This window comes from Pinus tabuliformis, chromosome X, assembly GCF_031772625.1.
Source record: "Pinus tabuliformis cultivar Carrire ecotype Pingquan chromosome X, CPIR1, whole genome shotgun sequence".
Lineage (NCBI taxonomy): Eukaryota > Viridiplantae > Streptophyta > Pinopsida > Pinales > Pinaceae > Pinus > Pinus tabuliformis.
The window spans coordinates 1,406,015,416-1,406,087,504 of record NC_142308.1 but is presented as its reverse complement, the minus strand read 5'-3'; the positions used below and the strand labels follow the sequence as shown (position 1 = coordinate 1,406,087,504).

The following is a 72,089-nucleotide window of genomic DNA, read 5'->3' as shown; positions in this document are numbered from 1 at the left end:
TTATAAGGGGTAAATCTTGAAGGAGCATAACTTTGTGCCTGTAGCTCTGAATGAGATGAAATTTATATTGTTGGAAAGCCATCAATGAGAAGAATATGGTGGTGGCATCAAAATAGTGATGGGAGAATGAGACAATTTCATAACCCCCATATTCATAATAAAATTTGAGGTTGATTCTAGTTATGCCCCACAACTATAATATGGCATTAGTGGGTTGGGAGTGCTTCAATTCAAATATCACAACAGACATCAAATTTTCTTGGGAACTCCATCATAATCATGGATTGGCATATCGTCTTTAAAAACCATAGCCAAATCATCCCCCACTCTCCCCCCATGCTCCAAAATATGGGCAGGAGGTGATCGCTCTTGCAGAATAATTATTTGTTGCATTCAATATTAGCACGAGAGTACAATGGACATGTAAACCCTTACAAAGATCCTCTATAGAGTCATGTATCACCATATCATACAAACATACAGGAAGTGACACCATGAAGAACATCACTAACACCACAAGAAATTTGATCAAGAAACATGACGACATAGCACTAAGGAGCATCATCACCATCCAAGAATCATGAAGTACATCATGTGATAATGAAGAATGAAACAACAAGGAAATCATCCACACCTACTTCTCATATAAAAGAATGTAAGATCATAATTGTGCTTATCCAAAAAGCACTATCTTTGAGCAAAATAAAAGGTGAGTATCCATAATCCATCAACGTCCTAGCAAGTTACCCTTAAAAATATGTCATGTGATAAGAATCACAATTTACCACTCATGCCAATATGAGGGTAACACAATGAATAAGGTGGGGCTTAGGCCTTAATAGGCCTAAGTATGGCCCTGAATAAGATAAATGTTAATTATGCCTCTACTTCTAGGGAGCATAACATTGTAGAAATTTATAGTATATTTTGAGATAATACTTATAATAATATCTTTATATACTTGTTAAACTCTTGCACTTGAACACTATGAACCTTGTCTTTAGATTTTGAAACATTCACCACACACCTAATTTGTAGGAGGAATGTCCATTGAAGGCATAATTAGGGCTTAAGTGAGGGATTCTTACGTGCCCTTCCTGTAACAAATTAAAGGTACATATAATTTAATAAATGGGTTCTTCTAGTCGACCTTTAGGAATGTTAAGCCCTTAGTACAAATTATGGAGATAGGTTATTGGATATGTATAAGAACTTTGGTAGTATTTCATCATTAGGTGGAGGAATTTTCTATTGTAAATTCAATGGAATTACAATTCCTTGTCCATGTAGAGCTTCCTAGCCTTGCTATTATTTTTTGGCTATTATAATGTCTTTTGTAACATTCAAGAAAAGTTAGTTGCCTTAAGACTAACATATTCATTAACCCACAATGATAAAATACGATCCATGTTTTGGATAATTTTATAAAGATATCAAGGGAATCTATTAATATTAAAGTTGGATTGTAATTCATTCACAAACCATCCACTAAATTAACGTTCCTAGCACTTGTCTCGATTGCTAGATTCTCGATCATCATATCTAGGATTATGCATTGATGACTAGGAGTCCCACAAATTTTGTCATTCCATGGGTCTCTTGTGATACTTATCTGTAATATACTCCCAAGGGTAAGTAAGAGGGATTGAACTTGGTTAAAAATAAGAACTTTGGATGACAAATAAACCTTTTAAAACATAGCACAAAATTGTATATCAATGGGTTGCATAGTAAGAAACACATATGGAGGCTTTGTAAGCATCAATTAAGATTGAATGTTAGCTCTCAAAGGTTTTGAACCTTGTATGAACATTAATCACTAAGAAAAATCTTTGTCACCTATGTTTAATCTTGAGGGAGATAAGAAAGCAAAGCTCTAACTAAAAATCCCATGATAGTGAATGTCTAATTTCCACCCATACATGTTCAAGTGTATAGTGCATTTAGGGTCTTGAATGTGGTACATAACATGGGTACAAGAAAATGTGATAATGTGATTCACCCTATCTTGATCCACATGAATCTTTAATTTTGGAATATCAATGGATTAGGAGATGTGGAGGAAAGGAATGGCTAGAAGAATGTTGTTATTTTTAGGACGTATACTTAAAATGTTCAATTTAAATGTGGAATATCATAGGCTCAAGACATATGGAGGAAAGGAATGGATATAAAATGTTGTTATATTTAGGCTATATGCTTAAAACGTTCACGTGAAGTCAAAATTTCATAAGAGTTTACAATGATGATTATGCTTGATTTCATATGGCCTAAAGCCATAGCATTTTTGGCATCAAATGATAAGGGAAAAGTGCATGCAACCCTAATTATCTCTACCAAGCTTTTCTAATGTATTATACTATATACCAAACCCTTATCAATGTTAATTTTGAATCTCTAACCCTATATGGCCATAATTTAGGCCTAGCTAACATTTACACATTAAATGGTGCCTCTGAAGCTATTACATTCTATCAATGGAAGGTCAATAAACTTTCTAATGTGATCTGGCTCATCCATGGTAATTTCAATATGGCATAGTGACTAGAATACAAATAAGGCCTCCTCCCTCATCATTGGTTCAATATAGAAAATGAAATATAGTTTATTCAAGATCAAGCCTAGGATCTTTGTATGAATCAAGTGTGTACATGAGATAGTGTTAAATATCTAATCATTATTCATAATATTATCTTTGTTACACTTATATTAGTATGTCTTCTTCCCTTATCTTCTTCCATTCTTCCATTCAATATTTCATTCTTAGGATCAAGTGGTCAACTCTTCACTTATTGACATGCCAACCTAGAGGAGTAGTATGGGAATAGCTAACCCTATTTCTTCTCTTATATATAAGTTATGGAGAATCATGAATAATTTACTTGCACCTTGTATTTTTCTCTTGTATTTTGGATTCCTCCCCTTGAAGTCACATCTCAATAATAATTTTTATTCACCAGTTCATGTATTATTGCAATGACATTATTGTGTTTATTATTTATTGCATTGCTTTGGGAAATTTGGATCATAATAAATAGTGTAAGAGTATGTAATTATTGGGCCAACTCCTTTAAGGAGTATCCTCAAATCCTAGAGCTATAACTTTTGAATTGAGTGTTGCTCAACTTTCAAGGAAATAAGATACTTAAATGTGTTTATGGTTTAAATTAAAATAGAATTTAACATTAAATTGTTTTCAACATAGCTTGTTCAAGTCATGGTTCGAGTCTTGTATTAAAGAACTAAGAAAATAGTAGGTTTCAACCAATTGTTTGTATCTTCTAAATTCTAGATGTAAATTAAGTGTGCCCAATTCGTCTAAATTAAAACATCCAAGGTTGTTACATATTTGGATTTAAGATTGTCTGACATCAAAATCATGTAGTTAATATATGCATAAGTGTGCTCTCTAAAGAATAGCTAAATATGTTTATTAATTCAATCATAACTTATATTTGGCATATCCAAATCACACAAGACAAGTTTAATTAGGAATAAGACATTTTAGACTATTGTAAACAATTTCACAGAAATTGGAGTGGAAATCAACAAAGACATAACAAATACAATGTTGATCTAGTGCAAACTAGTCAAGATAAAAGGTTTTAATACAACATGTGAGTGAGTTTGGTATAACTTTTGATTGTGGCATTCAAAGAAGGCTATTAAAAAGAATCAGGTTGTTTGAAGTTGGGTTTGCAATGATATAACTGTTTGAAGTTTCAAATTTGAATTTGAAAGGAAGAGGTCAAACTATAATTTTCAAGTGAACCCTTTAAAACCATATTTTTCCCTTTGATTTCTTTATCAATAGATTTGAATTAGTCTACTTCTTAGCATTTATGCCCTATAGAATTAGCTAGGGCATGATTACCTAATGGCACCATTGCAAAAGGAGGGAGAAGTTTAAGCTATGGACAAGGCCTTATGAGAATTGGAGGTTATGGTGATAACAAGTGTGCCTATATACAATGAAAATGTGAGCAACAACCTTGAGAAGCGAATGGATTAGTTGTTGGGAAGGCTCCTTCAAGAATTCAAGGCATAAATGGATAGTTTCAAGTACAAAATATCATGTGGCATGACTTTATAATTGATTATCATTTCATAGCTCCAATCAAACCAACGAAAACCGACAATTTTTTTAAGATCCTCCTCTTGTGGGGCACTACATTGCTTTTTGGCTTTAAAAGTGAATCATCTCCAAAAAGTGGGCATTAAAAAGTTTGATGCCAATGACGTCCTAACTTGGGTGGGCCAACTATAATTCCCTACTTGATCCTATCATGTTAATTTTGATTAGTGTTTAATTAACCTAAAAATATTGACTTATAATTATTAAGTAATATTGGTATATATATACACTTGTGAATATGTAGTTTTATTTTATTGATATGAGTTTTATTATTTGTTATTATTCAATTCCCAAGGTGTCTTCTCAAAATTACTTTTGGATAAGATATGGTCTTCTCCAATTTATTTCTAAATCAAATATTCATACTTCTATTCCCAAGTTGTCTTCTCAAATCTACTTTTGGATAAGATATGGTAAGGAAAGTCATGGTCATTAATTTAAAAGGATGAGGGGGTAGTTATGTTATTAATGGTAAATGGTTGAGGTGGATGAGAAGAAGAGACATAAATGGAATGAGGATGAGAGGAGAAGGGGGGGAGATCCTTGTTCTTTATTTTGGCATTGGAGGATTTTATTTTTGGGGGAGGAGGAATGTGGATAAGGAGAAGGGAGATAATGGAAAGAAAAATGAGAGAACTCAAACTTGGATCCATTGGAGAGTGTTTGTTTTAACTTGGATACACTACAACTCATTGGACTTGGGCTCGGAGGGTTAAGGAGCCTGTGGACGTTCCCTAGGATAGGAAATCATTCCTAGTTGGTTGGGAGGAAAATTCAACCGAGTAGCTAGAAGGAGCATCCCAACAAATTTAGGAGCATCTCAACCAAGCCACTGGAACATGTATTCTTCCATTTATGTAAATTGCTGCCGAAAAATAAAAAAAATAAATAAAAAATTCTTACATGTTTAATACGTTGTTGATCAAATTTTACTTGTATGTTTTTAGCAAGTGAATGTAGAGATATAAACATGACATTTTTTGCTTTTTATAATTTAATTAAATTATAAATTTGGATTAGTTAAAATACCTAGGTTAGGTCCTCACATATGGTATCAAAGCACTAGATTCAAAATCTGAGGCTTGAAGCCCACCAATTCATTGTGAAATTATATTTTATATATTGACCCAACGCACCTTATTATAGTCTTGTTATAATCTTTTGTAACGCTACGTGCCTGTAAGAAATCCACCCTGCAGTATTTAAAAATAAAAATAAAAAATTATCCTCTTATGAGATTAATTGTTTTTGGAATTATATATGTATCCCAATTACTACTCACTAATTGCTTCAAGATGTTAAATATTAACAAAATCGATAATAAAATATTATTATGATTGTGCACATCCTATAAAAAAAAATTGGAATTTTGACGTGTGGGTTAAAATATAGAAGCAAGTGTGTCGTATTCGTTTATTGCAGTCTGCCATATCCGTTCATTATATATGGAATTGTTGTCATTGTTGTTGCCATATATTTTGTAGTTGACATAGTTCCCATATCCATTATAGTTGTGTATCATATATGTTTGTTGGTGTGTTGTTATTGTCATATTTGTCATTTTTGTTGTTGTATATGTATTTGTTGTTTCCCTTGCCAATGTTGAAAAACATGAACCACCAACATGAGGGAGGCAAGCGATAATGCATACTCGGCCTTCTGTCTCTATAGGTATTCCTCAACCTTTCTTTACTTCCACTCTTACTACTTAGGACAAAAGGGCTTACTTGCTTTCTCCCCCACCTTCCTACACTAAACACCAAGCCAAGATAAGCATATGAGGGGACCGAGTGCCCATCTTTTCGAACCTATGCTACCATTTTCTACCCCTCTTACTGAGACCTGCAATGTAACAAAAGTAAAAAAAAAAATTGAGAACTTACATTTCATTTGTTGGTATTCATGGCATGGAAAGTATGTAGGATTGATCCCAATTCATGCTCATAGCTGGTGTGATTTGTTAATAGAATCCTAATCATCTAGCTTCAACACCTCCTTCCTCATAAATTGATTGGTATTTTAATTAGTCTGTGTTTGTTCCTTTCCCTGGAGGCCATAATCGAGGAACCCAGACCTCTAACAGATGTCCCCTGGATGACTTAATGACATTAGAGGAGCACAGATACCTGGCAAGGCATCACCAAAAAGTCCGCTCATTGGGAATAATAGTAGTTATAATTAGCTATATTCCAGTTGCCATGGCTACAGTTGGGTTAAAAAAAAAAAAAAAAAAACATAATAGCATAAGTAAATAAAACCACGCCAAATGAATCTTCCCATGAAAATCCAAACTTTACCTCGATTTAAAAAAAATACCTACTTACTCCCTTTCCTTTCACAAAAGGAATTACAAGTCAGTGTTTTTTGTTTTCCGACCCAAAATTATTGCTTATATAGCTCCCCGTGCATATTTCTGGTGTGACTAGCCTAATGATTAATCCAAATGAAATTTTTGGAGCCAAGGGTTCTCCTTGATTGCCAATCCAAATACCACCTTAGACGTGTCACTTTCATGTGTACTTATTTTTACTAGTGCAGGTCGATAAATGAAATTTACAAATACAAAATGCTTAATGTGTGCCAATCCAAACCCCAATAATCTGTAGTAAGCAATTGTGTTATTATTCATAAAAAAAAATAGTTCATATTAAATTATTTGAGAAACCACTTCTCTAGTGGGTTAAGAAATAGATCTAGATCACTCCAAGTTATCAAAGACTAAATCTAGCAGTGTTATATGAGTAATAAAATCTCTCTTAGCTAAATAAGTAAACATGAATAATGATAATTCATGATATAGAGGGCAGGAGAATTTCAGTGTTATATGAGTAATAAAAGCTCGCTTAGCCAAATAAGTAAACATTAATCATTATGACCCATGATATAGAGAGTAGGAGAATTTTCTTTTAAAGATTAAAGAAATATATAAAGCTGATTTGTTCATTTCGCTCAATGGAATTTTAAATGGTCAAGAAAACCATGTCTTGTAAGGATTTTATTTTTTACTCTTTTTAAAAGTCCCTAATGATCAAAATCCCTAATACGTTTTGGTAAAGTTTGTGAGTGAATATTTTAGGGTTGTGTAGAATCAACCAATAAAACACTTCTTTCATGCAACCATTCAGGAAAAACAAAATTAACACTTCTTTCATGCAACCATTCAGGAAAAACAAAATTCATGGTTGGGATCAATAAAGTGATTTCTTATTTTTCTGCAACCATTCGGGAAAAACAAAATTCATGGTTGGGATCAAACAAGTGATTTCTTATTTTTTTGCAACCATTCAGGAAAAACAAAATTCATGGTTTGGATCAATCAAGTGATTTCTTATTTTCTGCAACCATTTAGGAAAAACAAAATTCATGGTTGGGATCAATTAAGTGATTTCTTATTTTTCTGGTGTTCTCGATAGTTTTGGGATTCTAAAATCTTTTTACTAGCCTTGATATTAGTGCGAACTATGAGCAATTCTAGTCTAACTTGAGGGTTTTGTTTAATAATTAGAGTGAAAAAAGAAAACTAGTAATAATACATATAGTTAGAGTTATATATGTGTGTGTGTGTGTATAATAATAATTAAGGTTACTGAAAAGAGTAATTATGTGTTAAGAAAGCATCAAAGTATGACTAAAAGGTGCATTGCACTAGTAACCTAGCTAGTATCAAGAGAAAATTGTAGGTTATATAGAGTTCACACATGAGAGGATTTAGTAGATCCTTGGGGATTTTCTTATTATTAGTAATGCTCATTTATGAGTATAGTTAAAAAAAAAAAACCTATGCCTATCATTTTATATATGTGTGTGAGTCGACTGAGAGCGGACAAGTCCTAAGTTTCATTAATAAGTCTCATGTGTCATACAAATAATTGAACAATTCAAAATGGTGAAGACGCGGGGAAATCAAGGTCAAGGAGTACCATCACAAGGACCCCCTACAAATAATCCATTGCCATTTGTTTAGTCAATTTAGTGTCCTAAATTGCTACATAAATTATCAATCCAAGTGTCGTAAACTAATGAAGTGTAGTGCACTATATGTGCTAAATAACCCTTTCTTACCTCACTATTTTCAAGTTTATGTTGTTTTGGGGGTTTGTTCTTTTGACTCCTAAAGTTCTGCAATGTAATTGAAATCTTAATCTACTGCTGATAAAAACCTAGAAGAATGAAGTGAGAGTATAAAAGTGCTTTTTAGGCCAAGTTTAGAAGTGGATTTTTCAAAACAAGAAAGTGAAGACAAAGCTTATCTTCTTGCTATTGTAATGGTTTCAAAAATATGAGATTAAAAGACTCTTAAAACTGTTATCTACAAAATCAAAACTTGAATGAGAAAATGGAATTGCGGCTGTCTACAACCAACTAAGAATGAAATACTAAAAACAAAACTACTTCTGCTGTGTATTCTACTTGCAAAATTAAAGTCTAATGAACTACTGCAATTAAACTAAAGGAAAGAAACAAAAATGAAACTGCAACTATACTATTTGTGAAAGCAAAACTAGATGAAGCACTGTTACCACTCTGCTATATAATTTATGGAGAAATTAACTCCTCATGATAGCAACATTTGAGAGATTCCATTCTTCACCATTCTAAAAGAAGTAAACATTAAAAGTGCAAGGAAAAACTCAGTCATTAGTAAGGCATTTCACCACTTAGCCTTAGGTTCAACAATAAACGAAGGGCTTTTGGAAATATCTCTTTAAATCATGAGTTGCTTAAATTGACAAGAAAATGGCATCAAGCTATCTAACTCTAAACTAATGAATCAACAAGTAATCTCATTTAAACACAACACTTCGCCATTTAGTTTGAAGATCAATCATCAATGAAAGGCTCTGGAAATATTTGCTTATAACATGATGTTATAGGCATATTTGGGCACATCAACCCCAAACTTATATGTCGATGTATTAGGGCTCATCAACCCCTAAAAGAGTTGTTTCATACACTAAAGGAACATAGTCATCTAAATACATCATTCCCCAAAAGTTCCATCTGAGAAACCATCCAGAAATAGACTAAATTGAACCATACTGACTGCTCCACTGGCAAAGTGTGATGCATACTGAGTGGTACACTGCTAGGGTGCGATGCATACTATTTAGGCCTTCTATAGGGTGCAATGGGCGAGGATGGACAAATGTCTGGGACAGTTTGTTAGTTGGTTGCTCATGGAATCTTCTAGAAACTTCTCCTGTGCCACTTGCCTCTCTGAATTCGCCCAAAGATGAATAAGGGATCTAGGAAATCTCCAATCCCTTCTCTTGTGGAACCAATTGTAACAAGTGGAATGACACTAATCAAACCCCATGGATGACTCACACCCTTGCAAACATCTATAAATGGATCTCCAATCCAAGAGATCAGGAGGTTGGAATATTGTGAATTGCAAGGAAGTGCTGATAGTTTGTAATTGAGGAGAAAGCATTGTATTCTTATTGGTGTGATATTGCTATTTCATGAGGTGAAGAAGGATCGAAGTTTGGAGGATGATGCCGGATCAGACAACTAGGTTGTAATTCTTCTTTCTATTAATAAAGCTCTTCAAGTTTTCTCCCATATGATTGTGCAATTGTGAATGTTATCATTTGTTCATTATATATCAGATTCTGTAATGTTTATGTTGTAATAGATCACGATGCTTTGATGGTACTTTGTCGCTGTACTTGTGCAGGTACTCTCCAAGCGTGTTAAGTACGGGGAGGAGTTGCAGGATCTACCAAAGGAGAGAGAGATCAAGCAAGGGATTAAGCAGAAGTTCCAAGTTGGTCCTATTATCTTTCTCTTATCTATTACACATAGAAGAAATCATTGAATTGCTTTAAACTGTTGTTTCTAGGGTAGCTGCCAAACCTAGAGGGCTAGCATTCTTTAGGAATACTAGTTTTCCCATAAACAAATTGGCGACTCCGCTGGGGAATGAACAGATGTTTGTTTGTTGTTATTGTTTGTTCTATGTTCAATTTGATAAACTATAGACAGAGTTTGAAGTCAGCCAGGTAGCCTTCGAACTGCTCTTGCTCTGCAATTGCATAGTAGATGAATGCTGCTTCAGTCAATCTCTGGTTTAGTTTATGAATTAAAAATTTGACTTGCAAGCACATATAGATGCCCTTTTGGTAGCTCAGTAACCTCTCAAGACATTCCATCATACTTTTCTCATCATTGTTCATCAAAACCCAACTTAATTCATTGAAAACAACTCCACATTTGAGCCAAAACCCATTTAAGTTGCACTCCCTGGACCATCGCACCGTCTTCCACTATGATGTAGTATGCATAGCACCTCCCAAGTGTAGTAAGTGTGATGCATCTCAGTTTCTGTGAAGCCTAGGCGCGATTATTGATTGAACTCTTTTTCCATCTAGAAATTGAGGGTTTTTGACCTATTTTCAGTTTTGTTTGGTTGTTTTGCTACAAATGAACAGTGCCTCTTTACTGAAGCTTACTTGCATCACTTAGATCAGCCTCAATTACATTAGGATTAGTGAATGTTTTTGTGTATTTGTTCCTCATTTACAATCCTTTGTCGAAAAGTTGTTTTAGTCAATTTGTCGCTTTGGTACAAAAAGTGTCGTAATTGTCGTTTTTTTTCGAAAAGAGAAGTGTCGTAAATTCTTCCTTCCCTTGATAATCGATTGAAATTTTCTTGATGCATTTGATTTGATTTATTTATATTCAAAGTGTCGAAAGCATTTTTGTTCAAAATTGAAAGTGTCGTTTTTTGAGTCTTCCTTTCTCTTTTGAAGAAGAAATTGTCGAACATGTCATTTTGAGTGAAATATTTTAGATCTTTGCTACATTTAGTTTTTCTTTTGGCATCTTTCACATTAAGGAAAGCAAAACATATACATGCATTTGCATTTAGCATTTTTTATTTATTTGTGTGTGAAAATATGATTTAGGGAAATGCATTAGTGTGTGCTCTTTGCTCTTTGCTTAAAAGCACTGTTATCTTCTTTCCCTAGTAGCTAGGATTTTCATTGCTCAAATAAACAAAGATTGTTTATCATGATAGTTGCATTTTAGGAATTGCGAACATACATCACGTGGTGAACCTTCAAAGGCAAATTTCAAGCAATATCAACTTAAAATGAACCTCAATTAACTTAACAACGCTTTGGAATTTAATGCAACACACTTAGAGGTCTAGGCTAGAGACGTGTTCTGGCGTCGTTAAAACTAGTGGATATCATTTTCATTGAAGGTTGGGTGATTCCTCCTCCTTGATACGACAAGTGCTAGCACGGACTTGTGCTCCCCGTACCGTCACGTATATATTGGGAGACCACAATAGGCTTGAATCCTTTATCCATAGGAAATTGAGTCTGCGCCTTATTGATCACAAGGCATTGAACACAACATTTGGGAAGATTGACTGCAGTACATAAGTCCTTGGTAATTTCTCTTTAATTTACACCAAGGTGTATGTTGCAGTTTTGCGATTGGTTTGGTAAGCCCTTTGTCTAGATTTTCCAGAGTAGTCACTTTCGTTCCTTTTTGACTCCTTAAAAGAAAAGGTCCATCTGAGCACTTGTCCTTTCAGGCTCATCAAAAATCAAAGACGACTAGAGTCATCTTTAGCTTTTTCTCAACTCTTTAAAATTGAAAAAGCAAAGTTGCGTCTAAAGTGTCGTTAAAATTAATTGATTGCAAATAACATCCCTATTCCTTAGTTGGTCTTAGGTTGAGACATATGGCGACAAATCCAGAGTCCACTGATCAAGGAATCGCTTTTGATGGGAATCCTAGTCCTTTTCCTTCTTTCAGAAATATTGGTGCTCCTTATAAGGCTACATTGTCCCTTCCGGGATTTACCATTGGCTTGCCAGTATGGTTGTTTTCAACCTCCTTGGTTCAAAATGTCATGATTTCTTCGTAATCGATTACACCTCCAACTGGACAAAATCAACCTCCAGTTGATCCTAAAGTTGACCCTTTGCCTTCTTCCTTGTTTGTTTCTCCCTCCCTCTCTTCCTCTTCACTTGGTGAAAGTATTGGTACTAGTAACCAGGTGGCTAAGAAGAAGAAGAAAGGGAATAAGAAGAAGAAGAAGCCAATTCAACAAGGGGGCAACCAAGCAACCATTGCTCTAAATGCAACATCTGTTGAAAATCTGTCCATTAAGCCTCACAAAGTCAAATATCCATGCAAACTTTGTGCGGGAGACCATCTTCTTCGAAATTGTCCTGATATTCCTCAGATCTTAGAAGAATGGTCTTCACATTCACATCATTCCATGTCATCAACCTATGGAGATCATGTTGGTGACACACCATCAACTAGTGATAGTAAAGTTCATGGAAAGAAAGGAAAAGTTAAGTTTCCATGTAGGTTATGTAAAGGGAATCACCCCATTTACCTTTGTCCCTATCTAGATGAAGCCAAGAAAGTGTTGGATAACTGTCGTGCTTCACCACAACAACTTCCATCTGGTTACAGGAAACTCTCCCTAAATCCTTCACTAGTTGATGAACCAACTGACCAAAATCAATCGTTGATCGAAACCACTCTCTCTGAAAGTGAATCTTATGAGTCTATACTCGATCCAAATCAACAGGTCAAGGTAACGGTTGACCCGATTTCACCTTCAGCTAATCGTACCTTTTTCTAAGAGAGTGAAAATCATACCACTCAAGTTCTTTTTGTTTCCTCAGATTCAAATGAGCTTGGGGGCAGTGCACCTATTCTATCAAGATAGGAGGAAAATCCTCGAGTTCTCATAACTCAAGGGGTTAATTATCCCGTTTCTACAATACCCCCTCCAAGTAGTCCAATCACTTCCTTTGATTGGAATCAACTGGCAGGATCCCGCCTTCCTTCTTATGTGCCTTTCCAGATCGTAGTAGAAGTTTGTAAAATGATTGTATCTTGCACTATTATAGAGGAAGGTGCATCAGTGAGTATCCTTTACTCAACTGCTTGGCACGCGCTCGGTTCACCACCGCTTGCGCCTGTTACACAGAATCTGTTGGGCTTTAATAAAGGAACCAATCGACTGTTAAGGATCCTTCCTCAGTTACCTATCAATTTGGGAGGAAAAACTGTTTATCTGAATGTGATGGTAGTCCTAGGACCTTTAGATTAAAATTTACTTCTTGGGTGTGACTATGTTTATCACATGGGAGCTATTGTTTCAACACTCTTTCGAGTGATTTGTTTCCCGCATGAAGGTAGGATTGTCACCATTGACCAACTTTCATTTCCTAGTCCAAATATAGCTCCTAGTAAACCATCATCCCTAAATGGTCCATTTATACCAATGGTATCATCCCCGCCATAGGTTAATTATGTGGCAACCTGTTCCATACCTACATCGACTGACGATCAATTCAGTGATGTTGTACATTATGTACTAGGGGCATTGGAACCAGATCTCTCCTTCATGACCACTTATGAGTTGTGATCAAGGGATCCGAGGATAGTTCTTTGTCTTGTGTCAACCTCGTTAAAAAATGAAACCAAGGGTCTTCGAGGATAGTTCTTTGTCTTGTGTCAACCTCGTTAAAAAAATGAAACCAAGGGTCTCCAAGGATAGTTCATTATCTTTTGTCAACCTCATTTAAAAAAGAAACAAGGAGTTCGAGGATGGTTCGTTGTCTTGTGTCAACCTCATTAAAAAATGAAACAAGGAGTACAAAGAGAGTTTCTTGTCCTGTGTCAACCTTGTTAAAAAATGAAACAACTCCCACAAGGATAATTCCTGGTCTTCTGTCAACCTCTTTAAAAATGAAACAAGGGTGTTTGAGGAGAGTTCCTTGTCTTGTGTCAAACTCGTTAAAAAATGAAACTAAAGGTATGAGCATAGTTCCTTGTCTTGTGTCAAGCTCATTAAAAAAAAATAAACAAGGTACCCTAAAGCAAACTTCCAAGTCGAGTCTTTGATTAGATATCATAAAATCCCAGTCGAGTCTTTCACTTAATCTCGTAAAAGAACCTTCATTCCACCCACCTGATAGCCATGACTAGTCTACTTAGGTGAATGTAATGAAGCTTGGGGGGCATGCACCTAGTGGTAAAGATAAGTTTCCCTGTAGGTTATGTGAAGGGAATCACCCCATTCACCTTTGTCTATCTGGACGAAGCCAAATAGGTGTTGGATAACCGTCCTGCTTCACCGCAGTGACTTCCATCTGGTTACAGGAGACTCTCCTTTTCATCATGCTGGGGGCATGTAAACCAATTCAAGCATATTTTTTCGTTTTAAGCTTGTGTAAAAAAAAAAACTGAAGCCAAGCATAGTTTGTTTGTTTCAAGCTTGTGTAAACATGAAACCGAATCCAAGCATAGTTCCCCATGGTTCAAGCTTGTCTAAAAATGAACTCATTTTCAATTTTTAACCCTTGTGATTTCCATTCTGTCAACCTTTTGAGCCTTGGTTGTTTTCATCTCATCACCACCATCTCTTTGGCCGATCATACGCTTTCACTTGGTTGTTTTACCCGTTTTGAGGAACAGTTGCAATGAGTGGTCTTATTAGCCAGCCGTTCCAACATCACCGGAACCAGTTTCTACCCTAGAAACCACTCGTTCCTAAAAATAGAGTCCTCTTTAAACCCTTTTCAGACTCGTTAAACATGAAAAGATAGTCGAGTGCTTGTCTTTTCCGGCTCGTTGAAGTATTGGAAACATCATCCCTCCTGTATTATTTTATCCTTTTTCGGACCTGAGGGATTACTTTACGAAAAAGAACTTATGGAGTTTTATTTTCGTCCCTTTTCAAGCTCTCTAAACATGAAAAGTAACAAGTTATCCTTGTCGTTAAACTTGTTAAAACAACAGCGACAAACTTGTCCATCTAGACGAGACCGAGTTTCAATTTTGCTAGACTCGTTAAAATATTAAATAGCGACAGGTTTTCCCGAAGGGTGAATTATAGAACAAGCATATGTTATCCTCCTCAATCTGAAAGAGGTACTGGTCAACAATGACTGGGGAAAAAGGGAAAAAACTTGAAGAATTTATGGCAGCAAGTCGCTCTTGAACATGACACTTTCACTTCATCTCCATTATTGAGTTGGGTTGGGTTATTCCGTTCACCGGTCATCACACCATTGGTCTTTCATACCATCCATATTTTGGGATTAATGCTACCAATTCATCTCAGTGTCGTCGACATGTTCAATAGAAGTCATTCAGTTGAGGAATCACCATCCAGTTAATGTCTCATACACTGCAATACCTACTACCTTCATTTTTTCATGACCACCATTCTTGAACCTTGTGTCGTCAGTTCGTTTTCACCTCCAAAATCATTTTTCTTCATTTCGTGTCGTAGATGTGGGATACATCAAGGCCCTCCTATGACGAGTCACTTCTTGTCGACATCAGCTCATTATCCAAGAAGTTGACTTAGAAACAACCCTTTCAATACTTCGAAGCTTGCATACATCAATGGCAGGTTTCTCACTTCTAGCGACAGGTTGACATCAATGGCCTTCGACTGAAAGATTTTGCGTGGTGTTCGACATCGGATCATGTATTCACACCACGTGAATTGTACTATAGTACCTTGAGGATCATTATCATTATCGGTGATCCCTCTCGCGTCTGTTAACAGCTCACATCATTGGCTGGTAATCAGGCGATGTCTTTCCATGTTCGACTTCATAACATCTCTTCACATGGTTTGACTTGTACATCGACAAAGATTGAACGAGTTTGAAGACCCCAGATCTAGTTTCATCCATCCGGGCTGCGATATATTCAGGGATATAAAAACATCAAATGTACAAAGGCTCTACACAGATGGTCATCCTAATCATGGATTGCGACTCTATATCTGTAGAATCACGAGTCTGTATCTGCAGACGACTATCTGATCTATGTACATGAAATGAAATTTATAAAGCTGAGCATGGGAATGCCTCCCTCAGCTGGATCATGAAAATTATATTATGATGATGTATTGTATTGTAACTTATGCAGGTCACCTTCTAGTTCGAAACTTCGGATCCTCATGATAAAGCATTTCACCCAACATGAATATTTACGACCTCATGCTTTAGGGGGCAACTGTTATAGACATATTTGGGCACATCAACCCCAAACTTATATGTTGATGTATTAGGGCTCATCAACCCCTAAAAGAGTTGTTTCATACCCTAAAGGAACATAGTCATCTGAATACATCATTCCCCAAAAGTTCCATCTAAGAAACCATCCAGAAATTGCCTAAATTGAACCATACTGACTGCTCCACTGGAAAAGTGCGATGCATACTGAGTGGTACACTGCCAGGGTGTGATGCATACTGTTTAGGCCTTCTATAGGGTGCGATGGGCGAGGATGGAAAAATGTCTGGGACAGTTTGTTAGTTGGTTGCTCATGGAATCTTCTAGAAACTTCTCCTGTGCCACTTGCTCCTCTGAATTCACCCAAAGATGAATAAGGGATCTAGGAAATCTCCAATCCCTTCTCTTGTGGAACCAATTGTAACAAGTGGAATGACACTAATCAAACCCCATGGATGACTCACACCCTTGCAAGCATCTATAAATGGATCTTCAATCCAAGAGATCACGGGGCTGGAATATTGTGAATTGCAAGGAAGTGTTGATGGTTTGTAATTGAGGAGAGAGAATTGTATTCTTGTTGGCGTGATCTTGCTATTTCATGAGGTGAAGAAGGATCGAAACTGGGAGGATGATGCTGGATCAGACAACTAGGTTGTAATTCTCCTTTCTATTAATAAAGCTCTTCAAGTTTTCTCCCATATTATTGTGCAATTGTGAATTCTATCGTTTGTTCATTATATATCTGATTCTGTAGTGTTTATGTTGTAATAGATCACGATGCTTTGACGGTTCTTTGTTGTTGTACTTGTGCAGGTACTCTGAAAGCGTGTTAAGTACGAGGAGGAGTTGCAGGATCTGCCAAAGGAGAGAGAGATCAAGCAAGGGATTAAGCAGAAGTTCCAGGTTGGTCCTATTATCTTTCTCTTATCTATTACACATAGAAGAAATCATTGAATTGCTTTAAACTGTTGTTTCTAGGGTAGCTGCCAAACCTAGAGGGCTAGCATTCTTTAGGAATACTAGTTTTCCCAGAAACACGAGTGACTACAATAAGAAGGAAAAGGTACTGAAAAACAAGAAATCTCATTCATAAATCCCATATTTCACCATTTAATTTGAGGATAAACCATCAATGAAAGGCGGTGGAAACATACATTTATGTAATGAGTGACTATCCTAATAAGCAAAGGCATGAAACAACTTAAAAAAAAAAAAAAAAAAAAAAAAAAAAAAAAAAAAACACACTAAGGAACAACAGAAGAAATGATGCTACTTGACACAATTTAAAAACTACAGTTAAGAAACTAGAGCATAAGAGAAACTAAAGAACTACTTCTAAACTAGAATGCACCTATCTGAGTTAGTAGAAACAAGTGACAAAAGCTGCAATGAACACAATGTTAGAAACGATTATGGGCATAAATAAAAACACAATAAATGTACAACTAAACCAAAGCAAATAACAAATGGAAATGTACAAAAACAAAAAGTAACCTCGAGCAAGCAGGGGCCCTCTGCACGGCCTAGGACTAGCAACACAAAATCACTTCACATGCTCATGTATCCATATGGAAAAAACATAGTTTTTATATTGAAAACAAAGTACTGAATGTCTCATGCTTACAAATGGAAATTACACTACTTCATCATCAAAAACATTAACTAGTTCTGCGTTCCAAATGCTGTGTGGTGGGCCCTAGTATTGTAGCAATAATGCTACAACTCCTGGAACTCCCTTCTTTAATTTTATCAACCCGGTAGTTCGTAACAAACTTGGAAGCGACGGTGCTGTATGCACAAGTACTAGCTCTTGCCGCAGCTGTCACTTGGTCAGCTGGCACAAGTCCGCTAGGAGCTTAAGCCAACTTCTATGAGCTCTTAGAAGAAGCTTTTTAATTGATGGATGAAAGCTAACTCGAAGGAAGCTAATCTAATTGCGAAAAGAAAATGAAAGCCAAAAAGGAACGCAAACCCTAGCAAACCCTAATTCTACCAGCTAGTCCTACTGATGCAAAGGAGAGCATGCAAACTACTGGAAGAGATGCCATTACTTCTAAGAAGGTAAAATGCATGTGTCTAAGTTATCACTATCTGAAGAAAACATCTTTTTGTATTTTTGTTTAAGTTATTAGAACTATCATGCATGTGCTTTTAACTGGATTTTCACTGTGCAGGGGTGGATCAAGGAGGAGAAATGCTTGGAAAAGGTTGGGAAGACTCGGAGAGGGTCTAAGGGATCCCTATCATCCTTTCAGAGAGTTTCACAAAGTCAGGATGCCATGCAACCGTGTTTATGAACTTCCACAGGAAGTCTGCAGGGGTTTCTACAGGAAGTTCTGTAATTCTTCTACAGGATGTTTCGTGATTGGGTTTTTGACTGATAGGTGAGTGGGAGAGAATGCATGAATGGGTAGGGAGGTAGGGTAGGGGCCTGGAATGACCCAATGACTGAGGGATGAGGTGATGAGAGGGTGTGGAAGTCTAGCTTGCATCAAAGAAGGTTTAGGCAATGGAAAGGCAAGAAGGTAGGGTTACGTGGCAAAAGAGCAGATGGGAGATGAGGAAACAGACTTGGTGATGGAGGAGCTGATCTGGACGAGGCTCAGATGAACGAGGAGGTGATGAAGGTGCCCTGCATAGTGTTTACCTGATCAAACCAACTACGTCTTGCATACAATCAAAATATTAGATGATCTATCTAACAATTTAATGAGATCAGTGAACAACAACCTTATTCATGACAAGAATCACGTACAACATGTGAACAAAACATTATCAAAGAGATATAAACGCATGACTAACTCCTACCAATCCATCCTAAACATAAAAAGCTACTTCAACCATCAAAAGCAACCTAAGTAACAAAGCACGAATTAAATCTAAAGAGCAGACTTTATTTTAAGAATGCAGCGAACACACATAAAGATAAACAAGGGAGGTACTGGGCGCTTGAGATGGGCCCAACCCCAAGAGCTACAGCCTCCCAAGAGAGATTTAGAGCTGGTGCAAAGCTGGATTCATCTTTATTAATCAAGAGTGAAGAGTTACATCAAAACTGTCCACAAGGAGAGCTTGAGAATGAGCTGAAAGCAAAGCTAATCTATTGCCTACAAATCGAATTACAAAATGACTACAAAAAGGCTATGAAATGACTAACTACTAGCTACTATCTACTCGCTAACTAGCTAACATCCACTGGCTAACCCAAATGAGGCCCTAAGCCTTCTTATTTATACAAATTGAGGACCCAACAGTCCTCCTAAACTTTAGGGACTCGGCTGCCCAAGACTTGTAGTTAACAGCAGTCCTACTTGACTTGCTTGGCTGCCCTTGTGCTCATTGATTTGGTGGCCTTTGAACTCCGAGCTGATGGTGGAGAATTCGAGGTAAGGGCCCATAAATGAGGGGGACACCTTCCTACAAATCCTCTCCCTTGTCTTCCCACGAATTTGGCTGCCAAGTGCTCATTAAGACCTTCAATTTTGTCTCCAAATTGACCAAAAAGGCTACACAAAGCACCCATTAGACTTGTTGGCATAATGACTAACCAAATTCACTCTATTAACATAAATATAATCAAAAACATGCAATAAACTAATGAGAATGGTGGATTAAGTCAAATCAGGAGGTTGAATGAGCCCAAATAATTGTCCATTTTTGGGGCTCATCACTGAGATTTATATGAAAAATTCACAACTGTTTTTAAGAGAAATGTCTTCTACAACAGACACGTGAACAGGTAGTGCATCCGGGAATTTAGTCTTCAGTTGGGTCGAACAGTAAATCTCTGAATAGTGGCTGTTGGATTTGGTTATGCAGGTGGAAAACAACATCCTTAGCTTTAGGAACATGCCTCAGATTCATTTACATGCAAAAACAAAGTTCTAGTTGCTGTAGGACTTCTCCGTTGACTCCCCTTTGACCGGGGTCTTTCTCCTCGAATTTGATCAAATGGATAGGACACCATCCATGTATTGACATTTTCCCATCTACCCATGTGGCTCGTTTCTTCTATCGACACCTGTAACCTGCAAAAGTATGGAGATGGCTGCGGAATGGCTGGTTAGCTGCGGAATGTGGCTACGTTCCGTAGCTGAAAAACAAAACCCTATCCAAATAACACACATAATAATATAATTTGAAAATCACTAAAATGTACTCCTGGAAGCAACATGCAATGGCTTTTGATGGCTTAGGATGCATTGGCATGGGAAAACAAAGGAAGAAGGATGAAGAAATTGCTTGAAAAAGAGGCAGTTTTGGAACTCAACATACCCCCACTGTGAAGCTGTTGCATGTCCTCATGCAACCAAAATTGTAACAATCCTTCTTCTACTGCATTTGCTTTGAAACCTCAGCTAGAACATCCAACCTTTTCTTGTTTCTCTTTGCTGCCATTGCCATTCTAGGCTTTCTCATGAGGAATCTATATTTAAGGTTGATGAGGGCCCTGCTTAGCTTCCTATTTTTCCTCTTCAATTTTTTGTTTTTCTTATGCCACAGACCCAAATGAAGCATGGTATTATCATGAATGATTTTGTCCAGCTTGTTTTTCTCTTTTAAAGCTTCATTTTCCTTTTGAATATGCCTATTTAAGACCTCTAACTCATATATTTCTTTCTTAAGTGAGTGAATCAAAGTCTCTTGTGATGTAGCTAGCTGCTCAGGGTTGGATGAGGTCCCATGATCTATTTTTGTATTCTTTTACTCCAATGACTCAATATAGTCATAAATCTGCTGCTGAACTGGGTCAATCTCTGGAGATACTCTTCTTGGACTACTTTCAAAGTCTAGTTGAGGAGAATGTTGTGGACTCTGCTCAAATGAGATGTTATCTTGGGATTGAGTTGGAGTCTCCTCTCCCAAATCTATGAATTGGGCCTCTTTTGTCTTTGTTTTCTTCATTTTTCCTTTAAGCCTATAGCTTCTCCTTAGACTTTGTGAGCCTATGTTTTCTTCTTCTATGACCTGTCTTCTTTTCCTTTTTTATTTTTCTTTCTTGGACTATTCCTTAATGTGGACTAATTTCTCAGAGAGCAATTGTTCCTCTTCTGATGAGGGCTCAGGAGTTTGATAGATTTCCTCAACTTTTCTTTTTATTTTTCCTCTCTGTTTTGTTTGCTTCATGATCTCAGTTAGAGTTTTAGAGAGAGGTTCTTCCTCACTGTTTTCTTTTGCTAAACTGGTAGGAGTATTTTGAATTGCAAGAGTTGTTCTCCTCCTCCTACTCTTCTTTACTGAACTCCCTTTAGGTAACTCAGGTGGATCTTGGAAAAAGTTCCTGATCAGGAAGTTTTCCCATGTGTCTCCTATATCCTTCAAGTAATTTTCAACTAGAATTTTTATGAGACCATGGTGATAAAGGTGAGGTTCTATATCTTCTATTTTCTTTTGAACAGTGGTGGACATCTTCCTTAAGCTATTCAACAGAAAGTAAGGGAGATTGATGGTTTTGTTTTCCAAAAAGTTCATCAACAACCTTATGTGATACATGTACATTGAACCATATCTACCCTCACATGTGATAAATTTCTAAATAATCAAGAGCAAACTACTCCATTTATCCTTTAATGTAGAGATGGGAATTCCTCTTTTGAAAATTGAGATATCCATACCTGGGTTTCGGAGAATAACTTTCCAAGCCTCATCATTGAATTCCTTATTTTTGAACCACCTCTCTCCATCTTTTGGAAGTTCGGTTGTAGCTGCAATGGAAGATTCAATCACTGAGAATCTTATATCACCAATCTCCACTTCTACCCCATCAAAAGATCTTGCAAATGTTTTGGTGACTTCTTTGTGATGGCCATTGAATTTCTTGATAAACTTCAGCCAACCAACCTTCTTCAATGTCTTCTTCAACTGAGGGTATCCCTCCATAAACTTGACTCCTATGGGCTCTGTTCTTACAATGAGACCCATTCTGCTTTTCTTCACTGTGTAGAAACTCTGTAAACGGTGGTTATATGGGAACAAAGCAGTTATAGGGATGGAAATGGAATACCAGATAACTGTAGAAAAAATCGATGGATATGGAACTGGAAAGAAAATATGATGGATATGAGAATGAAGTATGGAGGGTATACGAAGCAGGAAGACTGTATGCATGGGAACAGTGTGGAGGATGTAAGGACTGGTGCACACGTAGACTGTGTGGAGGCAGAGTGTTACTCATACACAGAACCGAGAACTGAACGAATAGTCTGAGTGCTTGCGTTCATAAGAAGGCTGCGGGAGTAAAGAAAAATGGGAAACTATGAGTGTGAAAGATCCGTATTCAACTGAGTTAGTTCACATAATTAGCCATTTAAACAAGTGGAGTAGGAAAGTACAGTGAAGTATGAGTTAAAGTTGGAGGCAAATCATGAGACCATTAAGCATTAAGTTGGAAGGCATGGTGGAGTTATGACAATAATCAAATCGCATTATGATATGTCAAGGAGTAGTGATTATTCAAATTATACAAATTATGGTTTTATAATGCTATTTTAAATAGGTTTTATTCTCACCTTTAGAACCATACCTTTCCATTTGCTAACCTTTGATTGTTTGCTTTTGTAGGTGCTTAGGTGCTGATGTGTCTTTAGAAGTTGATTTCCCCTTCAATACCTGCATCTGGCTTTTTATTTTTATTTTTTTGGCTAATGATCAAACTATTACTGCAGAGTCAGATTGGCTACAGAACAGGATTAGCTGCGGAACTAGAATAGCTGTGGAATCAGATCAACTGCGGAATTGGAGAACAACTGTGGAATGTAACACAGTGAATGAAATATGACTTGATGAATGAATGAAAATAGAAAATGACTGTATGGATGAAACATGGCAGAATGGAAATGAAAAGTGGATATGAAGAAATACTGAAGAAAAATTTATTGATGGAATGTGGTGGTGAAATGGAGTGAAATTTGCAGAAATAAAATGGAATGGAATGAAATAAACCATGAATAAAATGAAGGACCTTCCTCTTTTTTTTTTTTTGGAAAATATAGGGTGTCAGAGTCTTCTGATTTTCACCCTATATTTTCTGTATAAGGATGCCAATCAGTGATTGGTTTTCAAGCTTATACATTTTTTTTTAAATTGATGAAAAGAACAAAGACTAAGTTGGTGGAGAAGAATGATTCTTCTTCACCAACTTCATTTCAGAATTATTTTGAAAGATCTTGATAAACTCCTCCTTTGAGATTGGCTTTTGATAAATCTTCAACCTATGACCATTCACAAGGAGAGGAGTTTGATTCTCATCTATGGTTCTGATTCTTACTACTCCATTACTGAAAACTTTTTCAATCTCATATGGCCCAAGCCAATGAGTTTGAAATTTACCTTGAAAATCCTTGAACTTTGAATCAAATAGAAATGCCCAATCTCCCTCTTGAAACCTTTTGTCCTTGATGTACTTGTCATGCCACTTAGCTCTTTGTTGCTGAACTAGACTAGTCCTTTGAACTGCTTCTTATCTGATTTCATCAAGTTCATTCAACTGCTCCAGTCTATGCTTTTGAGCTTCTAATAGATCCATCCCCAACTTAACTGCCATCTTGAAAGTTTTAACTTGGAACTCAATGGGAACAGGACTCGCTTTCCATAAACAAGTTCATAAGGTGTATGTCCTGTTGTGTTTCTCCATGTAGTTCTATAGGCCCACAAGGCTTCAGGAAGCTTTTCTGCCTAATCTCTTCTATGTAGATGCACAGTCTTGGTGAGGATTCCTTCAATCACTTTATTTGTAGACTCCACTTGACCATTTGCTTGTGGATGATAGGGAGTGGATTTCCTACGCTTGATCTTGTACTCTTCCATAAGCCTCTCCACCTTTTTGGATGTGAATTGAGATCCCTGATCTGTCACAATTTCTATTGGAACACCAAAGCGAGTAAAAATATCCTCAAAGAAAACTAACTATTGTCTTTTCATTAGCAAAAAGTAATGCTCTGGCTTCTACCCATTTGGTGACATAGTCAATACATACCAATATATACCTTTTCTGCTTAGATGGAGGATTATTTGGTCCAATAAAGTCCAATGCCCATTTTTCAAACGGTTCGATAAGTACCTGAGGTTGTAATGGCATCTCATTTGAGGGAGCAGGTTTCCCTACCCTTTGGCAGCTGTCGCACCTTTTGACATATTCTTTTGCATCTCTGAAGATGGATGGCCAATAATATCATAAAGAAAGGATTTTATAGGCTATCCTCTTGTCAACAAAGTGTCCACCACACGGCTCATCATGACATGCTTTGAGAATATCAGGCATTTCATCTTCCTTAACACACCTTCTGATCATAAGATCTGGCCCTGTTTTCACAATTCGTTAGAGATCCATGAATATCTTGAACTATTTTGAATAATATTTCTTTTCTCTCTAGGAAATAAATGTGAAGGTAACTTCCATGTAACCAAATAGTTAGCAACATCTGCAAACCAAGGAGTTTGAGTAGTTACTGCAAATAGATATTCATCAGGGAACTTATCCTCAACCGGAGAGTCTTCTTTGATATTTTGAATCATGGACAAGAAATTAGCAACTATGTTCTGTTTCCCATGTCTATCTGGCATAGTAATATTGAATTCTTGCAAAACTAAAAGCCATATTGTAAATTTTCCATTAGTAATAGGTTTATTCATCAAATATCTAATTGCAGAGTGATCTATATGAACAAAAGTTTCATAGCCTGTTATATAATGTCTAAACTTGTTAATTGCATGAACAACAGCTAAGAACTCTTTTTTAGTCACAGTATAATTCAACTCAGTGGGAGTCAAATTCTTACTTGTATAGTAAATGGCATAAGGAATCAAATCTTTTTGTCCTAGTACAGCTCCTAGAGCTGTATCTGAAGCATCTGTAGAAATATGGAAAGGAAGTTTCCAATTTGGTCCTCTTAAGATAGGTGCTTCAGATATTTTTGTTTTCAAGGTTTCAAATGCTAGTTGGCAATCAGGATTCCACTTGAATTCACAATCTTTTGTAAGCAATTTGAAGAGTGGAGATGCTACTTTGGTAAATTTTTCTATGAACCTTCTGTAATATCTTGTAAATACTATAAAACTCCTAACATATTTTTGGCAATTTGGAATTGGTAACTTAGAGATGACTTCAACTTTAGATCTGTCTACTTTAATTCCATCTCCTGAAATGTGATTTCCTAAAAAAATACATTCTGTAAACATCATAAAGCATTTTTCATGGCTTAGTGAAAGGTTTATTTCTTTACATCTTTTAAGGACTTTTTCCAAATTTTCCAAGGCTTCTTCAAATGTGTTACCATAGACTGTAAAATCATCCATATATACCTCTACACAATCATGTATTAGATCAGAAAAAATTCCTAGTACTACTCTTTGGAATGTTGCGGGTGCATTACATAATCCAAAAGGAAGCACTCGGTAGGCAAAAGTTCCCCATGGACAAGTAAATGTGGTCTTATCCTGATCTTCAGGTGCTACTTGAATTTGATTATAACCACTAAAACCATCCAAAAATGAAAAGTACTTTTTACCTGCTAATGTATCTAATACCTGATCTATAAAGGGCAAAGGAAAGTGATCCTTCAAGGTTGCTTTATTCAATTCTTTGTAATCAATGCACACCCTCCATTTACCATTCTTTTTAGGCACAATTACCAAAGGAGAAACCCATTGGCTATCTGATATTGGGTAAATGAAGTTTACATTGAGTAGCTTTTGGAGCTTTTCTTTCACAATCTCCCTAAGATTTGGATTCATTATTCTCTGAGGTTGTCTGATTGGTTTACTGTTTTCCTCAATATAGATATGATGGATACAAGTCTTAGGGTCAATACCTTTCATATCAGTATATTCCCATGCAAATGCAGCAGAATGTTTTTGTAAGATTTTGGTTAGCTCTTCTTGTTGTAATTTCTCCAAGTTTTTGTTTATATTCAATGTTCTACCTGGAAAAAATTCAATTTCAGAGCTACCAAAATCTTCCATAGAATAAAGAGACATCTGCCTAGATGACAAGTATTCAACATTAGAATTTACCTAAAATTGTGCATGATCATATTCTGAAGATGTTTCAAAATTTTCTAATGTGTTCAAAATTTGATTATCTTCACTAATTTCTGATATAGTAAAGATAGGTTGTATAACATCTTCATCATCGGTCCATTCCCTGTCATCTATTTCTGTGATTGCTTTTGCTGGAGGATACAAAGTGAATTTCTTTGTTGAAATATCATCAGAAATGTACATGTCACCAGATCTACAACTAATAAAAGCATCAGCTGTGGCCAGCCAAGGTCTTCCTAAGATAAGTGGGTGTCCTCCTAGATTATTCTTGGGAGTTAAAATCATAAAATCAACAGGATATTCCCAAGAATCTAAGGAGACTGAAATGTCTTCTAAAACACCATCTGGTTTGATTACTGATCTATCTACAAGTTGCAGTAAGGTAGGTGTATAAAGAAGATTAGGAAGTTTAAGTTGTTCCATAGTCTGTCTACTCATAATGTTTATAGCTACCCCTAAGTCAATCAGTGTATTTGGAATTTCAATCCCATTTATGTGTGTCTTGACAATTGGGCTTCCTAGATCCACATATTTCTGCATGGTAATCTTTCCCATCATGATATCTGCTATTTTTCCTACCAGGTGAATTATTTTTGTGTCTCTTGGTTTTCTTCCTGGTCTTTTGATGCTCAACTCCTTTATTGTTTTTGCTAGAATAGGAATTTCTCTAATGGCTTGTAACAAGGGAATCTTGATACAGACATTCTTTAATTCATCTAGGAAATCATAATTGGGCAACAAGATCTATTTTTCCACTCCTCTATCAATTTGTAATCTCTCAGGAAAAGGAGGTGTAGAAGTAGATGCAGGTTGCTCAATTATAGGAGTTGTGTTTATTGACTCTTTTTGTTTTTATTTTTGAATGTTTTGGTTTTGAAGGGATGTTCCCTCAAAACTTTTATTGACTTTCAGAGAGTCCTCCTCAGAAGCATCTTGCTCTTGAATATCTATAGAAGGTTTTTCCTTTTCTAAATTTCTACCATATCTCAGTTGAACATCATTAAGATCTAGAGGAACAATCATGTAAGTAGGAAATTGTTGTCCTTCTACCATGTAAGAATTCTGAGGGCTTTCATTATTGGGGTTTGGAAATGGTTGGGCTAGTAGTTTATTTGGCTTTTGTTGAAATGGAAGTAAGATTTGAGGATTTTCACTTTGTTGTGGAGGTTGTTGTGGAAATGGCAATGAAAAGTGAGGGCTTTGATTTGGAAGTTGTGATTGTTGATTTTGCTGTTGATTTTGTGGGGGAGGATAGCTCTGATAAGATGGAGGATATTGATAATATTGAGCAAATCTCCCATAAGTATTTTGTACCCCTTGTGTCCATGGTTGAGATTGATACTGATTTTGAGGTCGAGGCCAAGGTTGCTGCAAAGAATTCTAGTTTGGTGGGGGTTGAAAATTCATTGGATTGTTAAATCCTTGATTTTGCTACCCTTGCCAAGGTCTCCTTGCAACAAAACAAAGAGGTTCTACATAATTTGGGACTACTTCCTCTTGAAAGACAGCCTTAAGATGTAACAATCTAAAAATAAATATCTAATTAAGTTATTAAATTTAAATCAGAGTGGCACTTACCTAGCTAAATAAACATGTAATTAATTAACTAAATTCACACTATGAATAGTGCTTACCTGTGCTTCCCTGTGGTAGAAGTAGGCTTACCGCAACAAGGTTTTGGGGACGACTCTCCACCCAACCGTAGGCTCAATTGCGCAAAATCTTGCTACAACTGGCCACCCCCGAGCCGTCAATCAACGTACTACTGCCAGTGACCCCTAAGTCTTAGAACACCATTCTCCCAAGAGAATGAAAGATAGAATCTCGGAATGATGGAATGCAAGAATGCCTCTCATCTTCCTCACCATCTATTAAATAGAACAACATTGGAAGGGGAACCACATGCACACACTCCATGTGTCTACATGCAACTTTCTTTTGATTTTAGCTTTCTTGTTTTATTTCTTTACTTTTCTTTTGATTTTTAGCTTTTCCTGTTTTATTTCCTTCTTTTTGATAGTTTTCTTGTTTTATTTCTATTTATTCTTATTTAGAGCTTTAGTATGGTTATTACTATTTTTATTTATTTTCTTTGTATATTTTTTTAATATCATTTATTATTTAACATTTATGATTTATTATTAAGTGATTTATTTATTATTTCTATTATTAATTATTATTTTTGTATTATTTATTATTTATTATTATTTATTATTAAGGGGAGGGATATTACATACTCTCCCACTTTAAGGAACTTCGTCCCGAAGTTAAGTTGAATTATTTATTATTTTTATTATTTATTATTAAAATTCCCATACCCCAAAGTGTTTGAACCTGCTCTGATACCATATGTAACAATCTAAAAATAAATATCTAATTGACTTATTAAATTTAAATCAGAGTGGCACTTACCTAGCTAAATAAACATGTAATTAATTAACTAAATTCGCACTATGAATAGTACTTACATGTGCTTCCCCATGGTAGAAGTAGGCTTACCGCAACAAGGTTTTGGGAACGACTCTCCACCCAACCGTAGGCTCAATTGCGCAAAATCTTGCTACAACTGGCCACCCCCGAGCCGTCAATCAACGTACTACTGCCAATGACCCATAAGTCTTAGAACACCATTATCCCAAGAGAATGAAAGATAGAATCTTGGAATGATGGAATGCAAGAATGTCTCTCATCTTCCTCACCATCTATTAAATAGAACAACATTGGAAGGGGAACCACATGCACACACTCCATGTGTCTACATGCAACTTTCTTTTGATTTTAGCTTTCTTGTTTTATTTCTTTACTTTTCTTTTGATTTTTAGCTTTTCCTGTTTTATTTCCTTCTTTTTGATAGTTTTCTTGTTTTATTTCTATTTATTCTTATCTAGAGCTTTAGTATGGTTATTACTATTTTTATTTATTTTCTTTGCATATATTTTTAACATCATTTATTATTTAACATTTATGATTTATTATTTTTATTATTTATTATTAAGTGATTTATTTATTATTTCTATTATTAATTATTATTTTTGTATTATTATTATTTTTATTATTTATTGTTAAGGGGAGGGATATTACATAAGACCTAGGATTGAAGGACAACCCTTAGTCTCATGACTTTCTGAAAAAATCATGCAGGTTTCTACAATTTTTGCATCTAAAGGGCATTCCCTTCGAGCATGTTTCTTTCTGCATTTTGGACAGAAGATGGATAAAGCATCAGCTTCTGTTTTCTACTTGTTTTGAATTTTGACGGTGTCTAGCTACTCACTAAGGTTCCCTAAAATATCAGTTTTGAACTCATCAAGCATATTGCCAATTTCTGCCCTACTTACAGTTCCAGTTGTAGATTTGTTTGCTCTAATAAGAGAAGGATCTCTTGGTCCTTTCCCAGTTTTGGATTTCCCTCTTGAGAGATGGACACATTGTTCTGCTATATCATTCAATGGAAGTTGAGAGATGTCTCCCTTCCCCATCATGTTAAGGATATCTATTCATTCATCTTTAATGGCCTTAAACAAAAGAGTTTTCAAGGTCTCTTCATCTAAATTGTTCCTTTTTTCTCTTTTCAAATTGTAGTTAAACCTCTCAAGAAAATCCTCTAAGTTTTCATCTTCCTTTTGCATCATTTTGAATACTTCATCCTTATGATTGGTAGGCATACAGTAATCCAAGTATCTATCCAAAAATGCCTGTTTCATATCATTCCAAGTTCTAATGGATTGAGTGACTAACCCCATAAACCATTTCAAGGCAGCCCCTTTCAGTGTTGAAGGGAACAATTTGAGTTTTTGAGAGTCTTCTAAATAGTCATAAGTTCGGCATAAGACTTCAAACTCAAACAGAAATGTTTCAGGATCCTCACTTCTCAACCCATAAAAGTTTGGGAGGACAGATGGTGAAATGTTTTTCATTGTTGTATGTGTTTCCTCATCTACTATAGGGAATCCAAATGAGTTATCTCCTTCCCTATTTCCTCTGCCTCTCCATTATTACCTCTACCTCCTCCAGTGTTTCCTCTACCTCCTCCATTGTTTCCTCTACCTCTACCCCCTCCTCCAAATAGTGAAAATTATCCATCTTGCACTTCTTTTGCCATGATAGTTTCCTCAGAATCTTCCGGTTCTTCTATTAATGGTTGATGAGGGAGAGTTTCTACTTCTTCTTCTTCTCTAGGTATTCCTACTTCTTCAACTACAATAGTCTCCCCTGTAGAGGTGAAAAAGGGTTCCTCTCCTAAGTTTGGTTTAGTAGATGAAGTGGGAGAATCTTCTAACTGAGTTGTTGCCCCTTGAATTCTAGGAATCCTATGGCTAGGAGTATGCATCTGGGATGGAGGTGTGTCCTTTCCAACTCTTGGCGGAGTAGTTGGTGTTGTGAAAATCAAACTTCTGCCCCTAGCTATAAATCTACCCCTAGAATCTCATTCTCTATGCATGTCATTGTTTTTTTTGGTTGTTTCTGATGATTTTTTTAAATTGGAATAACAATTATTTTCTAATCCTTAGGATCACACAAAGTGCAAGAGGAGAGCATACTCGAGAATTTTTTAATTTTATTTATTTATTTTTAATTGTAAGAGATAGGCTACCTAGTTACACTTCCCTAGCAATGGTGCCAAAATGTTTAGTCAATTTAGTGTCCTAAATTGCTACATAAATTATCAATCCGGGTGTCGTAAACTAATGAAGTGTAGTGCACTATATGTGCTAAATAACCCTTTCTTACCTCACTATTTTCAATTTTATGTTGTTTTGGGGTTTTGTTCTTTTGACTCCTAAAGTTCTGCAACGTAATTGATATCTTAATCTACTGCTGATAAAAACTTAGAAGAATGAAGTGAGAGTCTAAAAGTGCTTTTTAGGCCAAGTTTGGAAGTGGAGTTTTCAAAACAAGAAAGTGAAGACAAAGCTTATCTTCCTGCTATTGTAATGGTTTCCAAAATATGAGCTTAAAAGACTCTTAAAACTGCTTTCTACAAAACCAAAACTTGAATGAGAAAATGGAATTGCAGCGGTCTACAACAAAATAAGAATGAAATACTGAAAACAAAACTACTTCTGTTGTGTATTCTACTTGAAAAATTAAAGTCTAATGAACTACTGCAATTAAAATAAAGGAAAGAAACAAAACTGAAACTGCAACTCTACTATTTGTGAAAGCAAAACTAGATGAAGCACTGTTACCACTCTGCTATATAATTTAGGGAGAAATTAACTCCTTATGATAGCAACATTTGAGAGATTCCATTCTTCACCATTCTAAAAGAAGTAAACATTAAAAGTGCAAGGAAAAACTCAGTCATTAGTAAGGAATTTCACCACTTAGCTTTAGGTTCAACCATAAACAAAGGGCTTTTGGAAATATCTCTTTAAATCATGAGTTGCTTAAATTGACCAAAAAATGGCATCAAGCTATCTAACTCTAAACTAATGAATCAACAAGTAATCTCATTTATAAACACAACACTTCGCCATTTAGTTTGAAGATCAATCATCAATGAAAGGCTCTGGAAATATTTGCTTATAACATGAGTGACTACACTAAGAAGGAAAAGGTACTGAACAACAAGAAATCTCATTCATAAATCCCATATTTCACCATTTAGTTTGATTATAAACCATCAATGAAAGGCTGTGGAAACATACATTTATGTAATGAGTGACTATCCTAATAAGCAAAGGCATGAAACAACTTAAAAAAAAAAAAACCTAAGGAACAGCAGAAGAAATGATGCTACTTGACACAATTTAAAAACTACAGTTAAGAAACTAGAGCATAAGAGAAACTAAAGAACTACTTCTAAACTAGAATGCACCTATCTGAGTTAGTAGAAACAAGTGACAAAAGTTGCAATGAACACAGTGTTAGAAATGATTATGGGCATAAATAAAAACACAATAAATGTACAGTTGAACGAAAGAAAATAACAAATGGAAATGTATAGAAATGAAAAGTAACCTCGACCAAGCAGGGGCCCTCTGCACGACCTAGGACTAGCAACGCAAAATCACTTCACACGCTCAGGTATCCATATGGAAAAAAAACAGAGTTTTTATATTGAAAACAGAGTACTGAATGTCTCGTGCTTACAAATGGAAATTACACTACTTCATCATCAAAAACATTAACTAGTTCTGCGTTCCAAACGTTGAGATTTATATGAAAAATTCACAACTGTTTTTAAGAGAAAAGTCTTCTACAGTAGACACGTGAACAGGTAGTGCATCTAGGAATTTAGTCTTCGGTTGGCTCGAATAGTAAATCTCTGAATAGTGGCTGTTGGATTTGGTTATGCAAGTGGCAAACGACATCCTCAGCTTTAGGAACATGCCTCAGATTCATTTACGTGCAAAAACAGAGTTCTAGTTGTTGTAGGACTTCTCCATTGACTCCCCTTTGACCGGGGTCTTTCTCCTCGAATTTGATCAAATGGATAGGACACCATCCATGTACTGACATTTTCCCATCTACCCATGTGGCTCATTTCTTCTATCGACACCTGTAACCTGCAAAAGTATGGAGATGGCTGCGAAATGGCTGGTTAGCTGCGGAATGTAGTTACGTTCCGTAGCTGAAAAACAAAACCCTTTCCAAATAACACACATAATAATATACTTTGAAAATCACTAAAATGTACTCCTGGAAGCAACATGCAATGGCTTTTGATGGCTTATGATGCATTGGCATGGGAAAGCAAAGGAAGAAGGATGAAGAAATTGCTTGAAAAAGAGGCAGTTTTGGAACTCAACACCATTGTCGGAGTTGGTTCTCATCTTGTGCTCCTTGGAATCAATTAATGAGACTTTAAGAGGGTGCCATACAACTGAGGTGGAAGTGGTGCACCCTCCATTAGGTTTGGGAAATCTAGAGGGATCAAGAGACTTTGATAGAGGACCTCCAATCGAGGACATTACTAGGGAGCTCTAAAAGATTAATCTCCTAGAGTTTGTTGGATGTTGTGCCAACGAACGAGCAGAAACTTGGTTAGAGGGAATGAGAAGGTGCTTTGCACTAAGAGATTATACTTCCAATTCAAAAGCTAAAATAATGATATTCCAACTTAGAGATAGTGCCCTGAACTAGTGGGGTAACTTAGAGCGTCAACTACACCTCACTCCTGACTCAGTTACCTGGGAGTTATTTGAGGACAGATTTAGAAAATAGTACCTACCAGCATATTATCTAGAACAACATGTAGGAGCCTTACATGCTTTGGTACAAAGAAATTGCATGGTAGAGGAATATGAGATTAGATTCATGGAATTGGTCAAGTATGTCTCCTACATGGATATTGATCAGTGCCAAGTAGATCGTTTCATTTATGGATTAAACCCTAAGATTAGGGAAATAGTGCGGATGTGGAAACTATCGTCAGTTGCAGAAGCTGTTGAACATGCTCGTTATGTTGAAGAGCACTTAGACTTAAAATGTGGAAATAAAACCCTTTTTCCACAAAATCCAAGGTTTACAGGGAAGGCCCCTCGTATCTTCTCCAAAGGAGGAAGTTTGAGGCCACCGCCATATGGAAACATGGTTTTGCCCAGAGCACCGACACTAGGGATTTCATTGGTTGTGAGTGTAGCTTCACTTGTAGCTTTGAGGACTCGTGCAAATCGAGGTCATACATGAGGAACCACAAGTAGGGGTAAGAGTACCAGGGGAAGGAGCTCTTTCCAAAGAATTCCACAACATTTTGTTCAGAGTCTACCTCGCATCACTTGTTAGGGATGTGGGGGACCTCATTACTAGCATGACTATCTTGAGTTACAAACTGGTAACAACCGTAGAGAAGTAAAAGAACCAATGGGGGAAGCAACCAACTACCATAGAATCTATGCAACAATTGATAACGAACAAGTTGAACAACAATATGTTGTGGTAGAAACCTCAGGTATGATAAACATTGTAAAAGTTAAAATTTCATTTGATTTTGGTGCTACATATAGTGTCATTTCACCATTTTCATTAGAAAAATGTGGGTTGGCATCCTATGAGGATGATTAATTTAAAAAAGTTGAAATGGCTTCTGGGATAAAACAAGCAATAATACCTATTGTTTACCAATGTCAGGTGAACCTCGGGGTGTGTACAACTAAGTTGAAGGCATACATCACAACACTAGGGACGTACAATGTAATCATCAAAATGGATTGGCTATAAGTTGAATGATCTTTGGTAGACTGTTTCAAAAAGAAGGTGATTTTTTTAGATGATGAAGGTAGGTGAATTGAGATTTGTGGTGTCAAGAGAGGAGTGTCCCTACGATTCATCTCAGCGATGAATTTGAAAAATTGTCTCCGTCAAGGTTGTAAACTATATCCTGTTGAGGCTATAAGTGGCCAGAAATGACTCTCCCTAGATCAACACCCAGTTTTGTCAGAATTCGGGGATGTTTTCCCTAAGGAATCACCTGGGTTAATACCTGTGAGGGAGATTGATTTCAAAATCGACCTAAAAGCTAGTGCAGAACCAATCTCCAAGACACCCTATAGGATGACAGCTCTAGAACTTTGTGAGTAGCAGACGCAGTTAAAAGAGCTTTTAGACTTGGGATTTATTAGACCTAGTATTTCACCTTGGGGTGCACTAGTGATTTTCGTCAAGAAGAAGGATGGTTCCTTAAGGATATGCATAGATTATAGGGACTTGAATCAAGCCACAATAAAGAATAGGTACCCGATATCTAGAATAATGACCTATTTGACCAAATGAAGGGAGCAACGGTTTTCTCAAAGATCAATCTACGATCTAGATACCACCAATTAAGGATTAAGGAAGGTGACATCCCAAAACTACATTTAGGACTTGGATTAGGCACTATGAGTTTGTAGTTGTACCATTTGGTTTGACCAATGCACTAGCAGCATTAATGATTCTTATGAATGGTGTGTTCAAGAAGTATTTGGAACAATTTGTGAAAGTATTTCTAGATGATATTCTCGTGTATTCGAAGAATGAAAAGGAGCATGAAGAGGACCTAAGGTTTGTATTGACATGCTTAAGGGAAAATCAGTTGTATGGAAAATTGTCAAAATGTTCCTTCTTTCATAAGAAAATTCATTATCTTGGGCACATCATTTCAAAAGAAGGGATTTTAGTTGACCCGAAAAAGATAAAGGCCATAATGGATTGACCAGTACCCAGAATTCTCATGAGGTGTGTAGCTTCATGAGGCTAGCAGGTTATTATCGCAAATTTGTGGAAGGGTTTTCAAAGATTCCAAAACTCATCACCACATTAAAACGAAAAGGGTTTAGGTATGAATGGACATATGAATGTGACATTGCATTCATTGAATTAAGGAGGTTACTAACTAGTGCAACGATCCTTCAAGTGCCTGACATGGAAAAGGACTTCTTTGTCTGCACATATGCTTAAAAGCAAGGATTGGGAGCAATATTGATGCAAGAAGATGGAGTAATAACTTACGCATCCATAAAGTTGAGGAAACATGAAGAGTTGTATGCTACCCTTGACATAGAGTTAGCAGGAGTGGTGCTAGCTTTGAAATTGTTGAGACATTAGCTCATCGAGAGACGCTTTGGGTTAAGAACCGATCATCAGAGCTTGAAGCACCTCTTCACTCAGAGGGATTTGAATGCTAGAAAGAGGTGGTGGAGAGAATTCATGAGTGAGTACTGTTTTGGGATCTCATACATTAAGGGAAAGGAGAATGTGGTGATTGATGCACTAAGTAGGAGGCCACAAATATTCTCCCTAGTACCCTTGAGGGTTAATTTGAGGGAACGTGTGTTGGAAAAAACTCTTTGAAAATAGTTGTTATCTGAAGGATATATCAGCACTCTAAAGTGGGAAGCAAATAAAACAAAATTTTGAGGGTTATGCCCTTGAAATAGATGGACTATTGAGATTTCAAAGGAGATGTACATCCCTAAGGAAGGGGGTATAAGAAGAACTATCCTCGAAGATTCACATAGAGCACTCTATTGTACACATCCTAAAGTGAAGAAGATGTATGTAGATATGAAGAAAATCTTCTTTTGGGCATGCATGAAGCACGACATAGTCCAGTTTATTACCAAATGTCTTTAATGTCAATGAGTGAAGGTTGATCATCACCATCCAACATGACTCCTACAACCGCATGACATCCCTATGTCTAAATGGGAGGTCATTTCTATGGATTTTGTTGTGGGTTTGCCTCTCACTCACAAAGACACAATGTTATATTGGTTGTAGTTGATAAATTGACCAAAAGTGCCCATTTCATACCAATGAGAGACACTTACGATGTTACTGATGTGGCACAAGTTTTTGTAAGAAAGTTATTCGGCTACATGGGTTACCCACAAATATAATTTCTAACAGAGATTTTCACTTTACGTCTAGGTTTTGGACAAGTTTTCAGTCACTGTTGGGGACTCAGTTGAACCTGAGCACTGCATATCATCCAAAAACAAATGGTCAAACTGAAAGAGTAAATCAGGTTATGGAAGACATGCTTAGAAGGTATGTCATGGATAATTAGACTCAATAGGAAAGGTACTTACCATTGGTAGAGCTTTCCTATAATAACAACTACCACAGTTCAATTAGGATGGCTCCTTATCAAGCTCTATATGGGAGGCCATGTAGGATGCCATTGAGTTGGAAAAATTGGAGGATCGAGTAATAGTGGGGTTGGAATTGGTTCAAGAAATGGTGGAATATGTAAGGCAGGTTCGACAAAGGTTAAAAGAAGCACAAGGTAGACATAAGAGTTACGTTGATGCACATAGGCCTAATCAAAGTTATGAAGTAGGAGACCATTTTTTATTCGTATTTGACCCAACAAAAGCACCATTCAGTTTGGGAAAGGGACGAAATTGTCACCTCGATTTATAAGACCTTTTAGAATCAAGGAGAAGATTGAACTAGATGCTTATCATCTTTTAATGCCACCCCATTTGCATAAAAATCATGATGTTTTTCATGTATATATTCTACGACATTATGTTTCTAATGAATCTCACAATTTTGATTGGAGGGAATTGCAGGTCTCGGACGTGGGAACCATATGGTCGAACCATTACGCATATTGGACAGTATGGTTTGACAGCTCAGATGTCGCATGGTGGACCAGGTTAAGGTCTAGAGGGACAAGTAGAGCTCGGGATATGCTACCTGGGAGGATGCAGAGACTATACGTCATGAACCCCTCACTTTTTGGGCATCTTTGATGCCCATCTTGACTTATATAGCTATCTATATTAAGGCTCTATTTGTAGTTTCCTGTTGTTTTATTTATGAACGTTATGTAATATTGATGCATTTTTGTTGGATAGATTAAACTAATTATAGAAATCATTTGATGGATTAGGTATTGTTGATTAAAATATTTGATGTATGAATTATTTGTTGTATGATTTGCTTGATGTACAACTTATTTGGTTATGATTTCACTAGTGTGTGACTTATCAAAATTGCTTTTGTTTGATGTATGTCTTAAGGGGATATGATTTATCTAATGAATGACTTATCGAAGCTATGATTTATCTAATGTGAGATTTATTATGTTTTTATGAAGTACAAAATTGGAACATGGATACTAGACTTAATAACATGATGATTAATATCACTTACCTATCTATTTTGTTGTTATTTATATGCATAAATGAGAACTAACCTGCAGATTGGAAAGAACTATATGATAACCAATATCTATGCTTCTGATGGGGGAATGTTGAGACATCCAATGAGGAATGGTATGATGTACATTTTTCTATTACATTTTGTATCTACTTGATATGCACTATTATGACATGGATAAAGTGTAAATGGCAGGTGACAAGACTACCTGACTGGATTATTCGATGACAAGTATCCAACCAACATCGTAGTGTGGTCCATATTAGGGTGTTGACCATAGTTTTGAGGAGGGGTGGAGGAATTTCACACCGTGTAACCTCCAAGCCTAGAATCGTGGGAGGGAAATGATGGGAACGCTCCCTTAGACATATGATGATGATTGCCAGTTTCCTGCTAGGGAAGTTAGGTCAATATAGTTGACGCTTTCGCCATATTGGTTTTATCAATGGTTAGATCGGTATAGTTGATGCCATAGTATATTGCAGTAGAGGATGGATAGGATGGGAGCAGAAGTAGGTTAGGGAGGATAGGAGGCTATAGGTTAGTTGGAGACTCTTGATGGGAAGTGGTATCATTTCTTGAATTACTTAATTTGACTACTATATCTCTCTCTATTTTGTTATGCCTTATTGTCAAACTTCTTTCGAACTCCTTGTGTCCTTTTCACTCTAACTTCGGGATGCATTTTTCTGAAGGAGAGGTGTATGTAATGCCCTACTTGATCATATCATGCTAATTTTCATTAGTGTTTAATTAACCTGAACATATTGACATAATTATTAAGTAATATTGGTATACACCTACACTTGTGAATCTATGATTTTAATTTACCAATATGACTTTTATTATTTGTTATTATTCAATTCCCAAGGTGTCTTCTCAAATTTACTTTTGGATAAGATATGGTAAGGAAAGTCAAGGTCATTAAATTAAAAGGATGAGGGGTAGCCATGGCATTAATGGTAAGTGGTTGAGGTGTATGAGAGGAAGAGACATAATGGGAAGGAGGATGAGAGGAGAAGGAGGGGAGATCCTTATTTTTTATTTTGGCATTGGGAGGATTTTATTTTGGGGGGAGGAAGAAAGTGGAGAAAGGGAAGGGAGAGAATGGAGAGAAAAATTAGAGAACTCAAACTTGGATCCATTAGAGAGTGTTGGTTTTAACTTGGACACACTACAACTGGTTAGACTTGGGCTCAAAGTGCTAGGGAACCTGTGGAGGTTCCCTGGGCTAGGAAATCATTCCTAGTTGGATGCGAGGAAAATTCAATTGAGTATCTAGGAAGAGCATCCCAACAAAGTCAGGGGCATCTTAACCAAGCCACTGGAACATGCATTCTTCCATTTATGTAAATTGCTGCAAAAAAATTTAAATTTTTTACATGTTTAATATGTTGTTGATCAAATTTTACTTGTAATGTTTTAGCAAGTAAATGTAGAGCTATAAACATGTCATTTTTTGCTTATTGTAATTAAATTAAATGATAATTTTGGATTATTTAGAAAACTTAGTTAGGTCCTCACACCAACTAGATCAATATTTCTTCTTGCATAATTTTTTGTCAAAGTAGAAGGTGGCCTTAACATCACTTTATTTTGACCCATGATTCATTCCAATCATATTAGTGGATAGTAAAAGGAAATCCTTCACAATAACTATATGCTTATGATAACTTTTCTTTTGACCTATTAGATCAATATGATATACATGATAGATAGGTTATTTTAGTCAATTTTCATAGTCAAGATAGTCAATTTCAATAGTGGAATATACCTTATGCTAAAAAATGGCTATTATATTACAGGGTCGAAGTGATGAGAAGAATTTGGAGCTTTATGTTGGCAACCTAAAATATGTAACCAAATATGGACTTAGGATATATAGTCCAACTAATAAGATGTAATCCATCATGTTACCTTGTATTATTAAAGGTAAGAGTATATTTCTACATAAGTCTCTCATAGGACCTACAATGGGAGCCCAAGATCAATATTTTTTCTAAATAGTAATTTGACACCATACCTCACTAGAATCACATCAAAGGAAATGGAAGGAAGCTAAGCTAAAGGATTGTACTTTATGTGTACCAAAAATTGGTCAAATGGAATGAGTTCCCTCAACAAGATCATTATTCTTGGAAAATAATGGGGAGATTGATGAGGACCCTCCACAAGAAATTAAAAGATTTGAGCCCTCGTTGGAGCATGAAGAAGATGTCACTACCATAATATTCTCTATGAAGTAGAGGAAATAACAACCTACATGCCTCAATTCTCTGCTAACTCAAATGATTAAATCCCATATAATGAATGAGTTTCTCAATAAAGGTGTTATTGGAGTTATTGTGATCAAGATTTATTTTATGGAAGTTCAGTGTGACATAATGAGTTCTTTCTTGCCCGTAACATATATTATATAAACATAAAAATCCCAAATATTTCAAAGGGAATTCTAGCCATAATGTTAAGACCCTAATAATCATTCACTGTTAATTTATTAGTCATATTTAGGTCGGCCTAAAGGTGGGTTAAATCATGCAATTTTATCTCCTATTGATTAGATTCATTGTAAAATTTTACCCTCCCACCCCCCCGCCCCCCTAAATGGACTAATTGACATTTTATCATTTTTGAGGCACTAATTCATAACATTTAATATTATAGCTATAATCTTGAGTTTTTTCTCCTTCAACCAAGACATCTTCACGTTTCCACTATAACTCCCCTTTGGAAAGCTTAAAATAGTGAAATTATGAGAAGATTTAGGAAAAATATCAAGGTATAGATGCTCAAATTTTCAAGTCACTATGACTATTTTTTTATGAACTAAAATTTAGACATATTATAGTGTAAAAAAAATCAATTTTGAATCATTATAATTTATGAGCTATATCTTGTGGAAGTTAGGGTTTTTGACTAAAACTGAAATTAGTCTCAAACAAGTCATTGAGGGAATTTTCCCTATAACCTTTCTTTTTTAATAGTAAAGTTTTGTATTGTAAAATATTCAAAGGTTTAAGAAGACATATCAAAGTAGTATAGGATAAAATTTCACTTGGGAGAGCTCAAATTTCAAACATACATCAGGACAAATATTGATTGTCCAAACATTCTCCAAACTAGGGTTTGAAAGGTACATATCTTACAATTAGCATAACTTTTGATTGGAAGTTCCATTTTTTGTGATTTAAAATTTGTGATAAAGAGGAAAAAGAGGGTTATTCTTATTTTTTCATGTGATTAAATTTTTTTGTAGAAGTTAGTTCACCAATTAAACCACCAAAAATCTCATTTGTGACTCATGAAGAGAATATAGAGTTACAAAACCAATAACCCAAATTGGACAATCAAGTTAACAAATTGAATGAGAGGTCAATGAATAAGGTCAATTTGATAAATACACAATTAAAAATAAAATGAAATGTGGAAAAAACATAGAATATTTGGAAGAAAACATGGATGGAAAGTTGGAATAGATGAAACAGGAGATTGTGGAAGCGTTTAACGAGAGGATCCCTAAAATTAATAATGTGACTAAAAAGACTCATGAAAATAATGGTAGTATTTAGGCTGAACAAATTTACAATAATAAGAATTTTTTAAAGTGGATTTAACTCCAATAATGGAGTTATTTATGGACGGTCTCCAAAGGCTGTAAACCTTCCAAAGGTTGAATTACGAAGTTTGATGGAACATGCATAATTACATGGGTGAACCAAATACTGCAATAGTTTGAATTACATAATATTATGCATGATAATGAAAGGATTTACATAGAAACTACATACTTTGAGATAAAACCCTATTAATGATATCAATGGTTAGTTAAAAGGAAGCGTGATGCTTATCATTTTACTTGGGGTTTATTTATTAGAAGTGTAGAAGCACAATATGAGAAAGTTTGGGAATAAGATTACTTCAATTAATCGAAAGCAATCAAGAACTTAGGTGATTGAAGATTATAATTCGTGATGTTAGATATTTCCCACAAGGAAGGATAACATAAGTGATGAAATTTGTTGGAAGTTTACATGGGTGGATTAAAAGAAGACATTAAATATGAACTTTCATTAAAACATCTTGAAAATACTATGGAAGATTTGCAATTTAATAATCATATAAGTCAAGAATAGCACTACACATTGTAGCATATGCATAAAACATAGATATTTAAGGGGTTCATATGGAAATCATACCTTGACTTATCTAAATATCATTGAAGGAAATGGAGGAAAGAATACTAAAAGGAATATGCTTTGTTTGTAACAACAAATGGTGAAAAAAGGGCATAAATATCAAGAAACAAAATTTTTCACCTTGCAAAACAACAATGAAGAGGAAATGGAGGCATATACACAAATGGATGAGGAAGAACTTGTCAACTTAAAAGAGTGGGAAATAGAGGCTAAAACCATGCACAACATTAATTCGAACATGTGTAAAATGTCTATTTTTGCATTAGTAGGTTTGTCACCACCACAAACGCTTAAGATTGTAGGTTATATTAAGAAGAAAAAGGTCACAGTGCTTATTAATTTGGCTAGAAACCATAAATCCATTTATAAAAGGTTAATTAGGCTTATCTTGAGTGGTTGGGAGGAATGATTGGTATCCTGCCCACCAAGGTACAATTCCAACAACTGACTTGTTGAGCTCATATAGAGTATATTGTTGTAATAACTTCAAGCCTTGATGTTGAATGACCTTGAGCCCTAAATATTATTGTACACTGACCTAAGGGATAAAGGATGATGTGTTTGGTTACATAAAGAAAAAAAACTTGATTGATAAAATATTAGTAGATCACCCCAATTGTTTTGTATATCTAATGTCAAATTTTCAATTTTTTGTTGCTAAAGAGGGGAGTATTGATTGTCTGAGAAAATGCCACAAATTTAAATTAAGTATGTGTTGAAGGGTTGGAATTTTCCACAAGCAACAAGGGGATATCCTCGATGCAGAATCTCAACTATACTCTACACCGTTTGGTTTAGGAGTCCCATGCGGTATGTAGGTTTGACAACCATAGTATGGCTTATAGTTTGCTTTGGACGAAACAAACAACAATTGTTAGAGAACAAAATAAAACCTTTAATAAATTTAAATGAGTAACTTATGGAAATGAAACATGTGGGATGTTATCCATATAACAATGAGTAAGTAGCAGTGACATGAATCCTAAGAGAAGTAATGTTAGAAAAACCTCAAATAAAACCCATGTATTCAATAGAAATTAGTTCATTGATCATAAATAAGTTCATAATCAACAACCTCATGAAATCATGTGAAGGTACATAATATAATACATAATGTATGCTCAAATAAATGAAGTAATTCACCAACATAAGCATAAATAAGCTCAACATGTACCATCCGATCACTGCAAGAGAAATCCTATAATGATTGATAACACATGAAAAGATTACACACCTAGGATCGAAGAGCATCAAAAGCTGAAATACTCATAACATCATCACATGAAAAGTCCATGACATCCATAAGTGAAAGTGTAAAATCACCACTTTCATTCACCAAAAGGTCCACTAGCTCTCAAACAATATATCTCAATTTAGTCCAAAACTAAAAGTCCTTTACATTCAACCATGGGGATATATTTATAGAAAATGGATGATCTTTCGTCTACCCCTATAACTCTTGAGTTACCCTATGACCTTTCATATTCCCACATGAATCTCTATTCTACTATTAACATATTACATGAAAGAAATAAAATATTCTGAATCTACTAATATAATTATATAGAGGTCTGGGACATCCAAATGTAATTCTTGTACTAGATATGTACGTGTTGATGGTGTTGGAGCCGCCAACATGTCAGGGGATCTCCCAAGTAAGAAGTACCAACTAGACTGTTTGGTGTAGGAGTCCTAGCAGTGGGTCGTACAATATCGCCTTGACTGTGGTTTCGCACAAAGGCAAGTAAGATGTCCCTGTTGGTAGCAAGGGTGTGACATATGCAGTAAGTCAAGGAAGGTGCATGAGCGGTTCTAATACATAGAGGGTGAGGTGAGTGCGCCCCTTGGTAACCTATGAAAGCACAGAGTTAATAAGGGAACACATGAGCTAAGATGCATCACAAAATGTAAGGCAAGTAAGCTAGCAATCCAAATTGATGGTTAAACCAACAACACATTTTAGTAAGATTCATACATACATATACAGAAAATAGCTACACATGCATGCGTAAGAAAACATATACATATATCATTTAAAGTAAACAAAATAGTTGAAATACAATATGACATATGGATGAAACATGCTAGCTCTGTTATATTAAGAAGTGTAAGTTCCAGTCATACAATACAACGATGACCAACCACTAGTTCTGATAGTGGAACATTACAGTCACTGCTGCCTGCTCCCCCAAAGAGATATACTAGCTCTGCACAGCGGAGAAGCCAAGGCTCGTTACAATACTCTCCAAGCTTTCTCTAAGATACCCCTATCGGAAGCTTGGCTAACCAAAAGCCCATACAATGAGTTATGAGGGACTATTTATAGCAAAGGGTGGGGTGACCCTTGACATTCCCCTTTGTGATCGTTCATCTATCCTCATGACTCTTCATAAACTCTATGACTATTACATTCAACCATCGACACTTGAACTTCCACTTGACAAGACGTTACATACAATCTACACATGTACCCATGTGAGACAAAATGGCTTGAGCAAGCCATGCAAGACATCATTAACACTCAGACCGTTGCGGTAAGACTAAATCTTCGACATCCTCGTGATGGTCAACGGTGACGAACTGATGCCAAGCTTGGTCGTCCGTGATGGTGTCCATGCACTCAATGGTGATGTCCCGTTGAAAGCGAACTCTTGCCTCTGTTGCATCCGGGTACACTGATATGGCTCCTCTGTCCAACTCATCTGATAACATGCGCATCATTGTCTTGAGTGCAACTAGACAAGCAACATATTGATGCATAGTGTCTGTGTTGATCTCCAATTATGTTCTAGTGACCACGTGCATCAACTTGTTAAGATACATGTTCAGTTCCAATCAGACTTGCTTCTTGTCTTTGCCTCGGTGAGTGTGCCAAATGGGTGGGATCGCATGCGTGCGCACAATGACATGCATGTTGTTGAATTCCCTTGCATGCGATCAACAACACTGCTCACCTTGTCTACTCCGTGCCAGCTGCTGGGATGGATCTATAACTTGTACGAGTGCAGTTTCATCCGTTTGTGCATGTTGCACCCCCTGTTGTACATGTTCATGCTATAACTCATTCTCTTGTATATGCAACTCCTATTCTTACTTGAGTTGCTACTTCAGCGCATGAAACTCCTTCTCTGTTTCTCTTTTTACCTTCGTGTGATCTTCGTGTCACGCCATCACCTCATAGCCTCAATCTCCAAAGCTGCTTTCGTCATGAGTGGATCTGATTTGAACTTGTAGCTTTGCTCCGCCTCTATGATGTCAACAACCTCCTCTTACATTCATCACATGTAGGTGTGCTACCTTCTGCTACTGCTGATGGTGTTGCTCGCTATGATGCCATTTCCATTCATCTTGATATCATTTTCTATGAACAACTTGATGTCTTCATGGATAGGCAAGTTCATAGACACTTTCTCGACTGCATCCCAAGTGTGCTCTGAACGATGTCCTCGACTATGCTCTCCTGGAAGCCATTGTACATGTGCTGCTGAGAGGCAGACAAACACCTGTGATACTTGGAGACATAGAAACACTCATGGCAAGCAATCTGTTAGTCGAAAACCAAAACAAACTAGAGGACTGACATGCAACATACCTATGTGATTGTTTGTGAAGATTGCACAATTTTCGTCGGGAGGCTGGGAGACTGACTCCCAAAAATACGCGAGGCATAGTCCAGGCTATCAAGAGGTAGACTGATTGCTGGAACTGTGCAATGAACAGTCGAGCCTGGCCTTCTGAGGACTGAAACTATGCAATGTGCAATTTCAATCAGTAGTGACATGTAACCAGCAAACTGCATTGCGTAGTTTCTGGGGCCAGCAGGACACTCCCTCCAACAACTGCGTAATGCAAGCCTGGAGGTCAGTGCTGGTCCAGACTTGCGCAATTTCTGGAGGGAAGTGAGAGCCTTCGCTTCTAGAAATGTGCACTACTAGCCAGGCAAGGCACGGTCTGGGCCAAGGTAGCCCAGACCGGCTGACGGGCGACTGAAAACAAGAGAAGTATGAATGTATGATGAGATGAGTGCAAACAAGAGTGAATTATCATACATGCAAACAGAAAGTGGAATATTCAAAAAACGGGAAAGCATGCATGTGTGTGAAGCGAGTCGCCGCAACGACGACTGTCCGTGCAAAAACAATGTCATGCATGCAACAACAGTGAGATGCGAATGAAAACTGAAACGGTGCTTCTACAAGCTAATATACATCAAAATGACAGCAAGTGCTCACTAAAATCAAGCAAATAACACTCACACAAAGCGAAACACAAAAAGTGATAGAAACGTCGCACAAGACATGAAAAGCGCGCTTACCCCGAAACAGTTGAGCTGAATGCGTCGACGACTCCTAGATGTACTGTGTGATGTCAGAGCCACAAGGTAGATGTGTGGAATGAGCTTTGCAGCGTCATGTTGATGAGTTTTGATAAGATCAAGTTTGTGACATGCATGCCATAAATCTAGGTAAAGCAAGACTTAGCGAGAGGTTTCTAAAATGATCCTTGCATGTAACCTCCAGCTGCTAAAATTAGATCCCTGAATCAAGGGATGCCTTTGCATGCTACCTTGTGAAAAGAAAACCATGCATGCAAATCATTTTTGCTCAGTCCCGGAGGGACCTGGTCAACTTGAATGCACTTGCACAGGTTTGCGAGCCTGTGATGAAAATCTGCGTAGTTTCTTAGCTAAGTAGAGATGGTTGTCCCAGAGGGATTGTGCAATTTTTGGGAGGAACATGTCATTGTCTCCTAGGATTGCTAAATTTTTAGGTTGAGCAGTTGTCCTGGCTTAGACTACACAATTTTCTCAATGAAGCATGCCTGACTGTATTGCACAATTTCTGAGTCCAGCAGGCTGCCTGGCTGGATCTGCGCAATTTATGCTAGTTGTTGGGTTGGCTATCCCAAAGGGATTGCGCAATTTCTGGGAGCAGCAAGTGACTGCTACCCAGAATTGCACAGTTTTTGGGCTGAGTAGTTTTCCTGGGATGAATTGCGCAATTTTTGAGAGGAATACTGAGAGGAAGAATTTCACAATTTTGGATGCCAGTTGTTGGGTTGTGTTATATTCTTTCCACGACTAGCCCATGTAGTTAACTGGGGGGTTAGAGGGGGGGCAGAGCCCCCCTTCGTTGCATTGATTGTGTAGTGGGGGGAGGGGGGTCACAGGGGGTTTGAGGCATACCCATAGGATGGGCGGACCCACCTATGGTTTTGTGCATAATTTTTGCACATGTTTTTGGACGTGATGGTTTTTGGTCCATGGTATTGGACGCGATGGTTTTTGGTCCATAGTATTGGATGCTTTGGCGTGTATAAATATGTATTATAACATTGGAAGAAACATAATGAAAAATCAAGCTGGTAGTCCCGGTTTTGGGATCCAGGGGAAAATCTCTGTGTATATGTGTTTTATGTGTTATGCTCTCACATTGTTTATTTTTTATGTTTTAGAATTAGTATGCAGGTAATTTCTGTACGGGGTTAGAACCTACATTTGGTATCAGAGCAATTTTGGCTTCAAGGGGATGCCTTTGTTGTTGAGGGTTTCACTTGGGCCTGTGGTAGACCCTGTTTAGTGGGAGATTTGCAAGATCGATCCTGGTGGGGAAAGAAGATGGCGAGCAGTGGAAAGATAGAGATCGAGAAATTTAATGGTCAGAGTTTTGAGTTGTGGAAATTCAAGATGGAGGATCTGTTGGTGGATAAAGATCAGTGGATCACAGTAGATCCGGGTACTAAACCAACGAGAGTGTCCGATGAAGAATGGATGAAGCTGGATCGGAAGGAAAAAAGCACAATACGATTATGTGTCTCAGATTCAGTATTGTTGAATGTATCAGGGGAATCTATGGTGAAGGCTTTGTGGGAAAAGTTAGGGATTTTGTACCAATCTAAGTCTCTGGTGAATAAACTGTTCCTACGGAAAAAGCTATATAACCTATGAATGAAAGATGGAGACTCGATGACAGAGCATCTGAACGCATTTAATAATGTGGTAAGCCAGTTAGCATCTGTTGATATTAAAATTTCAGATGAAGATAAGTGCATCAGTTTGTTGTGTTCTCTACCATATTCGTGGGATAGTCTGGTTATTGCAATAGGTAGCAATGCAGCTGCCTTGCAGTTTGATGAAATAGCCTCATCCTTGTTGATGGAGGAGATGAGATGGAAAAATATGGAGAGCCAGAATGGTGATGCCTTGTATGTACGAGGACGGTCCTAGAATAGAAACAAAAATAAGTCATCGAGTGGGAGATCTAAATCTCCAGGAAAACCTATAAAGGTGGTGTGTTGGAAATGCGGGAAGGAAGGGCACTACAAAAGGGACTGTAAATCTAAAGCTCCTAATAAATGAAAGGGATTTGATGATGCTCCTTTTGCAAAAGCGAAAACTACCTCAGATGAAGGTGGGGATGTGTACTTGGCTTCTTCAAGTACACATGTAGATCATGAGGCATGGTTGATTGACTCAGGTGCATCCTTTCACTTCACTCCCCATAGAGAGTGGTTCTGCGAGTATGAGAAATATGATGGTGGTGATGTCTTCTTAGGGGATGATAGGAGGGCTAGAATCGTTGGTTGCGGAAAAGTAAAGTTGAAGTTGCAAGGTGGAAGGGTTAGAACACTTCCGGGTGTTCTGCATATTCCTGCATTGGCCAGAAATCTGATTTCTGTAAGTAAGTTGGATGATGCAGGTGTAAAAATAGTGTTTGAGAAGGATACCTACAATATGGTTCAGGGAGCACTGGTATTGATGCGGGGAGTTCAATTGGAACTCTGTACAAGCTGCAAGGTAGCACTGTTGTTGATGGGTGAAACAGTTCTGTGGTTCCTGAAAGTGGAGCAGAAAATCTAGTTGTCTCTGGAGAGAAGACCATGCTGTGGCATCAAAGGCTTGGACATATTGAGAGAAGGGCCTTTGAATACTTCATGGTAAAGTTATGGTAGAAGGTATGAGTAATAGCTCTCTGGATTTTGATTTCTGTGAAATTTGTGTATATGGGAAGCAGAATTGGGTGAGTTTCCCCTTTGGTGGTAAGAGGGCGAAACAAATATTAGAGCTTGTGCATAGTGATGTGTTTGGACCTATGAAGGTTCCATCACTGGGTAAGTCTATGTACTATGTATCATTTATAGATGACTTCTCAAGGAATACATGGATATATTTCCTTAAGAAGAAATCTGAAGTCTTTGACAGGTTTAAAGAATTTAAGGCTCTAGTGGAAAACCAGACAGAGAAGAAGATAAAGGTGCTGAGTATAGATAATGGTGGAGAGTTTTGCAGTAAGGAATTTGAAGAATTCTGCAAGAAGTGTGGTATAGCACAATAGAAGACTACTCCATATACACCTCAGCAAAATGGAGTTGCAGAAAGAATGAACAAGACGTTGATGGAAAGGGCAAGAAGCATGCTTAGTGCTACCGGGTTAGGATGGGAATTCTGGGCAGAGGCGGTGGAGACAGCATGTTACCTAGTCAATAGATCACCTTCATCAACGTTGGAGGATAAAACTCCATAAGAGGTATGGACTGGTAAGAAACCCTCTCTTTCACATCTGAGGGTATTTGGATGTGATGCATATGTACATGTTCGAAAGGAGAAACGAACCTAGTTGGATAGTAAATCTAAAAAGTGCATCTTTATTAGGTATAAGGATGGTTTAAAGGGTTATAAGCTTTGGAACCCAGTAACAAGGAAGGTTGTGTACAGCCGAGATGTGGTGTTCAGAGAGGTGAAAGATGTTATTAAACATGAAGTTCAACCAAAGGAACCTGAGAAGATAGAGTTTGAGCTATAGGAGGAAGAATCAGACTCTACAGCAGAGGAGGAATCAGAAGATGAAAAGCCACAAACTTCGGGTGTGAGAAGATCAGTTCGAGAAAGAAGGCAGCCAGAAAGGTATAGTCCATCTGCTTTTTGTTCAAATTTTGCTTTATCTATTACTGATGATGATCCCAGAACTGTGAAAGAAACAGTAGATTCAGAGGATGGAAAACTCTAGAAAGAGGCCATGGTTGATGAAATGGCATCTTTGCAAAAAAATGAGGCTTGGGATCTAGTGGAGTTGTCGGCTGGAAGGAAACCCATTGGTAGAAAATGGGTGTTCAAGAAGAAGACAAATGCAGAAAGAAGGGTGGAGAAATACAAAGCTTGGTTGGTAGCAAAAGGTTATTCCCAAGTGTCGGGAATTGATTTTGGTGGTATTTTTTCTCCTATTGCCAAGGTAACTTCTATTAGATTACTTTTATCTGTTGCTGCTGCTTTTGATTTTGAGGTAGAACAGATGGATGTGAAGACAACATTTCTTCACGAGGATCTGGAAGATGAAATCTACATGAAGCAACTTGAAGGCTTTGTGGTGAAGGGTAAGAAAGAACTGGTATGCAAGTTAAAGAAGTCTCTGTATGGGTTAAAACAATCACCAAGGATGTGGTATCAGAAATTTGATACATTTATACGGGGACTTGGCTTCACCAGAAGCAAAGCAGATCATTGTGTGTATTTTAAATTAATTGATGACCTTGTTATTTATTTGGTCTTGTATGTGGATGATATGTCGTTGGTTGGAAATGACAAAGAAATTATCTAGGATTTGAAGACCCAATTGTCTCCAAATTCGACATGAAAGATCTTGGTGCTGCAAACTATATTTTGGGCATGGAAATTAAAAGAGATCAGGAAAACAGGAAGCTTTGGTTAAACCAGAGGAAGTATGTCGAGACAATACTCCAGAGGTTTAAGATGCATGATAGTAAACCGGTGAAGGTTCCTATTCCTATAGGTGTGAGGTTATATGCTGAACAGTGTCCCAAGACACAAGAAGAGGAAGAGGACATGTCCCGTGTTCCATATGCAAGTGAGGTCGGTAGCCTGATGTATGCAATGGTCTGTACTAGACCAGACATTGCCCATGCTATGGGAGTATTGAGCAGGTTTATGTCAAAACCAGGGAAGGAGCACTGGACAACAGTGAAGCAGGTTTTCAGGTATTTGCATGGCACTAGTGATTATGGTTTGTGCTATCAAGGAAGACCAGGATTGGACAGAATGTTGGATATTCATGGCTTTGTTGATGCAGACTGGGCTGGAGATCTGGATCAGAGAAGATCTGCAAGTGGGTATGTCTTTAACCTATTTGGAGGTGCATTCAGTTGGATGAGTAAGAAACAATCTGTAGTGGCACTATCAACTACAGAGGCAAAATACATGGCAGCCACTCATGCAAGCAAGGAAGCAGTTTGGTTGCAGAGATTGTGTTCAAGTATGGGGTTAGTATAGGGAGTTATAAGGATAGACTGTGACAGCCAAAGTGCAATTTTCTTGGCAAAGAACCCCGCATATCATTCAAAGACAAAGCACATTGATGTTCAGTATCACTTTGTGAGGGATATGATAGAAGACAAAAAGGTGTTGCTTGTAAAGGTGGACACTTTGAAGAATACTGCAGATGCGTTGACAAAATATGTGATCTTTGAGAAGTTCTCTTGGTGTAGAGAGACAATGAGCATTTCAGGGCTGAAAAAATGACTAAGCTCTCTTGTGGCCCCCTATGGAAAGAAAACAACAAGTAGGAGAATGTTGGGTTGTGTTATATTCTTTCCACGATTAGCCCACGTAGTTAACCAGGGGGTTAGAGGGGGGGCAGAGCCCCACTTCGTTGCGTTGATTGTGTAGCGGGGGGGGGGGGGAGGGGTCACAGGGAGTTTGAGGCGTACTCGTAACCCCACTTTATGGGGTCTGCGGAAGCGTCCCAAAAAATTTTGGTTTTGGACCCTATGTTTGGATGGGCGGACCCACCTATGGTAATTTCTGTACGGGGTTAAAACCTACATTTGGTATCAAAGCAATTTTGGCTTCATGGGGATGCCTTTGTTGCTGAGGGTTTCACTTGGGCCTGTGGTAGACCCTATTTAGTGGGATATCTGCAAGATCGATTTTGGTGGTGAAAGAAGATGGTGAGCAGTGGAAAGATAGAGATCGAGAAATTTAATGGTCAGAGTTTTGAGTTGTGGAAACTCAAGATGGAGGATCTGTTGGTGGATAAAGATCAGTGGATCGCGGTAGATCCAGTTACTAAACCAACGAGAGTGTCCGATAAAGAATGGAAGAAGTTGGATCGGAAGGCAAAAAGCACAATACGATTGTGTGTCTTAGATTCAGTATTGCTTAATGTATCAGGGGAAGCTACGATGAAGGCTTTGTGGGAAAAGTTAGGGACTTTGTACCAATCTAAGTCTCTGGTGAATAAACTGTTCCTGCAGAAAAAGTTGTATAACCTGAGAATGAAAGATGGAGACTCAGTGACAGAGCATCTGAATGCATTTAATACTGTGGTAAGTGACTGCTACCCAGAGTTGGGAAATTTCTAGGCTGAGTAGTTCCTGGGATGAATTGCGCAATTTTTAAGAGGAATACTGAGAGGAATAATTGTGCAATTTTGGAGCCCAGATGGATGTCCAACCGGGTTTACGCAATTTTGTAGGGAAGGTTGGTTCCCCTCTAGAATTTCACAATTCCCAAAGGGAGCTGCTCAACCAGCAACTCACACTAAGTCCAAAAAAGGCTTTTGAAGGAGGTGGAACAAACTTGCATACACAGGCTAAAAGGACTCTATGAAACAACTGAAGTTGATATGCTTGACAGTGAAAGACATGTTGCTGAGGATGGTTGGTAGGGAGGCTCCAAAAGGAAGCTAAGGAAAAATTTTGGAGGGTGCTTGTAGCCGCTACAACACTTGGGGACACACTGGTAGAACTACAGCTCTTCGAATGGACCTTTTTCGTGAAAAGCAAGTCTAACACCTCCAGAAGTATTGTTCAGTTCTCTCTTCGTCTTGGTTTCCACACTTTCTTGATTGTAAAATGTAGCATCTGCCAAGCTCTTGGTCAGTATACACACATTCCAAGCCAAGCCAACACAGTTGTTTCAATTGGGGATGAGGGGTATATTGGTGCACAAGTCATATGATCACCAGAGTTATATTTCCATCCCCGGTGTTGCTCCGCTATTAGCAGGCCTGGATAATACCTCGATGGAGTCCCGCACGAACACAAGCATCACTCCACTACGAGTGAGCCTTGTCAATACCTCGGTGGAGTCACTTGTATCACCTCTCTGTGCAGGAAGCCTTTCTCTTATTTTGCCTTATTCATTTTTCATTCTTTCAAACTTTTTCACATTTTCATTTTTTTCATAACTATGCATAACACTTGTTCATTTCAGAGGCGGAAGAGGGATCCCAACTTATTGAGAGCAGAAGAGGTTGTTCCTTTAGAGAAGTAGTTTTTATATACCTCTGACAGGATTGTTAAGGTTTCCCCCCCACCTTGCTCTACTTTACTGAGATGACAAGGATTAACCCAAAAACAACTGACTAGAATAGGTGATACTAGTTCACGTGAAAGTGTTGTGTTTTCACCAAGCTTCACTTCAAAGAGTGTGTATTTCCCATTGATGTATCATGGACTGAAGAAAAAAATTTCTTACATAAGATGTAGGACGACAGATAACCAAGTATTGATAGTTGTACAAGTCCTCTTGTACTTCACCCAGCTTGTTTCAAGAGTCGCACACGGTCCATGCGAAACTAACCTACAGACATAAACAAGCAAACAAACCAAAAATAAAAGCAAGAAGTAGAAGAAAATGCATATGTAGAGCGAGTAAGCAAACAAAAAAGCAAGCAAGCAAACACACAAAGAAAGAAGCAAACATGCATGTAAGCAAACAACTCAAAGCAAATACTACTCCTACTCCTAAGCTAACGGTGCATGGGTCTACTTATGTAAAGTGATACTTCCAATGTAGCCACCGGTGCATAAGTCGACCCATGTTAGTGAAGGCATGGTTCGCGAACAAGATAGTTGTGTGAACCAACAAACAAGAAATATATAACAGTGAAGACAAACACACTCTGAGTTTAAATGTGTCCACAAAAAAGAGGTGATTGAAAGTGCATGACATACACTCTGTGGACTTGCCATGGTGCTGTGTTGCAGTGTGTGCAGATGCTAAGTGTATGCATTCTCTTGACTGTGACATGCAAGAAAATGTTGGAAAGGTAGACCACTTACGTTGTGTAAGATTCCTCCAATACATGAGTGATGGGATCATGTAGTTCGAGTGGAGGAAGTGAAATCTGGGTGTTTGGTTGATGCTCAATGCAAAGTAGAGAGTGATGAGGAGCCTTGCATGTTTCAACAATTTCATGATCGAAAATGAAACCAACCTCAGGACAGTGAGGGTCTGACATAACCATTAGCTCATGCTAAAGTGCCTCAACAACCTATGGGGTTTTGACTTCGTTGACAGATAGATCATCGTAGACCAGTGTCTTAGACAGATTAACAATGAGTGAATGAACATCGTGATTAGATGAAGAAGTAGAGAGATCACGACAAACAAGATCAGAAAATTTAGGATGTTTGTCAGCATCCTCATGATTTGATGAATCATGCAAAGGGGTAGATAAGAAGCAAGGATGTTCACCCTCTGTGTTTTCAGAAATGACAGGTGACAGATTGGACAAATTTTCAGAGGAAGATGTGTCCTCTCCGCAATGTAATGACGGACAGACATTTGACATGTCCTATGAACGATCGGAAGTAGAAACATCCAAAAATGAGTTTTCACAGGGGAAATAAGTAGTGGCAGAATCACAAGGGATGTTAGGATAGAGAAGGTGAGGTGCGGATGAAAGGAATTCATCCTTCACCTTGGTTTCTTATTTAGATTCCCGCACACACTCATCATTAATGATGGCACAAGTTGGCTGCACAACACTAACTCCGACAACTGCTTGATCCTCGTTCATAACAGGTGAGGAGTCCGGAATGGAAGATAACAAGACAGTACAATCTGGAGGATCAACAGAATGTGGGGATGGAGGTTGAGGGAACGAATCCACGTGACAACTAAGAGGCTTTCAAGCCAAATCTATGTAGATATCAAGGGTAGGTGCGGTGGGAGGATGTGACAGTTCAACAGGTGCGTGTGCATGTTTTCCCACATCACTCTATGGTGGTGGATTTGTTTGATGAGGTGAAGGGAGACAATCACTTATGATAGCAATTGTGCCTACATGTGATTGCGCAGGTCCATCACCGAAGTGTGCTAAGCGGGATTCGAATCATTTCAAGAATTGCGGATTTTCAGATATGTGAAGAAGATACTCAAATCTTCCATCGAGAAATTCACAATCAATTTCATCTTCGAGAAATTGGTATGCAAGATTACAAAAGCATGTGTGAAACTGTTCAATAGATTCATCGAGTGCTTTTCGTAATTCTAGAATTTCTTTGTCAAGTGCTTTACGGTTAAAGTGATTGAAATCACAGTCTATCTCTACGACCAGATGAGCAAGAGAATGAATAGATTTTTCAAGCAGTGTGGCACACCAGTGAATTGGGTGCCCTCGAAGTGTGTAGACAAACAATGCGCATGTCATGTATTCTTCAAAGATTCCATGTATTTTGCATGAGCCTACAACACCGACCCCATGCCTAACCAAGGCTACATAGCCTCCACCATCCTATGTTTTATGTGACAAGTTACGCGAGAGCTTTTCCAAGATAATGAAGTCGTTTCCATAAGACATACACTCCGGAAGAAAAGCTCTATAGTTAGTCATGATAGATATGCAAAGATATCAAAACAGATGTGAGGACTCAACTTGTAATTTAGCCCTCCTTCTAGCACCAAAATGTTGATGGTGTTGTACCCGCGAACATGTCAGGGGACCTCCCCAGTAAGAAGTCCCAAATAGAGCTTAGACTGTTTGGTGTAGGAGTTCCAGCAGTGGGTCATATGGTATTGCCTTGACCACAGTTTTGCATAGAGGCAAGTAAGATGTCCCTGTTGATAGCAAGGGTGTGACATATGCAGTAAGTCAAGGAAGGTGCATGAGTTGTTCTAACACACGGAGGGTGAGGTAAGTGCATGTTAGGTTCCTATAATACTAGTGATTACCCCATTACTATTGTAGTTGTATCCCTTATTAATATTGTTGTGCCCCTGTTGTCCCCATATTGTTATTACTGTGCCCCATAGAATCCCTTTATTGTTATTTTTGTTTCTTTATATTATTATTGTTAGGTCGATTGGGTTATATTGTGACTCCTTAGACTCATATATATAGAAAGGAGGTTTTGTCATTTGAATCATCCAAGAATTGTTCATTTGTGTAATGTAAAGGAGGTTCCCCCCTCGAAGAGGCTGAATTCTAAGACGTTCAACTATCTTTTCTATCTTTTTGTGAGCTGGTTTCATAACATTTGGTATCAAAACTTTGGATTCTAGGGTTTCGTTGCTCCAAATAAGTCATCGTGGCATTTTCACTATAACTTTTTTTTTGCAACGTTTCAGAAGCTAAAAAAAAAAACCCATTTGAGACGAAATTGCACTGAACCTCGAGTCTGAATTTTAGAGCTTTTTGCATTATATTTGCGGAGATATGATTTGAGGAAGTTGGTCTTTTTGTAGACTCCTGAATTACATTCCAAACATGTGACTTGGGGAAAATCGTCATAACTTTCTCTCTGAGCATCGGATTGAAATTTCAAAAGAAGGTACAGAGAGAGGATGGACTGTAGTTTCTTGTATATATTTTTCAGAGCCAAAGGTCGAAACAGTGACTCGTGGCACATCGTAAAAGTTCGCTCTACTGAACTAGTTTATAATCAGGTCACTGTGGGAGATTTGGCATAACTCTTCCCTGGAGAATCCAATTTGGATCAGACTAGTGGCATTGGAAAGAGGACATAGAGGGCTACTGTAGGTCGCAATTTCAGAACTGGATGATCTGAAATTACAGAGATACATCAGATTCAATATCAAGCTCCTACAAAGTGAAAAAAGGTGTGTAGTTTTTTTTTTAATTTTTAACAATGTAAACTTTGAAACGGGAACTGATACTGTTACCCGTTTTGTAGAGATAGCAAAAAAGTGACCCGATTTTGAAAAGGGGTGATGCAGAATACACATGTTTTTTTTAGAGCATAGTTTTTGGCACTTTAATTTTTTTAAATTCTTGTTATGTACATTGCGTTTTAGAATGGTAGTGATTTTCATGCTCATTTTAAAAAGTGGTTATTCTGCATCAAACCCTTTTTTTAAAAGACCTATTTTTTTTACTTTAACTTTTCTAATGTATGAAATGTAAATAATTATTTTGTAAATTTAATAATTTTGGAAGTGGTCTTCCTCTTCATATTTTCTTGTTTTTATTTTTATTTTTATTTTTTCTGTAGTGAGGTTTTTATTGATTTGCATATTTAAAGAAGAAGGTCGATATTTTTCATTTTCGATATTTTACATATTTAAACGTCGTTAATTAAATTTTCAATCCAAATGAAATAATTGTCCCTGAAAAACAAATAAAAAATTATATATAAAAAAAGACAAAAATAAAAAATAAAAAATGTTAAAAAAAATATCTTATAAACCATAAAACAATTTGGAAAAAAAAAAAACAAAATTAATATCTATATATATATATATATATATAAAAGTCAAGTAAAAATTGACGAAAAAAAACATTAGCAAAAACTAGAGAAAAAATTTAAAAACAAACTAATTTAAAAAAAAAAAAAAATGAATGAAAAAAATTTAAAAAATAGTAAAATTAATATTTAAAAAATAACAAAAAATCTTAAAAAAATTATCTCACAAACCATACAAGAAAAAAACAAAAAAAAACAAAAAAAGCATTAGAAAAAACTGGGGAAAAAAAAACAAATTAAAAACAAACTAGTTTAAAAAAAATTAGAAATTAATGAAAAAAATTTAAAAACTAATAAAATTAATATTAAAAAAAACAAAAAAAAAATCATATTATAAAAAAAAAAACAAAAAAATGTGTATTTCTTATTAAAAAAAGAAAAAGAAAATGTAATTATTTTTTAATAAACATAGATATTTTATTTTAATTTTTTTTTTTTTTTTTTTAAACAATCTATTTTATTATTAAAAACAATTTTTATTTTCATTTTTATTTAAAAATAAAATTATTCAACATATATTTTATATTTAGAAAAAAATAAAAAAAAATTAAACCTATATTTTATATTTAAAAAAAAAAAATTACATTTACATTTTTTTTTTTTTTTTTAACAATGTTTTTTTTTATTTAAAAGAAAAATAAAAATTACATTTACATTTTTTTTTAACAATGTTTTTTTTATTAAAAAAAAATGAAAATTAATATTTTTTTTTTTTCAACAATTTTTTTTTTTTATAATAAAAAAAAGTTTTTTTTTTTTTTTTAAATCAATTTTTTTTTTTTTTAATTTAAAATTTTAAAAATTATTAAAACAAATTAAAAATTTTAAAAATTATTAAAAAAAATTAAAATTTTGAAAAATTAAAATTCATATTTAAAAAAAAAAATTAATCGAGCCCTCCCCGGCGCCCGTGGCGGCGCTGCCGTGGGCTGAGGGGCCTGCCCGATGGAGAAAAGACAAAAACTGCAAAAGAAGAGGCACGCGATTTGCAGCTTAGAGAGGAAGCAGCTGTAAGTTTGAAGGTCATTACCGCATTACCGCTCTTACTTCCCGCTGTTGAAGATGGTATTTTCAATGATAATTGGCGCATTCGTCAGAGCTCTGTAGAACTTTTGGGTGATCTTCTTTTTAAGGTTGCAGGAACATCTGGAAAAGCAATTCTGGAGGGTGGAAGTGATGATGAAGGCGCAAGCACTGAAGCTCAGGGTCGTGCTATTATTGATGTTCTTGGAAGAGAAAAGCGTAATGAAGTTCTTGCAGCAGTTTATATGGTTCGATCTGATGTGAGCTTGACAGTGCGACAGGCTGCATTGCATGTTTGGAAGACTGTTGTTGCCAATACTCCTAAGACACTTAAGGAAATTATGCCAGTTTTAATGAATACCCTTATTACTTCATTGGCTTCAGCTTCATCAGAAAGACGACAGGTTGCAGGTAGGGCTCTTGGAGAGCTCGTTCGGAAACTGGGAGAAAGGGTGTTACCATCAATTATTCCAATATTGGCTCAGGGGCTGCAAGACTCAAATGGTAGTAGAAGACAAGGTGTATGCATTGGATTGAGTGAAGTGATGGCTAGTGCTGGAAAGCATCAACTTGTGACATTCATGGGTGATCTTATACCTACTATTCGAACAACTCTTTGTGACAGTGTTTCAGAAGTGCGTGAAGCTGCAGGCCTGGCCTTCAGCACTCTGTACAAGAGTGCAGGAATGCAAGCAATAGATGAAATTGTTCCGACCCTTTTGCATGCTTTAGAAGATGAAGAAACTTCTGCCACTGCTCTGGATGGTCTGAAGCAAATACCAAGTGTCAGGATTGCAGCTGTTCTTCCACATATTTTACCAAAGCTGGTGCATCCACCTCTATCTGCCTTCAATGCTCATGCTCTTGGTGCATTAGCAGATGTTGCTGGGCCTGGTCTTGATTCTCACCTTGGAACCGTTTTACCACCTCTAATAGAAGCTATGGGTAATGATGATCAGGAGGTGGCAACTTTGGCTAGGAAAGCAGCAGAAACTGTTGTTATGGTTATTGATGAAGAAGGTCTTTACTCTTTGATAGCAGAGCTTCTAAAAAGCTTGGGAGACACTCAGGCTTCTGTTAGAAGGGGCTCTGCATACTTGTCAGGTTTTTTCCCCGCAGCGAACGCACCTTCATCCACAGATTCAAGGCTGTAGATTGTACGTGCACATGCAGGGGGTGGCCAAAAGGCTATGGATTTATGTAACAGGTGGCCACTATGGCAGCGAAGGATTTATGTAAGTTGTGTGGCAACTATGCCTGCGATTGTCGGAGTGTCCATATGTAAGTGGTACCAAATTTTCCATCGGTGGATGGATTCTTTGAGGAGTTGGTGAACACAAAGGACCCCGCAATTATCCACTCAACGACAATCGCTCCCAGAACTGTCGTATGGGTACAAGGAGTTGGCGCTCAAACTTTTTGTATGGGGTTTCGAAATACTGAATTTTGTTACGGTATACCGAGTTCGCCATTCCAATGATTGAGATATTGGAAAACACAAAATAAATCCTTACTTTTGGTAATATTACAGAGAAAGTAGAAGAGAGAATCTTAGAAAGAGTTAGTAGTACATTAGCAATTCAAGGATTCTTATTTATAGATAATAATTATACGTAAGTGAAGTTTCCAAAAGTTAACTCATCCACTGATATATTTATTTAGGTATTATGTATTTTTTTTGTAAATTAAATAATAAATTACCATAAATAAGATATTTTCAAATACATATTAAACACATATTTAAAAATTAGATATAAATTAATATAAATTATATTAAGTTTTATTTTTGTTTTTTTAGTTTTTTAAAAGATAAATATGTATGTCCGCGGAGATTTAAATTAGTAAAGGTTTATCACATAAATTTATATTTCTAAAAAAAAATTTAAAAGATTTGATAATTGATAAATTAAAATATAATATTTTGATTCCATTTTTGTTGGTAGATAAAATATTTGAAAGATATATATTCTCAAGCACAAGCTTACCCTAAATAAAAAGAAAGAAGACAGAAAAAAATAATTAATGTAATCCAAAACCTAAAAGATGAAAATCATTTGAGTAATAATTGAATGAGGAAGAAAAATTTAATGCAAAAATGGATGTCCAAAAGCAAAAATTGAGGAAATCATGATCATAGTTTCAAATGAAGCCCCATTAAGGTGAATGGAAAGAAATCATGAACATGGCACAACTTTGATTCCTATGAAGAGCTAGTACACTACCTAATTTTTAACCATTTGATTTCTCATACAAATATTAAACATCCATCCAGGAATCGAAGCCCCGCCCCCGGCCGCCCGTGGCGGCGCTGCCGTGGGCGGAGGGGCCTACGCGCAGGCCCTTCGCCCATGGAAGCGCCGCCACGGGCGCCGGGGAGGGCTCGATTAATTTTTTTTTTTAAATATGAATTTTAATTTTTAAAAATTTTAAATTTTTTTTAATAATTTTTAAATTTTTTAATTTGTTTTAATAATTTTTAAAATTTTAAATTAAAAAAAAATGATTTAAAAAAAAAAAAAAATTTATTATAACCAAAAAAATGTTATAAAAAAAAATTGTTGAAAAAAAAAATTTTCATTTTCATTTTTTTTTTTAATAAAAAAAAACATGGTTAAAAAAAAATGTAAATGTAATTTTCATTTAAAAAAAAAAAAAAAAACATTGCTAAAAAAATGTAAATGTAATTTTTTTTTTTTTTTAATATAAAATACATGTTGAATAATTTTATTTTTAAATAAAAATAAAAATAAAAATTGTTTTTATAATAAAATAGATTGTTTAAAAATAAAAATAAAAATTGTTTTTATAATAAAATAGATTGTTTTGAAAAAAAAAAAAAAAAAATTAATTTTTTTTTAAAATAAAATATCTATGTTTATTAAAAAACTATTACACTTAAAAAAAAAATAAGAAATACACATTTTTTTTGTTTTTATAATTTGATTTTTTTTTTTTTTTTTAATATTAATTTTATTAGTTGTTAATTTATTTTTTTAAACTAGTTTGTTTTTAATTTGTTTTTTTTTTCCAGTTTTTTCTAATGTTTTTTTTTTAATTTCTCTATTTTTACTTACTTAATATATATATATATTTTAATTTTGTCTTTTTGGTTTTCCAAATTCTTTTATGGTTTATGAGATAATTTTTTTAACATTTTTTTTTTTTTTTTGTCTTATATATATATTTTTATATTTGTTTTTTAAGTAATCAACATTTTAATCTTAATTTTCGCTGCTTTTAATTTTTTTTTTTTTAATTTTCTAATTTTTTAAAAATCTAGTTTGTTTTTAATTTTAATTTTTAATTTTTTTGTTTTTTTGTTTTTAATTTTTTTATTTTCACCTACTTAATTTTTTGTTTCTTTTAAATGTTTTTTTTCTTTTCCATATATATTTTTTTTGCCAATTTTTTTTTGTTTATAAGATAACTTCTTTTTCCCCATTTTTTTAAAATATTTTTTTTACTATTTAATTGTTTATAAATTTTATTTTTTTTTAGTTTTTTAATTCTTATCATTAATTTTGTTCTTTTTACATTTGATGATTGATTTTTTTTTTTCGTCTTTTATTTTTGTTTTATATTTTTATTTTAATATATATTTTAATCTATGTTTTGTTTTTTTGTTTTTGTTTTTTTTACTTTTTTGTGTTTTTTCATTGTTTTTTTTTTTTTTTTTTTTTTTTTTTTTTTTAATGTTTTCATTTTTTTTAAATTTAGTGTTTTTTCGGGGTCATGATAAAATATTTCATGCCATTATTTCGAAATGTTGAAATTTTACTTTCGAAAAAAAAAGTGTTCTTCCAGAATCAACCCTTTTCGTTTTGAGGGTGTTTTTTGGATAATTTTTGAGCAAAAAATTGGTTTTCACCGCCATTTTTTAAACATGTTAAAAATTTACCCAAGAAAAGAAAAGGTGTTATTCCAGCATCAACACTTTTCACTTTTAGCACTATTTTTAATGTTTTTTCGGGGTTTTTTGGCTAGAGTTCCCGTTTTGAGTTTATAGTTCCCGTTTCAAAGTTTACATTGTTTTTTGCATAAGCTTGTTTTGAAAAATTAGTTTGAAGGAATTCAAAGGGCATAGTAAAGCATTATTATTGGTAATTGATGCCCCGAGGAAAGAAAATGCAAACACCTAGTAAGCAACCTGAAAGCTCTAGCATGACTCATGAAGAAGAAGAAGAAATGCAACATGATATATCAAAATTACAAGACCAAGTACAACAAGTGTCACTTGCACAAAAAGGAATAGAATCTAAGATGGATGGTTTAAAGAAAGATGTAGAAGCTAAGATGGATGGTTTAAAGAAAGGCATAGAAGCTAAGATGGATTGTTTAAAGAAAGGCGTAGAAGCTAAGATGAATGACGTGGAAGCTAAGATGGATGATTTGAAGATAGATTTGAAGACAAATTTGAAGACAGGCATGGAAGATTTGAAGACAGACTTAACAAAGTTTCTACAAGAAATGCTTACTAATGGTGAAATGGTAGTAAAGGAAACTCATGATAAGAACAAAAGAAATGTTAATCATGATTTCATAGACTCTAATGTGGATCGAAGACCCACCATATTCCAAAAATCGATATGAAGAAGTATGATGGCAAGGATCCCGCAACATGGATATTACAGATGGAGCAATTTTTCGATTTCAATAATGTGCAAAACACATAAAAGGTACGTATTGCAACTTTATATTTGGAACCAAATCAGTTTGTATGGTATCAATGGCTTTGCTCTCGTAAACAAATTATCACTTAGGCAATTTTTACGGAATAATTGACAACACATTATGAGGATACAAAAAGAAACACTTTTTTTAGCCAATTGATAAGTCTCAAACAAAAGCGTTCAATAATGGAGCACATTGAGGAGTTCCAAAAATTGAACATAAGGGTAAAAAATATTCCAGAGGAGCATAGGATTGATGTGTTCATAGAGACTTTAAAGGATAATATCCAACATGATGTTCGCCTTTGGGAACCTGATTCATTAGAGAAGGCATTCAGGTTAGTAAGAAAAATGGAAAGAAAAATTATGGCAACCAGGAAGCATACCACTCACAACTATAAAGATGGAAGTGTTGTTGCCCCTAGTCTTCCACAACCTATAAGGTTGACACCACAACAATTGGAAGAAAAAAGAGCAAAAGGGCTTTGTTACATTTGTGATAGCAAATACACTAAAGGTCATAAGTGTGCTGAGAAGAAATTATTCTACATAGATTGTGAAGAGGAAGAAGAAAAGGAGCAAGAAAGGTCAAAATAAGAGGATATACTCCAGGAACAAAGCCTAGATAAGAAGAAATGAATTCGACCATATCGTGTAATGCATTCGCTGGAATTACCACTCCTCAAACCATCAAGATAGAAGGTCAAATCAAGAAGAAAAAGGTAATAGTGTTGATTAATTCAAGAAGTACCCACAATTTTATTCATTGTAAAATAGCAAAAGAATTGAATTGCTTCCTATTTCCAGCACTAGAGTGTCAAGTGATGATTGCAAATGGAGGAACGATAAATTGCTCTGGAAAGTGCCATAATATCAAGCTATCCATGGGAGAATATGTATTGACTATCCCAATGCTTTCCATTGCAATGGGAGGTGTTGATGTTGTACTAGGAGTCCAATGGCTACAATCCTTGGGTACAATAGCTTTTAATTTTCAAGAACTTTTCATAAAATTTTCTGCGGAAGGAAAGGAAGTTGAATTAAGGGGTATTGCAGGGAAACCGGGAAAGATAATCAGCTCTAACGGTATGACAAAGCTTCTAAAAAAGCAACAAAGAGGTGTAATTTCACAATTATGTTTACTAGATGTTTTCACATCGGAATCATCTATTTATCTAGATATCCAAAAAGTCTGGGACAATCATTCCAAGGTATTTGAGACTCCAAAAGGTCTCCCACCTATTTGTGATCATGATCATGCTATTCATCTGATTCCAGGAAGTGTTCCTCCAAACATCAGGCTGTACAGATATCCCTATGCCCAAAAGAGTGAAATTGAACGTATGGTTGCAGAAATGCTAGAGGCTGGTATAATTCAACCTAGTCAAAGTTCTTTCTATGCTCCAGTAGTATTGGTGCACAAGAAGGATGGATCATGGCGCATGTGTTCGGATTATAGGGAGCTCAACAAGCTCACTATTAAAGATAAGTTTCCCATTCCTGTCATTGATGAATTACTGGATGAATTGCAGGGATCAATTTACTTCACCAAGTTGGATCTTTGTTTAGGATATCATCAAATCAGAATGAAGACTGAAGACATTCCGAAAACATCATTTAGAACTCATGAGGGTCATTATGAATTTTTGGTCATGCCTTTTGGCCTTACCAATGCACCTTCTACATTTCAAGGTTTGATGAATTCCATTTTCAAACCCTTCCTTAGAAAATTTGTGTTAGTATTTTTTGATGATATACTAATCTACAACAAGTCTTGGAAGGATCATGTTGAACATGTTGACAGGGTGCTAAAACTATTGGAGGAGAAACAATTATATGCAAAAAGATCCAATTGCTTCTTTGGAATACAAGAGGTGGAATATCTGGGTCATATTGTATCTCATGAAGGAGTTAAGGTAGACCCTAGCAAAATTAAAGCCATTAAGGAATGGAAAATCCCCACATCCATAAAGCATATGTGAGGATTTCTCGGGTTGACATGGTATTATCGCAAGTTTGTTAAGAATTATGGGAGAATAGCAACACCTCTAACAACATTATTGAAGAAAGATGCATTTTCATGGACTCTAGAAGCAACTAAGGCCTTCGAACATCTTAAAGAGGCAATGTGCCAAGCACCGGTCTTAGCTACATTGGACTTCACAAAAACCTTTATTGTGGAATGTGATGCTTCAGGAAATGGAATTGGTGCTGTTTTAATGCAAGATGAAAGACCCATTGCTTTTGAAAGTCGTCCAATCAAGGGAAAGTTTTTACACAAAGTTATTTATGAGAAGGAAATGTTGGCAATACTACATGCACTTAAGAAATGGCGACCCTACCTAATGGGAAGACACTTCAAGGTAAAAACGGATCATGATAGCCTTAAATACTTTTTAGAACAAAGATTATCCTCTGAAGAGCAACAAAAGTGGGTCACAAAGATGTTGGGTTATGACTTTGAAATCATATACAAAAAAGGGAAGCAAAATGTGGTGGCAGATGCACTCTCAAGAAAGGATAAGGATGTGGAAGCATTGTTGTGTGCCATTTCTATTATCCAACCAGATTGGATAAACGAAGCAAGGGAGGAATGGAAGAATGATGAAGAAGTGTGGGAACTTATTAGAAAGTTAGAACAAGATTCTAGTACATCTGATACATTTAGCTAGCAAAATGATTCATTATGGTACAAAGATTGCTTATACCTCTGTGAGAATTCCCAACTCAAACAAAATATTCTTATGGAATTGCACACTTCTCCCTTAGGAGGGCACTCAGGATTCTTAAAAACTTACCACAGGGTTAAGAAGGAATTTTTTTGGGATGGCCTTAAATAAGATATTCAAAAGTTTGTGGCGGAATGTTTGGTTTGCCAACAAAATAAAGTTGAAACAATTAAGACCCCGAGTCTATTACAACCTTTATCCATTCCAAGCCAACGTTGGGAGGAGGTTTCAATGGATTTTATCACAAGTTTACTCAAGTCTGAGGGAAAGAGTGTCATCACGGTGGTAGTTGACGGACTTACCAAGTATGCACACTTTTGTGCATTATCACATCCATTTAAAGCCATTACATTTTCTACTGCATTTATGGAAACAATTCAAAAGCTACATGTAAATCCAAAGATTATTGTAAGTGACAGAGATCCCGTTTTCACTGGAGATTTTTGGACAGAATTATTTCCTTGTCTTGGTACTCAGTTAGCTCATAGCTCATCTTATCATCCTCAATCGGATGGGAAAATTGAGATAGTAAACAAATGTTTGGAAGGATATCTTCGTTGCTTTGTATCTGATAAACAGACATAATGGGTCAAATGGTTGCCTCTGGCTGAATGGTGGTATAACACTTCCTTCCATACAACAACAAAAATGACCCCATTTATGGCACTTTATGGATATCAACCACCATCCATCACATCATATTTAAGAGAAAATTCTAAGGTTCAAGCAGTGGAACATCACATCGAACATCAACAACAAGTCCTCCAACTCTTAAAGGATAACCTCGTGTTGGCACATAATAGAATGAAACAACAGGCAGATTAACATCGCAGCGAAAGAAGTTTTGATGTAGGTGATTGGGTATTCCTACAGCTACAACTATATAAACAAATGTCCCTCAAGCAAGCTAAGAAGGATAATAAATTATCACCAAAGTATTATGGTTCGTACAAGGTGTTGCAAAAGATTGGTATGATGGCATACAAATTGGAGCTTCCTGCATCTTCTCGAGTGCACCCAGTTTTCCATGTTTCATGTTTAAAGAAGGTTATAGGAGACAAGCTCCTAGTTCAAACAATATTGCCAGAACTTGATGATTTGATAACCACCCTATGAGTGACATCAGCTAAAGATTTATTAAACAAATGTATTACAGATTCATGTGCTGGTGTGTGTTCTATGTTACTGAAGCAACAGATCAATCAGATTGCCAATACACAAACAATAAAATGGAAAGACAACAGAGAAATACAGTAAGCAAACACAAAGACACAAGAATTTTAATAAGGAGTTCACCCTATTCTCCACGGCTACGTCTTCGGTCCAGCTTTCAGTGGTGGCCTTGTTTTATTATGTCTTTAAGAAGAGAATTACAATACAGGGACTCAATGTGAGTTCTCCTGAAGTAGGTTTTCTTGGCAGGGTGGTTCTTGGATTCCCCAAGCCACTGGAGTACACAGACTCTTATTCTTCCTACCAGCTCTGTGACCTTCTGGTCTATAGTGGCAGGAGCCCAATGTGGTGCTTAGCCTTGACAGATTCCTCTATGGGATGGCTTGGATTCCTCAAGCCTCTGGTTCTCGATGCTGTTGTTGGTAAGCTTGGCCCTCTGTCTCTTCCTGCTTTTCTCTTGCTTTACTGCCTTCTTATCTGTGTATTTTGTCCTCCTCTCGGGATTCTGGTATTTTTTTGTCTCTCTGACTTCACTGTGCATTTTTCCGTTGTTCATGGCTTTGAAGCCATTAGAACTCATGTCTGTTCGATTCCTCTTCCGCCTTTGTCGATCCACCTTCTGCAGCTGCGCTTGGAGTTCCTTGTTTGGCATCATCATGAATGCTCAGGAAGTGGCCATGTGTCCTCCTCTGAACAGCGCCAGCCTGCTTCGTCGGTTCATTTCTTCAGTTACGTCGTGGATGAAGTATTTCCTCCACTGTGGCGTTCAAACGGATTCCAAATCTTTACAAATCGCGACGTATTCCTTCGTCAATTTCGCTTCCTCCATCGGGCTTGATCTCAGTCGTCTGATCTGGGGCCTCCAGATCTGATGCCATACGCACGTCCCGCGTGGTTGACTTGCTCGACCTTTAACGCACGATCAACGGTGGATTTCTCTCACCCCCGCTTGCCACGCGTCGATCGTTGAGTGGGATCGCTCCGCTTTCTCCAAAACCGTTTACCGTTTGAGGATGCCTCGATCAATACCGCATGTGCTGGTGTGTGTTCTGTGTTACTGAAGCATCTGTTTGGATTTCAAACGGTCTTTGTAGATCTGGTAGTGCTAATACGGGTGTTGTACTAATATTTTCTTTCGAGGTGTCGAAGGCTTTCTGATGTTTGCCTCCCCACTGAAACACCTTGTTCAATCCTGTCAAAGCATGTAAGGGAGCTGCAATTGAGGAAAATTAGAAATGAACTTCCTCCAATATTGTGCTACTCCTAGGAAGCTTCTCACTTCTGTAGCAGACTTGGGTTTAGGCCAGTTTACAATGACTGCCACTTTAGAGGGATCTATTTTCAATTCACCATTCCCTACTATATGACCCAAATAATTTAGAGATGTTTTGCCAAATTCACATTTTGAGAGTTTAACATAAATTTTTTCTCTTTTCAAAACATCTAATGTCTGCTTAACATTCTTTAAGTGTTCTTCCCACGTTTTACTAAAAATCAGAATGTCATCCAGATACACAATAACAAAATCATCAAGAAAGGTTCTGAGTACTTCATTCATTAATCTCATGAAAGTAGCAGGAGCATTGATCAAGCCAAAAGGCATAACCAGCCATTCATACAATCCCTAAAACAATTCCACATATATCCAAAGGAATTATGTCTAACTCAACCTCATCTACAAATGCTGACCCAAAAGAAAACTTGAGTTTGCACTATCTAGTCACTTGTAGTTGTGTTTTATCATTCAACCATCCTAATGGGTATTCTTATGAGGTGTAGTTGCTAATCCAAATTTCCTTACAATTGCTTCAGAAATCAAATTTACTTGTGAGCCACTATCAATCAAAGTATCAATCTTTTGATGTTTGGAAATAAAACGAATATGGACAAGCTTATGTCTTTTTCTCTCATGTTCTTCATCAATAATAGTTTGAGCAGAATTACTAGTAGATGCTTTAGAATTCTTACCTTTTATACCTGTGGCTGCAATGATTGTTTCATCTCCTGATTCTGACCCCAAATCTTTCCGAATAGCTGCAACAACCTTCTTCTTCTTGCCCTCGGACTTCTTAGGTCTCAGCTCTGGATGCAGAATCCAACAGTGCTCATCATCATGCCCCTCCTTTTTACAGTGAGTGCATGAAGCTTTGCCTTTTTGTGCAGTGTTAGCCTTCCTTGCTTTCCACTTCTGCTTTCTTTTCTCCTTGCTCTTGCTTACAATGGGTTGGGATGGTCCCCCAACTTCTGGATTTCCATTCTTTCATCTAGCTTCTAGACGAGTAGCTTGTACAGATACCTCATCTATACTAGTGGGATTAAACATGAGGATGGTATGCCTCATGTAGCTGTGTAGACCATCAATGTACTTCAAAAGAGTCTCTGGTGAGTCTAATGCGATACCCAACATCAATTCTCTCTTTCTAAACTCTTGAGTATACCCTTGCACACTTTGCCCTTTCAACTGCCGAAGAGTTTGCCAACTCATCATGGCTTGTTGCATGTAGGCTAATGTATAGAACTGCTTCTTGATTGAAGAAACAAATTCACTCCAGACAGAGATGGTCTTACCATGCTTCTTCATATTAGCTTGGGTTCTGCCTTCCCACCAAACCAAGGCAGTGCCTCCTAGGCGTAGGCTTGCCATCTGAATTTTACTCTTGTCTGAGTTGATTTTTTTCACTCTGTAATACACATCAATTTGTCTAATCCAATTGTCCAACTTTTCAGCATTTAGCTCTCCATCATATATAGGCAAATCAAATTTAACATCTAGTTTAATCAAAGATGCTTTCTTGTTATGCACAGGGTTATTAGGAGGTGTGAGAAAGCTTTCCTCTTTCCCTTTTCCTTTTGAGTGGTCATGGGAATGAGACTCATCTTCTTCTTTATCTTGTTTAGAACCTAATAAATCTTCATCCTTATGCTTTCTAAAGTCCCTATACATTTATTCTACCATATAATTTATAGCTAGGAAACTCTCTAGGAATTGAGGGTTTGGCCCCATGGAACCTTCCTCTGACATTGTCTTCTGAGGATAGACTCTCCCAATTTCAGGATTAGTTTCGACCAACTCTCCTTCTCCTAATTTGAGCTTTGATCTTGTGAGAATTCAACAGCTAAACCAACACAAGCTTTTCTAACCTTACAGCCTAAAGCTCTTATACCACCTGATCTGATAACCATCCTATGAGTGACATCAGCTAAAGATTTCTTAAACAAAGGTATTATAGACTCATGTGCTGGTGTGTGTTCTGTGTTATTGAAGCAATGGATTGATCAGATTGCCAATACGCGGACAATAAAATGGAAAGACAGTAGAGAAATACAGTAAGCAAACACAAAGACACAAGAATTTTAATAAGGAGTTCACCCTATTCTCCACGACTACGTCTCCGGTCCAGATTTCAGTGGTGGCCTTGTTTTATTGTGTCTTTAAGCAGAGAATTACAATACAGGGACTTAATGTGAGTTCTCTTGAAGTAGTTTTTCTTGGCAGGGTGGTTCTTGGATTCCCCAAGCCACTGGAGTACACAAACTCTTCTTCTTCCTACCAGCGTTGTGACCTTCTAGTCTACAGTGGCAAGAGCCCAATGTGGTGCTCAGCTTGGACATATTCCTCTATGGGACGACTCAGATTCCTCAAGCCTCTGGTGCTCAATGTTGCTGCTAGTCAGCTCGACCCTCTGTCTCTTCCTACTTTTCTCTTGCTTTACTACTTTCTTCTATGTGTATTTCGTCCTCCTCTCGGGATTCTGGTCTTTTTTTGTCTCTCCGACTTCATTGTGCATTTCTCCGTTGTTCATGGCTTTGAAGCCATTCAAACTCATGTCTGTTCGGTTCCTCTTCCGCCTCTGTCGATCCACCTTCTGCAGCTGCACTTGGAGTTCCCTGTTCGGCGTCAGCATGAACGCTTAGGAAGTGGCCACGTGTCCTCCAATGAACAACGCCAACCTGCTTCGTCTGTTCATTTCTTCAGTTACATCGTGGATGAAGTCTTTCCTCCACTGTGGCGGTCAAATGGATTCCAAATCTTTACAAATCGCGGTGTATTCCTTTGTCGATTTCACTTCCTCCATCGGGCTTGATCTCAATCGTCCGATCTGGGGCCTCCAGATTCGACGCCATATGCACGTCCTGTGCAGTTGACTTGCTCAACCTTTTATGCACGATCAACGATATTTTTCTCTCACCCCTGCTTGCCACGCATCGAACATTGAGTGGGATCGCTCCGCTTTCTCCAAAACAGTTTACCATTTGAGGGCACCCCGATCAATACCGTCGGTTTCCATAGCGCGGGTCCCACCTTGTATGTTTAGCGCTTTTCCTTTTCCACCCGTGGTTCTCTGGTTCGCCATGCGTCTATGTGCTCGGGCTTTCCCCCACTTTGGCCCTATTTTCCCAACAATGCGCCGCTAATCGCGCATCAAAAACCTCCTTATTTTCCCGATTTGTGGCTCCCAGGGGCTAATTTGACCTCCTCCGCAGTCTCCATGGGCCTCGGTCAGCGCACTTTGACTGAGGTCCTCGTCGTTCCATGTTGGCTGCCATTGCCACTAGTTCAGGGGTGTTTTTGATCACAGTTCTGAATTCTTAGAGATTTGTCCAGACCTGATACAATCATGGTTCTTTAATCAATCTTTTGTGGATCCAATTCGGATCACTTGACAAGGAAGGAAAAATTATATTGGAACTGGAAGCAGTTACAGAAACAAGAACTCGACAGCTACGAAATCGATCAATTTCAGAGTATCTCATTAAGTGGAAGAACTTATCTGCTGAAGATTCCACATGGGAGGATGAGAATTTTATACAGAAGCATCCAGAGCTACTCAAGCATTGAGGACAACACTTTTTTGAAGGAGAGGGGCATGTTAGGTTCCTATAATACTAGTGATTACCCCATTACTATTGTAGTTGTATCCCTTATTAATATTTTTGTGCCCCTATTGTCCCCATATTGTTATTACTGTGCCCCTATTGTCCCCATATTGTTATTACTATGC

At 36.7% G+C, this 72,089-nt stretch overlaps 1 pseudogene; it reads left to right on the top strand.

Annotated features, from left to right (window-relative positions):
* Window positions 1–22,184: 22,184 nt before the first annotated feature.
* Window positions 22,185–59,668, top strand: LOC149145288 (protein ILITYHIA pseudogene; annotated as a pseudogene).
* Window positions 59,669–72,089: the final 12,421 nt, after the last annotated feature.